At 40.8% G+C, this 72,089-nt stretch overlaps 1 protein-coding gene across 2 annotated transcripts; it reads right to left on the bottom strand.

The window, feature by feature from the left end:
* Nucleotides 1-38,508: 38,508 nt before the first annotated feature.
* On the bottom strand, nucleotides 38,509-57,492 carry MED30 (mediator complex subunit 30). Of its 2 annotated transcripts, XM_065895644.1 has the most exons (4): nucleotides 57,187-57,492; nucleotides 49,913-50,071; nucleotides 47,855-47,959; nucleotides 38,509-38,721 (listed from the first exon to the last, which is right to left on the bottom strand). In XM_065895644.1, exons 1-4 carry the CDS (start codon nucleotides 57,361-57,363, stop codon nucleotides 38,626-38,628), a joined length of 537 nt encoding a protein of 178 aa, XP_065751716.1. In that variant the 5' UTR covers nucleotides 57,364-57,492; the 3' UTR covers nucleotides 38,509-38,625. The 2 variants fall into 2 exon arrangements, with proteins under 2 accessions (XP_065751716.1, XP_065751717.1); XM_065895645.1 differs by lacking the exon at nucleotides 47,855-47,959 and having other exon boundaries at nucleotides 38,626-38,721; nucleotides 57,187-57,363.
* Nucleotides 57,493-72,089: the final 14,597 nt, after the last annotated feature.

Here is a 72,089-nt window from a genome sequence, read left to right as displayed (position 1 = left end):
GGGCTCTAGAGCGCAGGCTCAGTAGTTGTGGAGCACGGGCTTAGTTGCTCCGCGGCATGTGGGATCTTCCCGGACCAGGGTTCAAACCTGTGTCCCCTGCATTGGCAGGCGGACTCTTAACCACTGTGCCACCAGGGAAGCCCTTACAATTTTTAAAAAATTTATTTATTTAGCAAATCATACACTTAATTTTTTTAACATCTTTATTGGAGTATAATTGCTTTACATTTTTGTGTTAGTTGCTGCTGTATAACAAAGTGAATCAGCTATACGTATACGTATATCCCCATATCCCCTCCCTCTTGCGTCTCCCTCCCTCCCACCCCTCTAGATGGTCACAAAGCACCGAGCTGATCTCCCTGTGCTATGTATGCAGCTGCTTCCCACTTGCTATCTATTTTACATTTGGCAGTGTATATATGTCCATGCCACTTCCTCACTTTGTCCCAGCTTACCCTCCCCCGTCCCCGTGTCCTCAAGTCCATTCTCTACATCTGCGTCTTTATTCCTGTCCTGCCCCTAGGTTCATCAGAATCTTTTTTTTTTTTTAGATTCCATATATATGTGTTAGTGTACGGTATTTGTTTTTCTGACTTACTTCACTCTGTATGACAGACTCTAGGTCCATCCACCTCACTACAAATAACTCAATTTCGTTTCTTTTTATGGCTAATATTCCATTGTATATATGTGCCACATCTTCTTTATCCATTCATCTGTCGATGGACACTTAGGTTGCTTCCATGTCCTGGCTATTGTAAATAGAGCTGCAATGAACATTGTGGTACATGACTCTTTTTGAGTTATGGTTTTCTCAGGATATATGCCCAGTATATTGCCCAGGGATTGCTGGGTCATATGGTAGTTCTATTTTTAGTTTTTAAGGAACCTCCATAGTGTTCTCCATAGTGGCTGTATCAATTTACATTCCCACCGACAGTGAAGGAGGGTTCCTTTTTCTCCACACCCTCTCCAGCATTTATTGTCAGATCATACACTTTAAAATGCTTTAATTATATGTTATATATGTTTTACCTCAGTAAATAATAATGTGCCCACCAGAATCTTTCCTAGCAAAAGTGGTCCATGCAAACAGTAGTCGTCTCATGCTATTGTATATGTGGAGATGAAGTTAACCTATAATTTTAGGGGAGAATTAAGAAAAGAAAACCATTATAAGAAATTTTCTGTAGTTTCAGAGCTCTTGGCCTATTTCTCAAAGAATGAGTTAAACACGCTGACCAATATTCTCACTTATAATTTTATACTCAGTAAAATAGTCTTAGACTTAGGAATATAGTTTTTTTAACATGAGTCTCAAAACAGTTATTTTTATTTTGAATGAGAAAATATAAAGCATATCAATTTTAATTTTTCTTGAACTGGCACTGATACAGAAGAGGTTGTTCACTGAACTCTGTGGCTTTACACACAGTTTCCTCCCAATGGCACTTGCCTTCTTTCCAGCCTCACTTTGCATCTTAGAAGTCTTACACTGAGTTCTATCCAGGGGTCACTGTATCACTGGAGACCTTTTCTTTAAAAAAAATTTTTTTCTATGCATTTCATCTTCTTTCTCACTTCTCAAAAATCCAGTTTTGTTCCCACCGAGGATTTTTATGACAAGAGTAGTTTTCTTCTCATGTTTTTGCCAGCTTTCATTTCTGAATGCCCTACCTCAACTGGAAAAATATAAATGGGAGCATGGATAATGGTATTAACATACATGGATCTCTTAGCTCAGGCTGACATAAAATACCATAGACTGGGGGGCTTAAACAACGGACCTTTATTTTCTCACAGTGCCTGAGGCTGAAAGCCCAAGATCAGGGTACCAGCATGTCTGGGTTCTGATAAGGACTCTCTTCCTAGGTTACTTCTTGCTCTGCCCTCCCATGGCTTTTCCTCAATGCATGTATATGTTCTCCTTCTTGTAAGAAGAGGGAGAGAAAAAGATGATTCTCTTTCTGTTTTTATAAGGCCACCAATCCCTTTGGATTAAGACCCTGCTCTTATGGCAGCATTTAACTTTATTTACCTCCTAACAGCCCCATCTCCAAACGCAGTCACCTTCGGGGTTGGGCCTTCAACATATGAATTTGAGCAGGGGACACAGTTTAATCCATACAATGGATAAGAATTTAAAGTTCCCCAGCAAAGTCTCAATACATTCTTTATGTGGTTCTACTTCATTAGATGTTTCCAAAGCACTCACATACGTTTTCTCATTTGATTAATGATTGTTTATGCATTTCAGATTTCAAAACACAGAGAACTAAGAGATAAAAGTGACTTTTCGAAGCCATCTGGCTAAGAAGTGCAGAGAGGCCCCAGGTGGCCTCATTTGTGGACCATGTTCCAGCCTCCACAAGTGGGCAGAGCTCACGCTCATTTGCCCTGTTTCAGTCTCTTGAACTGGAAATTTCCAAAAGGGACTGAAAACCTACTCTCAAATAAGAGTTATTTCTTTGTGAATAATGGATTGTATGCTATAAATTGAACATTACCCATCTTACTAAATAGTTAAGTCAAGCATTATGACTGGTTGCAAGCTCAGGACCTGAGTGTAATCCTGATTTGGGCAGCCAGTCTCTCCTTTCAAGGTCAGGGTCTCGGCCCGGTTTCTGTGACGTCTTGATCTTGAGTGGCTTTTCTCTTTTCTCCACTTTGTGGAGAAGTGTTACAGAATACTTCCCACTTCCACCTGGATCTACCCAGTACACAGGTTTTGCTCTCATAATCCGTCCTGAGACAGATTTGCACTCTCCTTTTGCCTGTGCTCTTTCTTTCTCCTTCAGCATTGGCCTCGCTGAGCCTTCCAACTCTCCAGCCACTGCACTGGCCGTGCGTTACCTTATATGACTTAGCCTTGTCTCCCTGTTTTGGATTCCACGTGCCTCCTCATTTTCTTCTGGTTCTCTTTGTGATGCTGGGCTCGATCCCCATGACACAGCATTTATTTTCCTGCCTTCTCTGGGGTCCTCCTTGGCACAGAGGCTGTCTCTTCAGTCTCCACTTGCCCCAGGGACAAGGCTTCACTGTCAGATCCCACCCTGGATGACCAAGCCCCTCTGGCCATGGCTGACTTCTGTTTACTGTATCCCTTTATCTTAATGGGATGGACTTTTTCTTTGGGATGGAATGAACTAGCTTTCTGGAAACGGACCCCCAAGAAAACCCTACCGAACTGAAGCAAATACTTCATGGGAGATGCTTATGAAAGTCCTTGAAATGACTCTTTGTAAAAGGTTGACAGGAACCAAAGGACCAGGAAGGCCAAATGCAGCAATAGCGTGAAACTTTCCATATGTATAACCCTTTCTTATCTACTTCATATGGTTTATAAATGCATTTTGGACAGAAAAGGGAATATGCCAGCATAGTTGTTTTGTCCACAGAGAATCATTTTTGTATGAGAGATGAGTCAGATTTTATTTTATTTTATTTTTTATTGATATGCAAAAAACTTCACATTTTTAATGTATATATTTTGATGAGTTTGGCCATATTCATAAATCCATGAGAATCATATCTGTTTGTGAAATTGTACTTGGGGGAAGAGGGAGAAGCAGAGAAGCAGGGAAAATATTTGTAAAGAAAAATCCTCCATTTGACTCTTGGCTCAGAATTTCTGTTTTGGAGAAAGTATCAGGTGTCCTGACTTTACAGTCTTTCGAATAGGAAAAAAATATACATTCTCCACTGAGTTGTGATAATGACTAACAATGTGTTGAGAACTTACTGTGTACCTGACAGTGTCGACTGGGCTTACCTTCTTATGGAAGTTTAAGTTTTACTTGAAAGACCGCTGTCACCCTAGCTGCAAATTCAGATCCTCTCAGTTGGCCTTGGGTAGTCAGCAAGGCTTATGGGTACTAAGTCTGCGGAAATCTGATGGTGTGTCAGCAGCCAGGGCCTGTCCGTGCAGCCTTGCTTGTTCACAGTTGGGGAAGGGGCTGGCTGGGCTGACTTACACTATTCTCATTTTGTCTTGTCATCCTTCTTGGGTGGAGTGTCCTGCCACGCGATGCTCTGATATGGGAAGCCGAACCCGAGGCTCAAGTTTCCAATGTCATGACTGCCACATGCACTATCCCCAAGATGTTAAATCAAGGGAGAGTGACTCCGTGATTGGGAGAGGCTTCTCTTTGTGGTCCCTGAGACTGACACTAATCCAAAGGCAAGCTGTAGGCTGCTATTTTGGACTTGATGCAAATGTGCATCACAGTCTGTCAGGCACTCTCTCATTGTGATTGACATATTTACTGTTGACAATACAAGGTGAACCCTGCAGTCCTCTTAGGTATGTGGCCCTTTGCCTCAAGACAACGTTCAGGGTGAGAATAGAATGTGGGATTTTGTTCCAGGTGTGCATCTGCCTGGGCATCTTTTTAAAAACTCTCTTGAGAATTCTCCAGGCTTCTCTTGACTGACAGCACAGAAGGCTTGTCATCTAAATATGTAAGTCTTCTGGCAACTGGCACATGTGTTGTTTACAGACAGGGTTGAAGATCTCGAGTGTGAGGGCTCTTCGTAGCTGTTGGTTCCTTGTACCATCACAGTTCTTTGTAAGTTTGGGTTCTTCACTGACCAATGAATCCTCTCTGACCAGAGCTGATGAAAGGGCACTAATTCCTGAAATCATAGAACCAAAGGATGGTCTGGAGAGGTTTTTTTTCTACTTTGGCAAGGTCCAATATTCTGGCTAATCTAGAAGTTTCTAACATTGCATTCCTCAGGACACGTGGTTTGCAGAATGTTAATGGGTGCCAGGGAAGAACTCTGTAGTCAAACACGTCTGGAACACAGGACGCTCACGATGCCTCATTCTTGGAGTTTCTTGGTGCATAATAAAAGTTCTGAGATGCTCTGCAGCCATGATGCTTGCATAACTTCAACCACATGACCCCAAGTAATTGACTGTGGCATTCTTTCCAGTAGCACCTATCGTATCCTTTAACATCTGTTAACATTGTGTAGGATGCATTTTGGAAAGTACTCATATAGGAAAAAGGCTTTCATTCCCTAAACCTGGTTTCCCAAGTGTGACCCAGCCACTCTAATTATGGAACGAGAGAGGAAAAGAAAGATGTGGGACTCGCCTGGAAAAGGCAGGCCAGGAGCCTTGCAAGCAAGTGAGAGGACAGCTGGCGATTTAGCGGCCGGGCACTTATCTGCAAGCCCCAGCTCAGATCCTCCCTGCCCATGATGGCTTCTCTGGTGACCCCATCCCAGAGCCACATCTCTTTCCTGCTCATACCACTCATTGACTACTTGACTACACTGAATGTTATATTCATGATGAATGAGCATTTGAAACCGTCTTGAAAAACACAAAATCTAGCCCTTTTCTTTTAAGTGACGGAGAACCAGAGTAGATATTTTAGGTTACTTTTTACATGCGTAGATCACTTCACTACATTTCTGTCCGTACTTGCAATTGCTGGGTAAAGGGGTATGAATTTTGTGAAGACTTTTGATACCTATTACCCAAATTACCTTTCAGAAAAGTTTTACCAATTTACACTTCCAGTTTACACACTTGGCTGTGTATGGAAGTGACTGTCTTGGTGGACAGGATGTACCTTAAAGTTGTTATTATTATCAACTCATTATACGATCATTAGTTTCTGGGAACAGGGAGGAAAAACAGGCTCCCAGCATATACTAGAGGCTGCCCCCTCCCAACCCCTAGGTAACTCCTGGGCTTTCAGCTGTTGATGGCTGCTTGGTGTTGGTTACTTGGTGATGGCAGGCTGCCGTCAGCTGGCTTAGGAATAACCCAGTGCAACATCCTAGAGCTTCTGGCACTTCTAGACAAGTGTTTTCCTGGCCAATTCCCACCTACACACTTTAGCTGGGTCTGCACATGGCAGCTTGACAAGAGCCTGATATTTACATGTGTGATCACCTCGCAAATCCAGGGACTACCATCACCAAGGAAGGTGTGCCCAGCAGCCAGGTCTGTCGGATTCTGTTACTGATGTGGGCAACCCATTTGTCAGCCATGCCAGCCCTTCTCATGAAATAGGGCTGAGAAAAGGATTTGTCCTGTGGATCCTGGTATTCCCTAGACCGTATAACACCAGAACTAAGAAAAATAGTAAGAATAAAGCTAACATTTATTGAGGCCATCCCCTATCCAAGACCCGTCTAACCACTTTATATGCATTATCCAGTAGCCAAAGGATCATTTAAATCATAAGATTGTGTCACCTGCTTATGAAACTTTTCAAAAGCTTTCCATTAGAATAAAAGAATAAAAGCCAGAGTCCTTCTTATGAACTTTAAAGGCCCTGCATAGTTCTCCCACCCAAGGCTCCTACCTACCCTACTGTAACCTACATGAACTCATCCCTCACTCTGCTCTGGACACACTGGACCACTTCATTTTTCCTCAGACATCTCAGGCACACTTTTGCCTCAGGACCTTTGCATATGCTCCCTACCCCCCACACCTAGAATGTTTTGACAACAGATATCTCTGGCTACAGGCCTACTTCCTTCTGGTCTGTACTCAAAAGTGACCTTCTCAATGAAGTCTTCTCTGGACATCTTACCAAATCTGTTACTCAAATCTTCCTTTCTTGATTGATTGATTTTTTTCATAGCACTTAACACGATTTACATGCTTAATTTATCTGGTGTACTGTCTGTTTTCCCCCATTAGAATGGAAGTCCCTGAGGGGCTTTGTCTCTCTTTGTCACAGTGGTGTCACCAGCACTTAGAAGAGTGTCTGGCACATAGTATAGATGCTCAATAAGTATTTGTGCGTAATGAGTAAACTCACCTAATTCTCACATCAGCCCTAGGGGCAAGGGACTATTGTTTTCCTTAGTTTTTCGGATGAAACAGCTTAGACTTTGAGAGGTTAAGCAATCATCCCCGCAAGCAGTGGCACTGGGGTTTGAGCCCCACCCCCCTCCCAGCTTAGCCACTCTCCTCCATGCCCCTCAGAGAGGTGTGAGAACTTGGAATCCTCCATGGGCACCTCATGAGGTTCAGCCTCCAAAGCCAAGCATCCAAGACTCCTCAAGCCGGCCCCAACCTAACTTTCTAAACACGGTGTCTTACGTGCCGCCCATTTCAGCCAAACAGACCATGGTGTTGCCTCTTCTCTGATTTTGCTTACGCTGTTCCCTTCCTCTCACCCGATTCAAATCCTTTGCATACATCCAGGCTCCAGTCAAATGCCACGTCTCCACGAAGCCCTCTGGTGATGGTTCTCTTGTTCAAGATAGTTGCGCGTCAGGGTCTTCTTCTTTCTGCAGTTCTTAAGGCAGAGGCCACATCTGTTTGACCTTGGTCTTTTCCACGATGTCGTGCGGAGACTCTCAAGCCCCAAAATCTGTTTACCAAACACACAGACGCCTCTTGCCACAATGGAGTGACATGTTCTGAGTGGGGAGTATTTTCAAACATGGACGTCCTAATCCATGAAAATAGTTTGGTGCTGAACACAAAGCTACATTTAGGAAAGAGAAGGACTTAGGTGGCTCGTTGATTACATAGAAACCGCCAGTCCTCTTAATCAGCACAGTCTAGAAAATCAATCAAGCCAGGTGTTCGGTTGTTTGACATTTGTAGACAGAACAACAAGTAGTAGATTGAATTTCCTCTGCTCTGTATGAGGGTTTTTGCTGTTACATAAAATGCCCTCAGACGTTGAAGGTATCGTACAGATACGAACCTGTTACTTCTTTCAGAAACACACGATCACTTAAGAGTGTGGGATGGAGAATGAGAAGCAGGAGAAAGGGAGGGCGTATTGGGAACAGATACACATCAAATATTTTACACACTCATAAGTAAGAATGCACTTTAAAGCCATATGTGTAACTCTATTTTGCTTGTAACAATAGAATTTAGCATATCGGGTCAGAAGGAGGACTTGGGAGACTCACCCTTTCTGGTGGACTAGAACCTTGTAACCTTGGACTATTGACTCACTGAGTAAGCTTTGTGATCTCAGGGACCAAATGAGTACACTAACATTCACACCCAAATGGGACAGGCATCTTTTTTTTTTTTTTTTTTTTTTTTTTTTTTTTTTTTTTTAATGCGTTACGCGGGCCTCTCACTGTTGTGGCCTCTCCCGTTGCGGAGGACAGGCTCCGGACGCGCAGGCTCAGCGGCCACGGCTCACGGGCCCAGCCGCTCCGCGGCATGTGGGATCTTCCCAGACCGGGGCACGAACCCGTGTCCCCTGCATCGGCAGGCGGACTCTCAACCACTGCGCCACCAGGGAAGCCCGGACAGGCATCTTTTATACATAAAATATATTTTAAAATAAAATAAATTGTATATGTGTGTGTATGTATATATATATATATATATATATATATATATATATATAACATTTATGAAAAGACCTTGAGTTTTTAGCATCAAAAATACCGTAAGGAGCCAAATATAGTTCTTCCCCCTGTGAGGTATTACTTGGCATCATTAATTAATTAATTAACTGATTAATTGTTTAATTTTATTACCTGTCACTTTAATCCCATCTACCCACTCCTGCATTATTCTCACTTCTTCAGTGCCTTCCTTTTCTTGCCCTCCCATCTTTTGCCTGTTGCCTCCTTGCTTCTCCCTCAAAACCCAAACCACAGACTGGTGACTGTGGAGGATAAGGATGGGGATACTGGTGGAACTGGAAGGTGGGGGGCACAGTTAGACTTCGTCTTCCCAAGAAGTCCACTACAGATCCTGCCGAGAGGAACTATGAAATCAATGATAAGAACTTTTATGAACTGCATTATTATTTGTATTGCCAGCACTATTTTCTAAAACGGTATTTTCTAGTAAATCAAAATACGCATTTACGAATGTCTTGGCCAAGGTCTTATACTTTAGGCCAGGAAACGATGAAGGCCAGTCATTTTCAATCCTGACACACCTCTGAATCAAGTCGGTCTTAATTAAACCGAAGTCGTTTTGCCTGAAGCACAAATGCTGACATACCATTAATACACTTTTAAATTGTTTTTCCTCAGCTCTGGGCATAAAGGAAGCTTTAGCATCTGTCTCTGAATCTAGATCCAACCAAACCTGGGTCTCCAGACCGTGATCTTTGTGGACTCTTAATAAAGGTCCATGAAGGAAAATATCTATTGACAAAGTTGATTTTTGAAATACTGGGTGAGACTCAGTTAAACAGGGGTTTTTTTGTTGTTGGTTTTTTTTTTTTTTTTCCTGCTAAACTTCTCTGAGTCATTAGCATGCTATGCCAGGCATGGAGGGGAGAAAGTAGCAAAGTCCCAAAGTTACTTGACCATGGAATCCCCACTCTTTTTTTCCAGGGCATCTGTAAGACTAGTTTCTATGGAATACATTTTGGAGAATACTGGTGAGAAGTATAAATTAATGCGAACGATTTCTGCATGAGAAATATGAACATTAAACACGACTCTTGTATAGGGGAAGGGGACATCCATGAAAGAAAACTCCAGGCACACAAGATCCTTAGGAGGTAGATTTGAAATGAGAGCCAAGAGAAAGCCAAGTGAAGAGATCCTGACTTTCCCGACAGTGCAAGAGAGAAGGCAGGACATCGGGTTCTGTTTATTAACTGAATCATAATTAATATGGATTTAATTATAATAAGCATAAGGTCAGAAGGATTTTCTCATGAAGAATAGAAGACTGTAATCTGTTTTTACATTAACAGGGTGGAACCAAACCTTTTCATTCTCATCTTTCTTGCAGAAATTAACTACCACTCACTTTCCATTGAAATTCCATGTGATGGCAGCTCTAGGATCTTCAGCTTCAGCGTCTGCTTAGATACATTGCTATTGAGACAGATGCCTTATGGGCATCTTTTTGTGTCTCCAGTTGCTACTGGTCAGAGCGACTGGTCAGGGTGACTGTTCTCAGGGCTGCTGGAGCTGCGACAGCTCAGTACGGATGGCAGATGAGCTCTGATCTGCAGCTCCTCTCCTCCATTCCTAAACTAGTGACTTCACACCTTCCAATTCCCTGTGAGTAAAACTGAACTAACTACTTAAATGGTCCTTTTGAAAATAGGTTCATTTATTGGCTTAATGGCTTAGGGTGCATTCTTTGTAAAGTCAGCCCTAAGGGCCCAATCAGAAGATGAAATATGTCTGGCTTGGCCACTGCAGGAATTGATTAAAGGAGGCTCTTGCCTGCTCCCTGGTACTCTGCCAAACAGGAATTAAATGCAAGCAAGATGTTGTCCTCAGCTTTAGCAATTCCACGGAGAGGTTTTCCTCCCACTAAAGTGGAAGGGACTGAGGCCAGTTCAAAAGCAGCACCTCGCTTAAGAAACAAACAGAAAATAATAAAGGTTTTCAGAAAGGTGTTATTTTGAAACAGACCTATGTGTTTCCACATATGGCCACCTTGCAGGGATTAGAATAAAAATTGTGTGGTGCAAAGACTGTCTGGCCAGGTAAAGTTGGGCAAGGTTACTTGGGGTCCTTCTTTCTCTGTAAAAATTGGGAGTAGGATTTGACCATCTAGAAGGTATCCCGGCCACTAGGACTCTGTGACGGAAGCTGTAGGGAGTGAGCTTCCCTCTCTTTGTGGCCCCTGTTGAGACCAGAGGAAGTAGACATTCGCGACTCCAGCTGAAGCAGGGCTCTAAAGACCTCACCTGCCTCTTCTACCACCTATCCCATCTCCACTGTGATTATGAACTCTGCTTAGATTCTCAGTTCAATCTAATCCCCAGTGTTTGAGTGGACCCAAGCACAGGGACAGTAAAAGTTAGGACTCTGAGTTTCAAGTTCAGAAACCCTACTCAAACTGATTATAAAAGAACAATCATAACAAGAGCAACAGAGAGAGAAAGAGATTGATTTTATTGTCACTTGTAACTAAAAAGTACAAGAGTAAGTTTCCTTCAGGCACAGCTGTATCCAGGTGCTAATATGGCTGCAACAGCGTTTTCATATGGCTCTTTTGTCCTCTGGTTTGGATTTATTTTCAAGCAGGTTCTCCCTTCATGGGAAGAAAATGGCCACCAGTAGCTCAATACTTATATTCCAGTTTAGCAACCCCAATGGAAAGGGAGTGCTTCTTTCTTCCTCAGTCCCAAGATTCATTTAACATTCCTCAAATAAGTGGTAGGAGATACAGCAGTGGGCAAGACAGATGAAGCCTCTGACCTTGCTGGTTGGCACCTCACTGGAGGAACTTAGATGGAGTGTGTATCCCTGAGTCCGTTGCTTTGTTCAGGGGATTGGGATATGCTCTCTAGCCAGGTTAATCTTGAATGACTCCTGCTGCCATCCAGCAAAGCTGATATTTTGGAGGAGAGCTCTCCCTTGTCCCCAGTGTCTCACTATCTAAATGACACTTTCTGTCTCCATCATAAGGCTAGAACTGCATGGGGCAACCTCATTATCTACTCCAGTTTAGGAAGTAATGATAATGATAGTAAATGTTTATTGAATGGCTTTGCATACATTAACACGGGTAATCCTCGCCACAATCCAGAAGTTACATACTCTTTATGATGTCCATTTAAGGTGGAAGAAATGGAGGTACAGAGAGGTAGAGAATGTAACTGTGGTGCCCAGGCTATAGGGAACTGTGAGGCTGGTACTTACTGAGGATAACCTGGCAGTTACTACTCCTTTCCTCCCATCAGATTCCTTTCCCATAGCAAAAGGAGAAGGTGACCTAGAGAGAGTTCAAGGGAAAAAGAGGGTCATCCTTTCTAAGCAGCAACTGCATGAGGTGTATTTCACCTCATGTAATAGGTATGTTTCTAAAATGTCTTTGAAAATCTCCCTTCTGCAAATCAATTCCTCTTTTCCCTTTATAGTTTTTGATAAAACACCCGATGAGTATCATAGACTCTTTCCCTTTAATGGAATTTTCTTGAATGGATGATGACTTGAAATAATTGGACACTGTTTGGAGCTTGGGAGTCTTTTTATGAGATGGTGGTTTCTGTTACAATGGGTGCTGGTTAAAAATGGGTTCTCACCTATAAGCCATCTAGCTCACCCTAACTGATAAGTTGACTCCGTCTTTTATGACTGCTGTGCTTGTGTTCTTATAGAATTGGCCACCCTCTAATTTACTCAAAAGTAATAGTATTGATTTGCACCAGTTTTGTGGATTTTTAGTATCTTCTTCCTCAGCCAGGAAACATACCAGTTTCTTCCTAGCCTATCTGTAAAGGTCACTTGTATTCTTGGGATGCTTTTACTAGAATGAACTTGAACTAAAGATCAATCAATGTAATGCTATTCCTGACTAGGTTTGGTGAACCCAGGTGACAGCATCATCTTGAAGTGGCCAATTACTGAGCCTCTCAACTAGTTAACGATAGAAGAATGGGGGGAAGTAGATTGTTAGATGCCCACTGGTTTTGACTTACTCTTTGAAATATTGATTCTAACAACTGATTTTTGTATGTTATTGATACAGCAGACCATTTGGATGTGCAGTAAGCCAGCCACCAGATGTGAGGTACTAACCCAGATGAGTAATCATTTTGTAATAGATACATTAAAATAATTTTGTACTTCCTAAGACTTTTAGAAAAGGCAGACAGAGGTTTTCAAGAAGAACTGACGTTTGTCAGTGGACTAGGAAAATGAAAGATATATCCACTCTTCCTTTAAAAGAGTTGATGTTTCTTGGAGCTTTGGAAACGGAAGACAAAATGCCTTTGACCATCAGGTCGTCAATTTCAGAGGCTGTTGTTTTCTGGGTAGAGTTCAAGATTTGTTATGTTTGACAGTCATTGGTAGCTTCCTTCTGAGTAGAATAGATTTCGAAATTACAAACCACCAGGCAAGCATCAAACTGAATGTGAAAATCAATGACCCATCACAGTTACAAGCATGTAGATGGCCATGGCATGGTGAGTAGACTGTTTCAGAGAAGGAAATGCTTGAGGAAGAACAGACAAGGGCGGCTTTATTGACCCACTTCTTATCTCTGCCTTCTGCTCCTACCACCCTGACCTGCCATTGAAATGTGTCCGTGAATTTAAGTCAAGTGATAACCTGTGACTAATCTGTACGCAGCTTCTACGCCATTTCCTCTGTTTCAGTTAGCAGAGGCATCTGCCTTCAACAACTGCCCTCCCTGCACAGAACCCCTCCTGCCACCTCATTTACATACGGGCTCATCCTTCCAACAGCTTCGTGTAACCCTGAAGCTCTGTTGGCAAGAAAACTGAGTGCTATTTTTTAAGATCTTCAACTGGAAGCTTGTGGCTGCACAATAGGAAAATCCAGCCTTCTTTTATTATTATTTGTAACAACGGCTACTGTTTCTGTTATGGAACCAAACTCGGGTCCGCTTGCCCATGCAGTAGAGCCAACCTACTGACACAGGGACGTGGTGAAGGAAAGTGCAGCATTTATTGCAGGGCTCCAAGCAAGGAGTCCAGGATGGCCAGTGCTCAAAAAGCCCCAAATCTCTGATGGGTTTCAGCAAAGCATTTATAAAGGCCAGGTGAGGGAGCGGGGTCACAGGGTACGTGTTCAGCTCGTGCGCGGTTCTGCGGTTGGTTGATGGTGAGGTAACAGGGCCGTGTCGTGGGGTTAACATTACCCATCCTTAGGCGCCAGTAGGTCTGGGGGCTATTGCTCATGATCATCAAGTAGTTAATTTCTTCCACTGGTGGTGGTTTTAGCATCTGTAAACCAACCCAGGATATGTGCATGAGATACTGTTTCCTGGGTACTTCAGACAGGAGCTACAGCAGAGGATGTAGGGGAGGGGTCTGTTCTGGGAAGGCCCCATAGGGTCCTGTGACATTTCTGTGAACACTTTCTATTTGCAGGCACTGTGGTAGCATTTTTAAACCTTGTCTCATAGATTCTCTGGAGGTGTCTGTGAGGTAGACATCGTTCCTCCCATTCTACCGATAAGGAGGAAGAGCTTCAGAGCAATTAATTTCTTCAAAGTGATTTAAGACCAGGTGTGTACTCTCAACAACAGCACAAAAATTAAGTTAGAGAGTTATAGTTTTCACCTAGAGATGCGTGTCTCTCTCAGAAGGAATTGGGAAATCCCTCTTTATGAGATCTCTTTAAAAATTTGTTTTTAAATAAGTGTTTATTTTAGAATACTTGAAAGAAAAGTTGCAAGGATAAGACCGAGAGTTCCTTTATACCCTGACCCCAGTTTCCCCTGCTGTTTACGTCTTACATTGGTTTGATACATTTACATAGTATGATACACTTTTCACAGCTAATGAACCAATATGGCTGCATTGTTATTCACTAAATCTCCATAATTTATTTGTATTTCTTGAGTTTTTGCCTGATACCCTTTTTCTTTCTCAGCATCCCATCCAGAATACCACATTTCACTTAGTTATCATGTCTCCTTAGGCTCTTCTAGACTTTGACAGCTCCTCAGACTTTATTTTGATGACCTTGACAGTTTTGAGTAGTAGTGACAGATATTTTGCAGAATATCTATTAATATGGGTTTATCTGATGATCGATCTTCTCTGGTATCTCAAGACTGTTACACAAACACATGATAGCTTCACCAGGAGAACTCCTTGAACTAGCTTTAAATTGTCAGAGCCTAGGTACACAGATGAGGACAGGAATTTAGGCAAAGTATACATATGTACAGCAAGGACAACTACATTCTTCTGGATGAATGAATGGGACACATTTCATCAGAAATCCTTCACCCCAGAAATCTCTCTGTCTCTCTCTCTGTCTCTCTCTCACACACATACACACACTGTGTGCCAGATATTTATGAGAAAGTTAGAAATTTACAGAATAATAAGGTGGGTGAAGCCGTGATTTCAGTTAATGATAAAATTGTCATTGTAAATGGCATGTTTGTGGCCAAGAAAAACAGATGTCCATATAACAGTTTGGAGCCATCCAATGCATAAAGCAATTTGTAGGTAATCTACTAAGCAGTTATAGTATCAAAATGTATTCATTGTCAGTTGGACATACATCCAGGCTGTCTAATTGACAGCCTAACTGGTCTAATTGACCAGTTAATTTCCAGTCTGTCTCAGGAGCTACTAAACATGGTTTAAAATGGAGCCCTTGGTACTTCACCTAATATTGATGAACAAAGGAACAGATTCCTCCGCATGTTCAAAGTACAGAGAGTTCAGGGTGCTGTGTTCTGTATGTAAAATCAGGTACCCCGTCAAGCTGTTGTTGACTCAGTCTGAATTGGTAAGGCAATGGTGAAACAATGTATCATCCCATTTAAATGGCTGGCAACTGAAACTATTGTAAAAAAAAAAAAAAAAAAGACCTCTGTCACCAAGACTGGAGACAGAGAAAAAAACCTCATCAGTAAAGCATTTTATGATGGTTTTCTATAAAACACACCTGATTTTGGCCATTTGAGCAGATGACAGGGTCCCTCCCCATCTTTCTTCCCCAGCTCCTGGCTTCCAGGAGATTCTGTCTCAACTCTTGGTGTCCAGTTGAAAGTTCTTCTCAGTTTCAACACTGGACCATGTCCATTCTTTGTCTCCCACTTTGATAACTAACTGCAAATAAAAGGAATGATTCCGATTTCTTTCTGAAAGACGAAAGAATATGCATTAGGATCAATAGACAAGATTCATTGCAAGAGGAACATGACCCTCTGAAGCAGCGGTCAAGGTGATTTTTCTAAGCACCCCACTGACAGCCATAGGCTCCTGTTTGCAGTTCTCTGCCACTGCTCCGCAGCTGCCCTTGGCTCCAGGTGTATCCGTGATCCTGGAATGCAGCCAGAGAAAGAGCTGGAAGAGGTGGGAGTGCTCTGATGGTTGAGCAGTGTGAGGGCTTTATCCTCCCCTAAGGGCTCTAAATATGCTTCATGGCACTTGGGTTTTGAAGCGCCTCATCGTCTGGAAGCCTGCACCGCATCAGGATTGGAAAGCAGCCTGTTATTGATTGCAGCTGCATCCTTATTTGGCGGAGGAAGAAGGGTGTAGAAAGCAAATGTGGTCCCATTTGGCAAGGACACCTTCCAGGTGAACAACAATCAGGAAAGATGTCTAGAGGCAAGGTTACGAGCCACTGAGACAGAACTGACAGGCCCAGGGTAGATAAGAAGTGCCTTGTCTTTCAAAGGGAACCTCCCTCTCAGAAGTTTTGGGAACCAAAACCAGATTTCTGTGTACCTTTTACTTATTAGGTCCTAGGACAAATGTGTGCGTGTGTGCGTGCGTGCGTGTGTGTGTGTGTATGTGTATTAAAGCCCTTAACAAGCTTGCCTCGCCTCCACACACACTGGTGTTTCAGAGGCTCAGTGTATTTCACACATGTCATCAAATGCTATCTCGCTTGTTAGAGAAAACAAGTATTCAAGTGTTTGTGCTTCTCCACCTCTGAATTGGGCCTATAGGATCGTATTCGGGGCTTCACCGTGGAGGTGTTCACCACTCACAAAACCCCTGAAGATTCCTGAGATGATGATCTGCCCTTTGGCTGTAGCACACATTTACATTTTTTCCTGCAAAGTTTGAACTACCTGCTGAGTGGACTTAACTGCCGGAGCGGCAGGCACATCACGGGGAAGTTTTGTTGTAGAAGAACAGCAGCGCCTAAGGTAGAATCGTGACTTGATTTCTTTGTTGGAAACAGGAAGTCCTGAAATGTATCCATTTGCTGGATTGAAAATGGCAACGGAGAGAAAGTCAAGAGGACTTCCAGTTAAATGTGGAAGATTACATACAAAGTGTGTACCTTCTTTCCTGTTGTAAATGGAAGATTACATACAAAGTGTGTACCTTCTTTCCTGTTGTAAATGTCACTGAAACCGAGGAAGGGAATTTATCAAGTGGAAACTAATAAGAACCAAGAGAACAGAAGAAGAGACAATAGGAGGCAAAAGATAACAGATTTTTGAAAAATGGGAGTGGATTAAGGAGTAGTGACTAGGCAAAGCAGAGGATGGTATGTGGGTGCGCCCGCAGATGTCTCACTGCATGAGTTAGACACCCAGTATCTTGGGAAGCAGGAGAGCGGCATAGGACTGAAAGCAGGTGGATTGATAGAAAATGTTGTAGTATGCATCTGGATTCCCAGGTTTTTTTCCCGGTCCTTACAACCAGGTGTTTTCTCCTCCACCTGCCCCAGCATACGCGTGCGCGCACACACACACAGACAGAAGTTTATTCCTTGGGAAAACTTAACCATAGGAACAGAACCAAGCAAAACAGAACTGAACTACAAAGTGGAACCAAGCATAGCAGAAAAAGTAGACGTAGGTGAGGCTGAATTTGGGGCAGGGGAGCTAAGTGAAAGCCTGCAGAACTGAGAGACCCAGTCCTAGATCTCCACAGACAAGCATACAGCCAAGTAAGAGATGCAAGGATTTGCCAGTAAAGAAACTGAACAGCTACAGAGAAAAGTCTTACAGATATTGGTACACAAAGACCCTGAAATGTTTTCACTCAGTTCACTGCTCAATCACCCTACGGTAAAGACTGCCAGTATACAAGCCCCACCTACTTACACAAAATTGAAGTTTTAGTGCCTCCTCCAAATATTGCCTAACATTTGAGGAGAATCTTCAGCATGAAAGACTGAGGCCAGTATAACAAACAGAAGAAAGGAACTGGGATGAGAGTGATGTGAGTGGAAAAAGAAATGCTGAAGAAAATACACACATATACACACACACATTTACCTCAGGGAGATACAAGGATATATTGCCTCCCTGCCCTGGGAACAGGAACAATCAATTAAAAAAAAATGATTGCTAGGGCTTCCCTGGTGGCGCAGTGGTTGAGAGTCCGCCTGCCGATGCAGGGGACACGGGTTCGTGCCCCGGTCTGGGAAGATCCCACATGCCGCGGAGCGGCTGGGCCCGTGAGCCATGGCCGCTGAGCCTGCGCGTCCGGAGCCTGTCCTCCACAACGGGAGAGGCCACAACAGTGAGAGGCCCGCGTAACGCATAAAAAAAAAAAAAAAAAAAAAAAAAAAAAAAAAAAATGATTGCTAAAATTAAAAATTCAATTCAAAGTTTTGAAAATAAAATTGAGAAAATAGTCTAGAAGACAGAATCAAAGGACAATGAGAAGAAAATTCAAGAAAAAAATATAAGAAAATTAGAAATCCAATATTACATTTAAAAAAATCAACACATAGAAATTCCAGAAGAAAAGTGAGTAAATGAAGAAGTAATACAAAAAAATTGCCCAGAACTGAGTAACATCAGTTTCCAGATTGAAATGGCTCATGGGCAATGCCCAACACAGTGAATAAAAGAAAACCCACACCAAATACAGTATGATAAAATTTCAGTTACCGGATATACAGAGAAGATCCTAAAATCAGAATGAAGTTGGCTCAGAAGACAACAAAAGGACAGTACAAACATTCCGAGGAATCATGTCTTCACCTTCAAATTCCAAATCCTCCCAGGTCTTTTTTTTTAAAGATGTCTTTTTCTTTTTTTGATGTGGACCTTTTTTTTTTTTTTTTTTTTTGCGGTATGTGGGCCTCTCACTGCTGTGGCCTCTCCCGTTACAGAGCACAGGCTCCGGACACGCAGGATGCGCAGGCTCAGCAGCCATGGTTCACGGGCCCAGCCGCCCCGCGGCACGTGGGATCTTCCCGGACCCAGGCACGAACTCTTGTCCCTTGCATTGGCAGGTGGACTCTCAACCACTGCGCCACCAGGGAAGCCCAATGTGGACCATTTTTAAAGTCTTTATTGAATATGTTACAGTATTGCTTCTGTTTTCTGTTTTGGTTTTTTGGCCACGAGGCCCACGAGGCATGTGGGATCTTAGCTCCCCGACCAGGGATTGAACCCGCACCCCCTGCATTGGAAGGTAAAGTCTTAACCCCTGGACTGCCAGGGAAGTCCCATCCTCCCAGGTCTTCATCAAGTGAGAGAGTAGCATTAAAAATATTTTCAGATATGCAAGGACTCAAAAAGCTTACCTCCTAGGCCCTGTTACTCAGAAAAGTACTGGAAGATGTGCTCTTGCTAAACAAGGTAGTAAACAAGAAAGCTCAAGACATGAAACCAAGAAATAGGCCACTGAGTAAAATGAGATGAAGAGAAGTCCCAGAACAGTGAGAGACCTGGCCTAGAAGGCAAATGCTCAGATTTGGGCAGGAAGATGAGGGCTCCAGGAAAGAGTTGGAGCTGATAGATTATCAGATACATTTGACAACGTGGAGAATTTTGTGTGTGTGTGTGTGTGTGTGTGTGTGTGTGTGTGTGTTGGGGAAGGGGTGGTAGAGTAGATCTTTCAGAGCTGTAGGGAAGAGGTACTGATCAGCACATAAGAAAATTAATCAAGTAAAAAGAAAAAAGACAACATAAACTCCAGGAAAAATAAAAAGAAAGGAAAATTTGCTGAGCAGAGAACAATATTCACATAGTCATAAAATATAAACATACAGTCTGACTTAACCAAAAAATGTGGATAGAAATAATTTTAAAGGACAGGCTTATGAGTGAGACTCTGTGTGTTAGTGTCTGTGAGGAGGGGTGCTAGCCTTTATCTGCTGATATAAGTAGTCAGTGCCTCAAATTGATAACATGAAAAAATAAAATCAGTGCATTATGAAATTAAGGAGGTATATTCTAGAAAAAACAGCTAAGTGAGTCAAAAGTAGCTGCTGTTGGGAAAGAGAATAGATACTTTCTCTTATAAGCCCTTTTCTACTATTTGGCTTTTAACGATGTTTATGTATTGCTTTGATAAAAATCGAAGTTCATTAAAAATAAAGAGCATGGATAAAATTTTTTAAAAAGGTATTGAATAGATCTATGCAACTGATGACTGGTTCTTATCTGCGGCATAGAAGTCCAGGATAAATTAAAAAGTGGGATATGCTGCATTTTTAAAAAAACAAGCATCTGAAGATGTCAGACTATTCAGTCATACTTTGCTGAATTTTATTGGGGCAGGAAGCAGAGAATATGTTATAATGACCTTTTTGCATTTGGAAATTCTTGAAGATCTCTGATTATATCCCTATGAATGTCAAAGATTTATTGAACTAAATCGAAACTAACAAAGCAAATAAATTATGAAGAGATTTTTTGGCACTAGGGAGAATTCCTTTGTTTTTTGAAGTGTTTGTGAGAATTCCTTTAAATAGCAGCCTCCTCTGGTACACTGAAGTTTTAGTAGATATCAACCTCTAGCAAGAATCTAGGGAAGATCAAAAGAAGAGATACTTAAATCTAAAAAGCTAGGAGTTGCTGCTGTTCCTTGATTTCTCAGGAGATAAGATAAAGCAGCTCTGGCACGCAGTGTGAGTTAACAGGAAAAGACTTTCTTCGCCAAAATTTGACATCTGTGCCGCTTGTGAGGAGCAGACCCACGGCTTTATTAAGCAGGGTGCATATTTACAATCGTTGAGTGCAATGACCAAACATGTGAACTCTTCCCAGCTTGACTTGGAAACTGCTGAGATTAAGAAACTTCCAAACCACTGAAAACATTTTTTTAAAGGAAGAAAAATCAATCCCCTTGAACAGAGCTAAAGGTGAAATTTACATCACTTTGGAAAAATTTCTGGCCCTTCTTGTTGCAAAAATAATGTAACTGTGAGAGTTGCCTTCACTGGCAGGAAAGTAGCAACCTGTACTGTCTTGAGGAAGTAAACACAAAGGGTAGGTCGTCTTGAAGCCTCATTCGGCAAAGCTCGCTTAAGACTAGGTCCCCAGGGCTCTGTGAATGGCTGGCGACAGCCAGCCCCTTTTCTGTCACCTGAGCCTGAAAATTCATCCGCAAGTGATAAGATGACAGAGCTGGTTAAAGAGCGAGGCTGAGAACAGCTCCCTCTCGGTGCATTTTCTCACCTTTGTTGACTTATAGAAAGCTACCGCCTCTGCCATCAGTACCTCCAGCACATCCTAATGTCTACTCGAGGCATCCCCATCCCCACCCCCAGGTGGGCCGATGCATCCAGTCCCCCCAGAGTGTTTGGGGAAAAGGAGAACAAGAAAATCGAAGCAGCAGCCTCTTTTGTTGCCGTTCCAGAACGGAAGGACATTTCAGAGTCTTTAAGGCATCTCACCAGGGAGAGAAGATTCCAGTGTAGCAGGAAGGAGGCCGGCAGTGTTCTGCGGCAGATTTAGATTTACACAGGGCCGGTGAGAAACAGCCGCTGGCTCTGTCGGTGCCAAAAGGATGTATGAGCCCTGAGCGGCAGCTGGGCAGCCTCTTTTTGCAGGGAATCTAGGAAGAGGCCTTCCCGCCTAGTTTCCCTGTGAACCTGGGCAGCCCCTCCTTCCCCCACCCCTTCCCTTGCTAATTTCAAAGGCCCTCACAGATGCCAAGGCCAGCAGCCAAAGCTGGCTGAGAAAGTTCAGCAAGAGAAGAGCTTGAATGATTCGGGATGATGATTCCTTCTCCTTCGTCCGCTGGGTATTAATAATAGTCACTGCTTCATGGGGTTGTTTTGAGGATTAAAGGAGTTATTAATTAAGTGGAAGATGATTAGAAGGATGTGTGACCCAAAGAGTGTTAGCCGTCTTTAGTCATAGTAGCTGTGGCAGTATTCAGAAGATCAGCAAGAACGTGAGAGATGAAATTACACTTTATCTAAGGAGGCAGTTGGGTGACCAGATGACTCGATATTATCTGATTGAAGTGAAGTGTCACAGCTTTGAATGAGGACTTCTGTGCTGGAGGAAATGGGTCAACAGAGCCCTGCAAAGGAAGCCTAGAGAGGTTACAGAAACTGAACCCATCGGAAGTTGGCTATTGATTACAGAACCATTGAATGTAGGAGAATGTGTTACTAATTTATTCATTTATGAATATTTTGGAGACTTTGGTCCAAAGCCTTCTTGATCAGTTGAGAACATTGAGGGATCAGGTTAGATCAACTTTTCCTAAGGACATGCCCCCCAAGAAAGTAGGAGACCCTCAGAAAGCCTTTGTCTTTCATTCCACAGTGTCCTCCTATGAAAAAAAGGTTGCAGGATGGAAAGCCCACTCTTCCTCAGTTTGTAGCCAGTTTTGAGCCTTGACAGTGATACAAGTGGGACACAGTCTGGCTCCTTTAAACAGAGGTAGAGCAGGTGATTTCGTTACACATGTAAAACTTGGTCAGGTATGCTAACTACCTCTTAGATTTGTGAGGATTCAAAGGTGCTTGACCCAGAACCAGGTAACTGATCAATAAATGTTGATTTATCCCCCTCCTGAGAGGGATTCATAGTAGTTTCTGTAGAATGCAAATAGTATTGTCAGAATTGAAATTTGCACACAGTACTCTCAGACTCCAACGCCTGCTCCCAAACTCGACTATAACGTAGGCAACTGTGGTGCAAAGCAGAATCGAAGCAGAGAGAGAGATGTGAAAAAGTTGTAGCTCTGTGTCCCAAGTACTGCTCAAATGCTCACATGAGATTCCAAACTTAAGAGAGTAAATTAAATTCTTAAGTTGGCACTGTGGTTGCAATGAGACGCTAATATATATTGCTTTTGTATCCATTCTGGACTGGTCTGAATTGCCAGTATCCTGTTCAGTGCACAGGGAGCCCAAGGGAGAAGCCCCGAGTGAGGGAGATTGGCCCAGGCGTGTTGGGAGGTAGAAAGTGGGAACTGGCTCCTGACCTTCAGCTGCGATTCCCCAGGCAATCACTTAGCTTGTGAGAACCACAGTGCATTCAGCAAAAGTCTTCTTTTGTCAAGGATGAATGGGAAGAATTCCCCTCTGGAAAAAGATGGCAGCTGAAGAATAGAAGGGGAAATCAGGGCTCTTAATACAAGGAGCTGCAGAACTGGTACGCTGAAGAGGTGAAAAAAAACCTCTTATGTGCCACGAAACAATTTGCATCCTTGGAACAGGGCTGGATCCAGAAACTTCTAATACATGTTTCTGGAGATCTGGTGTCTTTCCCAAAAATGCATGTGCCCCTCCCCTACCATAGCTCAGCATTCATTCATGCAACAAATACTACTACATGCCAAGTGGAGTTCTAGGTGCTAAGGAAATGATAGTGTTTCGTTGTCGTTTTCTTTTGTTTTAATATGGACAAAGCTCATGGGTCTTATAGTCTAGAGAAGACAGACAACAAACGAGGAAAGAAATACATAATAAAATTACCAGGCTATGGTGTGGAGAAAAAGTAAGCAGGGTAAGACATAGGACATGTTTGGAGATAGCTGTTATAAACTGGGCTGTCAGGGAAGGGCTTTCCGATGGAGGATCTTTGATCAGAGAATGATGGGAATGAGCAGGCAGGTATCTGGGGAAAGAGAATTCCAGGAGGTGGGAAGGCAAGTGCAAAAGCCCTGAGGCAGACACGTGAGGGATGTGGGCTGGGGCCGGGGTAGTCAGAGCAGAGAGAGCAAGAAGGAAGATGCAGGACCTAAGATCAGACAGAGGCAGGAAGCAGAGCAGGTGGGACTTGATGGTAGGGAAGCTTGACTTGTCTTCTGTGAGAAAAAGTCTCACTTCTCATTTATGTTTTAATACTATCATGTCATCCAAGATGAAGGCCAGAATGTTTAGTTCCTAAACATTCCAAAAGGAACAGTTCATTAGTGCAGAAAAGTAGCCAGTAAAGAGGAGCGTACCTTGTAGGAGAGGTGTGTTTACATTCCTTCAAATTTGAAGTGAACATAATTCCTACACAATAGAGGTCTGCTTTGAAGCACGGTAGGATAGCTGTCCATCAACCCCTCTCTGCTGTGGGGATACAAAAGGAGGAGAAATTGCACATAGAAAGTTCAAAATAAGCAGGGGTTTGTTTGACTAATGTCTGAAAAAGTCATATAAAAATTAACTAGTGTCGATGGCAGGGCAATAGATAAAGGAGGCAGGAGTCCAGTGGTTGGCCTGGGAAAGCCACACCAGTATTAAAAACTTCCTAGAAATGGCCCACAAAGTGGATAATCCACAGGTGAGTAACAAGCGACTGAAATACAACAGTTAAGAGAGCAGTTTTGGTGAAACAACCTCCAAAGCTTTTTAAGTGGTTTTTCAAAAGAAAACAAATTGGCTTGAGCCTCCTCCTAAAATAGGCAGGTATCCAGCAAACTATTGATATAATGATCTTGGGAGGTTAACACAAGCCTTGCTCTGGCCTTTTGCTTCTTGTTGCTCTCCTTGTAAAACTGTGGTCTCTGGAGTGTTGATTAGGAATAGCTTTGCTTTTAACGGTTCAGAATCCTCCCCATACTGTGGCCTTGACGTGGAGAAACCCTTCGTATTATGACACCTTTGGACCTTTGAATCTCCGAGCCACCAACGTGTACAGTCCTGATACCTCGACTCTTCTACTATCGTCATTCTCAGTCCTGAAACACAGGAACTGGGTCTACAGAGCCCAGACTCTGGAATCGAGCTGCCCGTATTTAGACCTTGGCACTGAACCCTGGCTCTGTATTTACTGGTTGGGCTTGGACGTACCTAGATTTCCTCATGCATAAAATAAGGGAAAATAATAGAGTACTTGTAGGAGCTCAGTGTAAATACAGACACACACACACAGAGTAGTGTGTGATAAAAAGAGTTCCTTAATGCTAGTTATTCATATAATTAGTGATATCAGCTTATAGTTGGGTTATTTTTCTTTCTTTAATTCCTTCCTTCCCCTTTTTCTTTTCTTCTTCCTTCTTTTAAGATTTATCTCTTGTTTGTTTCTTCTTTTCCCTTATTACCATCATTAATCTTCATCCTGTCATTATTGTTACCGTATCCCAAGAATAGGCTGTAGACCCACTTGATTTTGGCAAATAATATGGCGGCATGATGGTGAGTGGAATGTAGGCAGAGTCAATGCTAGTACTTTACAGGTGATACAGAGGCTAATAAACACACCCTCTTATAATCCCTGGCCCAGAAGGAAGGTGGGTGGAGGAAGGGGCAAGGGAGAGGAGGCGTGAAAGGGGAGGAAGGAGGGGGAAGGTGGAAAGAGAATAGGGCGAAGAAGAACCACAGAAAATCCCGAGGGGGACAATACCCACAATGTACAGAACATAAACATGAATTATTTCCTGAAGTGCTTTACCGTCTTATCATGGGGATAATTTATCCTTGATTATAAGCACTGCTGCAGTTAACACTTCAACAAATACGTGCATCAGGAAAACCTGCTTTTGTACGAATGAGGCCCTTATGGGCCACCATAAAGGTTGGGAAGATGTAAAAATGGAGTGGGAGGTGGAGACCAAGAGAACATTGGAAGCTTTAGGGAAATGGATGAGCAGGTTGATACAATATCAGCTAATGGGGTGCATCTGAGGCAGATAAAAAGAGCACTGACTCACAGGAGGAAAGTCAGAAAACGCTCCATCTTTGGGGAGCAGCCGTGTCATCTTGGCCATAACGAGCTACAGTATGTCTTGCTGGCAGTACACTTTACAGTACTGGATGGCGTCGGTGAGAGTGAAGAATCCTTATTTTGGTTTTCAGGTGACACCAGGGACTGCAGAGAGAGACGTTTTCTTCTGGAACTGGGGAGATGGACCTGAAACCCAGAAAAAACTGAGCCATTACCTAGAGATAAAGGGATGAACTCCCTGGCTGGGAGAGGGGTAGGGAGATGAACAACCAGACGGAGACTCAGACTCACATCACCCCACTGAGCGCCAGGGTGCTTCATCCGTCTCCCGACCGGAGTGTGCGTCTTCTCGCTAGCTTACATCCTGGTCCTGGAACCTGACCTGCGGCCGAAGGAGAGGTAAGGTTCTGCCCCATCTCACCATGTGAACTTGGGCAAATTGCTTACCCCTTCCACAACTCAGCCTCCTAATCTGCAAAACGGGCGATGGAAGAGTGCCTTCAGATCAGGTTAGTGCTATTAAACAGTGTCCTTTGGAAGCCCTTCAAGGACAAAGGTCTCAGGGGACAGGGAGAGTGGGAAAAGGTTGTGTTTCAGTTTTCCTTACATCCACATTCATCCCCTGCCCCGCCGCCACCGTGGAGAACAGCTTTTTCTTGCATGAACTATGTGTTTGCACTGCAGGGCAATGTTAGGTCTGCGAAAGGCTTTTCAAGGCTAAGATTGAAAACCCACCGGCGTCGGCCATCTCTAGGATTGCTTCTGCCTCTTATTTTCTGTTTCTGTTTTTCATGAGGTGACATGAGAGTACCTTGTGCTGAACACACGGCGGGAAAAAGGCCCAGAGAGAAGTAAATTGGGAAAATGAGTGTGTGGAGGGTACCAGGGCTTTGGCTGAGGGAACCCCCAGGGCTTGCTTAGGAAGAGGCAGAGGAAGGGTCTGCGTCTCGCTGGAAGGGGTCGTTCTCCCCTACCCCCCACACAGTGGTCTCTCTCAAGTGCAAAGTTAATTCCTCCTACTTTAGATTACAGGAAGAATCCAGTTTGGAGCACCTATTTCTTACTAAGAGTGTGCTATGTAGTCTGTAATTTAAGATATATTACCAAAGACAGTATGATGAAAATAGGTGCTGCTAATTGCCGTAATTGGGATACACACTGCAGGGCTGGTTCCCTGCAGTGATGGTTGCCGTAAATGCTTAGCTTTCTTTATTGCCAGTTGGCGGCAGAGCTTCAGATATTAGCATGTTGTTATAATAGGTTACCATTGAGATTACTGGTGTTCAAAATATGTGGATTCTAGAAATCTCATAAAAACCCCTCTTGTATTTGCATAGAGCACTGCAATCCAGGGAACTCAGCAGTCTGTACTCTTCACAGTGGTGCCTGAAGCTTGATTCTGAAACTGCCCTTTATCTGGCGGTGGATCCTGCGATTGCCTGATTCATCCTCTAAAATGAACAGGATCTCCGCTTCCAGAACACCGTCACTTTGGTTTATGCAAGGGCATGGTCAGAACAACTAAGAGGGCAAAGTTTGGGGAGTTCATGCAGTTTATAGAGCAGGTTGTACGCCTCTTTTGTTCCTTTGCAGACTTTGGTTTGAGGCCTGTTTCGATAGAACCTGGGAGCAAAGTTTTGGGGGCAGAAACTTACATGTTTGCCACTCACAATGGTGGATGCCACCAGCAGCTTAGTTATCACCTAGGAGTTTGTTAGAAATACAGAATCGGGCCCACCCCAGACCTACTGAATCAAAGTCAGAATTTTAATGGGATCCCAGGCGATTCATGCACATTCTGTTACAGACTTCACCTACCTCTGACTTCAGTTGTTGATACCAAAAAGAATCCAATAATTGTGAAGCATGAGATTGGTTTAGGCCAGTTTGCAACAGAAAGGAGAGTTTCCAAGGATTTTATGCTGAGAGGAGCTGGGAAGGAAGAGGGAAGGAGAAGCAGGGATGGACGTAAAGTTTAGTAAAGGTTGCAAACTCACATGCTTCCATGGACAAGGCCAGTATGGGAAACAAGGAAAGTGGGCATGATAGGAACTACTGCGACCTGGAGAATTTGTGCCGCTTTCAAACACAGCCATCACTGCTCCGCTCTGGATGGTTGCCACACAGAAATGTGGGCCCAGCATTGTCAGACCTTCTGACTTTTTCAAGAGCCTGGAACATACATTTTAATGGGAAATTCTCTCATTTTTATTCAGTGAGGCCCAGTAGACTAAATCTCATTCTATCAGCTAATAACAGCTGAGCTTACACAGTCACTAACTGCTTAAAAGGGCTGTGGCAAGTCACTTCTCTCTATTTCTATTTGTGCATTCCTTTCATGGGTTATTATTAGAGAACATGTAATTTCCCAAATCCATGAGGATAATAATGACATGCTTGGGAGACCTGAGCCAAAGGCTCTGAGAATACATCGCTGGTTTCAGTTGGAGATGATATCCCTTGGAAAGCTGGAAACCTGCAGTTTTCTTACAGGGTCTCAATTTTCTGATGGTGAATCCAAGGGTTTGGAAAACACGCTATTTAACCGTCCATTGCTATGTGAACAGGTGGCTACTATAAGCTTTGCAATTTGGTGTTATGTAACTGAGTTCAGAGTTGAGGTGTTTGATTGATAGAATTTTATTTCTCTAGGGAGACACCAGGCATTGGGAGTGAGCAGTGGTAGAGGGTGGGAGAGCTCGGAACCCCCAGGTGAATGCAGTGAGCTGCTTCCCTGGGGATGTGCCTCAGAATTGATCATTTTCAAGGCTTTGTCTAAAGATCACCTCCATTAAAATCGCTTGGAGTGTATTTTGAAATGCAGAATCCCAGGTGTGATTACAAATCTGCTAAATAAAAATCCAGGGAATGAAGCTATGAAGAAATTTTAACAGACACTCCAGATCATTTTTATAATAATTATAATTGTAGGGCAATAGCATTTCAATGAGATAATCCTAGGTGGTAGCTGATTGTTCTCCATTTCTACTGAAGATAGAGTAAAAAGAAATGCACTTAATCTGCAGAAAGAATGAGACCGTGTTGGAAAGGACAATAGGATTGAGATGCTGGAATGACAGTATCATGCCAGTGAGAGAGCACCCCTGACTTAGACCAGGTCCATATGTTGTCCTGTAAGCCAGTTCTCTGGAAGGAAAAATACTATGACTTGTAGTGTCTCCCTATTTCTGTGGTGCAAATACTCCCATCATGGCCAGTTTCTTGCTACCAACATGTCATCACTGAATGGGAAGTTGGGAAGGGACGTGAAGAATTGGCTCTCATGAGCCTGTGCCAGCTGGCTCTAGCTGACCACAGGCAGCCCCTCACAAAGCAGTCCCAGAGGAAGATGTAAGTGCATGGAACAGTTAATCAGTACATACAGGAATTAGATATAAATGTAGCTATGTATCTAAATATAATTATATATATAAATGTAAAAAAAGTGTATATATAAATGTAAAAAAAGTATATAATTATATATAAATGTAAAAAAAGTATATATATATATATAATTAATATAGTTTAACCACATAGAAATTTATACGAAATCCCACTGCAGTGTTCCAGATAGCTAGGTGCAAGGTTTCTTTACCTGAAGCCAGTTTACACGCCTGGGGCTGTGCTTCCCAAAATGTCCATGTGAATCACCTTTGGATCTTGTTAAAATGCAGATTCTGGTTCCATAGGCTGTGGGGCGTGGCCGGAGAGTCTGTGCTTCTAACAAGCTTCCAGGTGAGGCAGTGATGCTGGTCCATGGACCACTTTGAGAATGTCAGCCGAGAGTCAAAGCAAGTTGACTCATTTTGCCCCTTTCCCTTGAACGCAAACCACAGCCTCAAAACTTATATTCCAAGGGGTTGAAAAGTCATACCTTAGTTAGCACCAGTGCAAACAGAGATGGAGAGCTCCAAACATGAGAAAAATTGTCCTGGTGTTTGGTTAACCAGTTCCACAATGTTCTTCCTCAGGAAGGGAGTAATTGGAATGGGTAGAAAGATTTCTTTTGCCTGGGGACCAGAATCAAAGGGCAGTTCCCTGCCTGTCTGTGTGACTGAAAATAGGGATCATAAACAAAAGCTGACTCTGAAATCTGCTTTACTAAAGATGCCTGCAGGCGTGATAAATCCATTGCCTATAGAGGCCACATTGGACTTGGGAGGACCAGGGACATCCACTGTAATGAGGGGTTCTGCCTGATGTTCCTCTTTTATATGTACCACTTTAGGGTTCCTAAACAATCTTTTAAGGATTAGGACTGGCTCTTGGAGCTAAGAAAACCAAGTTTGATAGTGAGACAATAAATCTCTCTTCCGATTGAACAAGAATAGAGTGTTTTGAGTGTTTATGGGTGTTAAGCATTGTGCTAGTGTTTTGCCTGCTTTTTTTTTTTTTTCCAAATCCCCCACCAATTATACAGGGAAGATATTACTGTCCTAATTCTCAAGTGAGAAATTGAGGCACAGTGATATGATTCAATGTGCTTGATGTCAAAGGGCAAGTAAGTGGTGGAGCCAGAATTTAAACCCAAATCTGTTTCTGCATTTGCTGTGTATGTTTGTCCTTTTTGCGTTTTATCTGTAAACTTTTGTGAATAAGGATTATGCCTTCTCTCTTTATTTCATCATTGAATACCCAGGTAGGATTGTGTCTGTGTGTGTCTGTTGTTTATATACACAAAAAGTCTATACACAATGCTTTGTTTCTTGGAGCTCTTGGGGACTGATAACTGTGGAAATGAAAATGTTAAATCCACATTATTTATATGCTTATATGTTCACACAGTCAATGTGTTACAAATAATTCCAAACTATTCAATAATTATTGTATATAATTTTCAATAAGCAACTGATAGAATTGGCTAATAATGTACAAGAAAATGTGTATGTGGTATGGTATGAGCACACATACAGACCACTCAAGGAGAAGTTAACAAACCCAATAGCAGAATGGAGCTGGAGAAGCTCTGTACATCGTAGTGGGCACACGAGAGAAAGACATTTAAAAGCCTGGCAAGGTCAGATCAAGATGATGGAGGAGGAAAATCCTGAGCTCACCTCTTCCTGCAAGACACACCAAAACTACAACTACGTATAGAACAACTGTCTCTGAGAACAACCTGAAGACTAGCAGAGCAGATTTTCTATACCTAAGGATATAAAGAAAAGGCCCCATTGAGATGGGTAGGAGGGGCAGAGATGTGGTCTAATCAGAACTCACACCCCTGGCTTGGCAACCCACAAGCAGGAGGGATATCACAACCACAGAGGTCCCCACTGAGGGGCAAGGGGTCTGAGCTCCACGTCAGGCTCCCCAGCTTGGGAAACCTGCACTGGGAAGATGAACACTCAATATCTGGCTTTGAAAACCAGTGGGGCTTATGTCTGGAAGAGCTGGAGAGGTATGGGAAACTGAGACTCTGTTTTTAAGGGGGTTGCACACAAACTTACTCTCCCTGAGTCCCAGTGCAGAGGCAGCAGCTTGAAAAGCACTTGGCTCATACAAGAAGGAGAGTCATTGACTAATTTTAGGGCATGTGCTAGAGGGACAAGGGTCTATTGGAACTTTCTCTGGGTATGGAGACACTGGCAGGTCACATTTCTTTTTGCTCTCCTACCTAGCTGGCCCAGTGCTGGTGGATATCATTTCTGACTTTGGCCATCTACCTTGCTAGCACCTGTCCTGTTGCTCACCTGGGGACTTGCCCCAGCGGACACTCCTCCAAAGTGTCCCCCTGCCACATCACACCCGATGGGCAGCCTTAGACAGCACTGGTACCCCTCCAAAGCAGCTCCCACTCAAGGGGGATCAGTGCTGCTCACCAGTGCCGCCCACAGCAGCCATAGCCAGACCTCGTAGACAGCTGGGCCAGGGACCAGCCCCGCCCAGCAGAGTGTCTGCAGCAGTTGTGGCCCAACCACAATGAAAGCATTCATGCAGCCCACACAGGGGATACCCTTAGAGCCCCTGGCTCTGTTGACCAAGGGAGATTGCACTACTGGGCCCCACAGGACACCTTCTACATGAGGCCATTCCTTCAAGACTGGGTGACTTAGCTGAAATAACTGATGCATAGAAACAAACACAGAGAGTTAGGCAAAATGAGGAGACAGGAATACCCTCTAAAGAAAAAGCAAGTCAAAACCTCAGAAAAAGAACTAAACTAAATGGAGATAAGCAATACCAGATAAAGAGTTCAAAGTAATAATCATAAACATGTTCACCAAGCTTGGGAGAAGAATGAATGAATTCAGTGAAAACATCAGCAAAGAGATAGAAAATATTAAAAAAAAATTGAAGAATACAATAACAAATGAAAAATGCACTAGAGGGAATCAGCAGCAGATTAGGGGATGCAGAAGAATGGATCAGTGATCTGGAAGACAGAGTAGTAGAAATTACCCAATTGGGATAGCAAAAAAAAAAATTTAAAAAGAATAATTTAAGGGACCTCTAAGACAACATCAAGCATACTAACACTCACATTATAGGGGTTCCAGATTGAGGAGAAAGAGAGAAAAGGACAGAAAGCCTATTTGAAGAAATAATGGCTGAAAACTTCCCTAACCTGGCAAAGAAAACATATCCAAGTCCAGGAAGCATAGATTTCCAAACAAGATGAACCCAAAGAGACCCAAACCAAGGCATATTATAATTAAAATGGAAAAAATTAAAGAGAGAGCCTTAAAAGCACCAAGAGGAAAACAAAAGTAGGTACATACAAGGAAACTCCCATGACTATCAGCTGATTTTTCTGCAAAGTTTGCAGGCTAGAAGGTAATGGTATGATTTATTGAAGGTAATGAATGGAAAAAACTTACAGCCAAGAATATGCTACCCAGCAAGGATATCATTCAGAATTGAAGGAGATATAAAGTATTTCCCAGAGAAGCAAAAGCTAAATGAGTTCATCAACACTAAGTTGGCCTCACAGGAAATCTTAAAAGGATCTTTTTTAAACAGAAAAGGCCATTACTGGAAACAAGATAATTATGAATGAAAAAAATCTCACTGGTAGACGCAAACATATAGTAAAGGTAGTGGATCAACCAGCTATAAAGCTAGTACGAAATTTAAAAGACAAAAGTAATAAAATGATCTATATCTAAAATAATTGATACAAAAAATAAAAATACGTAAAACATGATACCAAAACCGTAACACATTGGAGAGGGATTAAAATGTAATGCTTTTAGAATGTGCTTGAGTTGAAGTGACCATCAACTTAAAATAGACTGCTGTATATAGGTTCTTATATATGAATCATGGTAACACAAACCAATACCTGTAACAGATGCACAACAAATAAGAAAGGAATACAAACAAAACACTTAAGAAAGTCATCAGATCACAAGGGAAGAGAACAAGAGAAGAAAAGAACAGAGAAGAACCACAAAAACAACCAGAAAACAGTTAACATAATGGCAATACGTACATACCTATCAATTACTTTAAATGTAAATGGATTAAATATTTCAATGAAGAGATATAGGGTGACCCAGTGGATGCAAGACCCATCTATATACTGTCCACAGGTTACTTCAGATCTAAAGATGCACACAGACTGAAAGTGAAGGAATGGAGAAAGATAGTCCGTGCAAATGGAATCAGAAAGTTGGGGTAGCAATAACATATCAAATAAATAAATAAAAATGTAAAAATAATAATAAAAATAAAAGCCTGGCAAGTGCCTTGACCTAGTGAAAAGTCTGCATCAAGCCAGATATGAGATGCCCTTCTCAGATCCCCACCCATTCTCAGACCCCAGGAGTGTGGGTGCAACTCTGGCAAGGCCTTCTCAAGCAGAGGTCTGCCTGGCTCCCTACAGACCTCAAACTCAAGGGACACTTGGGAAAGGGAGTCGGATCACGCATGCTCTGGAGAAGGAATCTCAGTTCCACAGCACCATCAGTCTTCTTGGTAGCCTTCCTTTTCTTCCTTTAAGAATAGAGCACTGGTATTAAAAGTTGTGGGCTGCTCCCATCTGAGGAAGGGTTTTCCTTCCTTATGCTTCTGCATACTGTGGGATAAATGGTACATGCTTCTTGAAGCTCTATCAACCTCTAATCTTTGTAAGTGTGCAGACACTGTGTATGTTGGCCCAATTATTATTCTTCTCTGCTTCCTTCCTGGCAAAGCCAGCATCCAATGCCAATGACTAAAATGCTATATACCCACTTGCCCAGTATCCCTTATGGCTACAGGTGGTCATGCCATTCATTCCTGCCAAATTAGATTTAAGGAGAAGTGTGTTAGGGAGTTCAGGGTAAAATTTTCTTCCCTGATGAAAAAGGGTGCTGTAGCCAAAGAAGTCCCAGCTCCCCTCTATCTTGCTTGTGGTCTGGTGGTGTAAACATGTGGTGTCTGGAACTACAACAGCCATCACACAACCATGAGACACGAGGCCTAAAGACTGTAAGCCAACATGTCAAAGATGGAGGAGAGGAAGGATGGATAGAGCTAGGGTCCTTGATGTCATTGTTAATTTAATGACCCAACCCTGGGACCCAGACTTCCGGATTCCTTGTTCTGGGGGATAACTTGAAGTGCTTTTGTTTAAGCCATTGCTAGGTATTCTGTTGCTTGCGGTTCAAAGCATCCTAAGTGAGACACAAGTTATGTGATCTCTCTGAACCTAAACTTTCTTATCTAAAAAGTGAGGTCAGTACCACCTAAGAGAATTGGGGGTAATTAAATAATTTGATCTACGTAAGTCACCTGACAAAATGCCATCTCACAATAGATACTCAGCACATTCTAGTTAAATGTAAAGAAAAATTGGAAGTGTGATGCAGTACTTTGGGCTGAATATGAATATTGCTACAGCTATTTTATGAACCTTCTAATGTATAGAGTGAACAGTACAATGATTTTTTTTTTTTTGCTTTACATTGCTTTATATTATTACTTGGTAAATATCATGTATGTGTAAATATGCATACCCACACTTACATGTTTCTTTTCTCTCCTAACATCTTTTTCACTGCTTAGTGGGGAAGCGGACTATTTCTCCCTTCTCTGGGAAGGAAGGGAGATTATCGCAGTAGAGTTCAAAGGCTCAGAAAACAGTCTGAGTACTTAACAATAGCTCTCCATTTAAGAACTCTTTCTACAGCTGGCTAGACTGGTTTAAGCCTCATCATATCAGATTTTCCTGGTAACATTTTCCAAGTTTGTATAAGCTTCAGCAGGCTACAGACTTGACCAGAACCTTGGACAGGATGCTCATTGATCTACTATGAAAACACTGTGAAACCCATCTTCCTCCCAGATGGAGGAAATGCATTGGCTGGTAAAGCCTCCTCTCTTTTGTTTCTCATCTCTTTGTCATTTCAGAAGTGGCTGTTCTCACAGACTCTTTGGTGGTTGCTGAAATCGGCTTTATTTGTCTGCTTCTTAGAAAGCAATCAACTTGTCTGTGAAAATCATCTTCCATTGTCAGGCCAACAATGGCTCTTGCAGCCTCCTCTGTGTCAAGTGGAATTCAAAAGGCACTGGTCTCTTCCACTTCCAAAGGGCCAGAAAGCGCCCAAGGCTCGGTTCTTGAACTGCCTAACGTACCCGTGTCTTCCTTCCTTCTCAAGGAAGTGTACAAAATGGCCCTTCCTCACTGGAGACTTTCAAGAGTGCTGGAGTGGACAACTTCTTATATGCTCCTCTTATCTACTTTGTTGCAGTACGCTGTACTGCAAGGTGCAGAGACCCATGTCTTTGGTAAAAGTGGCTGCAGGCTCATCTGGCATAGGCTGGTGCTGAATTGGATCAGCCGCCAAAGAAGGCAGCCCTGGTCCCCATACCCACATTTACCTTGCAGGCTGAGGTCATATGGTTGTGACATCTCACCAGATTCAGAACCAGAACATTGCTCAAGGTGCCCTTTTCATGAGTAGTGTGAACTGGAGGCAGATGCTCAGTACAGACGGTCCCTGACTTACGACTTTTCGACTTTATGATGGAACGTGATAGGCATTCAGGAGAAACTGTACTTTGAATTTTGATCTCTTCCCCAGGCCAGGGATATGTGGTTCGATACTCTCTTGTGATGCTGGGCAGTGGCGGCAAGCCCCAGCTCCTAGTCAACCACGCAGTCACGAGGTAAACAACCGATACACTTACAACCATTCTGTCACTTTCGGTACAGTATTCAGTAAATCACATGAGACATTCAACACTTTGCTATAAAACAGGCTTTGTATTAGATGGTTTTGTCTAACTTTAGGCTAATGGAACGGTTCTGAGCAAGTTTAAGGTAGGCTGAGCTAAGCTATGATGTTCGGAAGGTTAGGTGTATTAAATGCCGTTTTGACTTACAATATTTTCAACTTTTGATGGGCTTATCTGGGACATAACCCCAACAGAAGTTGAGAACGTTCTGTATTTACATTCCAGAACATTCTGGAACATAGTCAAGCAAAGTTGCTCCTTCAAGAGTGGCAATGAAGCATGATTCTTAGGAGCATATGTTGTTTTTTTAAAAAAACTAATTTATTTATTTTTGGCTGCGTTGGGTCTTTGTTGCTGCACGTAGGCTTTCTCTAGTTGCGGCGAGCAGGGGCTACTCTTCATTGCAGTGCACAGGCTTCTCATTGTGATGGCTTCTCTTGTTGCGGAGCATGGGCTCTAGGCACACGGGCTTCAGTAGTTGTGGCCCGCGGGCTTCAGTAGTTGTGGCCCGCGGGCTTCAGTAGTTGTGGCCCGCGGGCTTAGTTGCTCTGCGGCATGTGGGAATCTTCCAAGACTAGGGCTTGAACCCATGTCCCCTGCATTGGCAGGTGGATTCTTAACCACTGCGCCACCAGGGAAGTCCCAGGAGCATATGTTTCAATCTAAGATTATCTGATTGTCTCCCGGGCAAGCTATATCACCTTAGTTTCCTCATTTGTAAAATGAGGGTTTTAATAAAACCTACCTCATAGTAGTGTCTATAAGGATTAGGTGAGGCAGTGGTTATAAACCACAGGGCACAGAAGTTAATAACTGTTGTGTATTATTTTCATAAATTCTTTATAACCTTATGAGTCATTTATTCAAGAAATATTTATTGGGTGCCTATTATGTGCCAGGAAGATTCCCTTCTTGTTGATCTTCAAAATGATACATTCACCTTGAATGACGCGTGGCCGACAAGCCCCATCACAGGTCAGTTATTCATGTCCTCTGAGATGCTGCTGTTTCTTCAGGAGTTTCCTCCAGAAAGCACTGCCCTGGCTGAAGAAGGCAATCTACTCCTCCCCCTGAGGAAGTAAACCCCCCTCTTGCCCAGCTTTTGTGCTCTATAACCAACTGTGGCTTGTAAGAGCATTTCAGACTCTGCCAAGAGCCCTTCGAGCACAGGTCTTACTGAATTTTAGCTAACAGGCCTCACAGAGTGGAGTGCTGTGCTCAGCCAAAGTATTGCTGATTTGCTGGATGCATTTGGATTCTCCTTATGGTGAAATGCCTGGTGGCTTCTGAACAAGTATGTAACTAGAGACAAGGAAAATAGATGAAAGAAAGTGCAAAAGATATCTGGGGCAGGAAATAAAAAAGGAAGACGATGTGAACTCTGTTTTTTCAAATATTACTTTCTTTATCCTTTCCACGACCTGCCTGTTCAAATAGTCCTTTATAACACTGCAGAAGGAGAAAATAAGATAAAGGGTGCTGCATCTCCTCCTGTGAAAGCAAGCAAGATTCCAGTCTCATGTTCTAGGAAGTCATAGTCTTGAAGTCGTGCTGGTCCTTCCACTGCCCCTGAAGGGAAAACAGTGGTGGCCATGGCAGGAGTGCCTGACATTTACCAAGCGCTTGTATGGACCAGGCCCACGCTAAGGGCTGTACTAATATCATCTCATTTTGTGTGTGTGTGTGTGTATGTCTGTGAGGGGTCACCTGATTGCTAAGAGGATTTCAAGGTCTAGATCTTCCAGGGCCATTCAGATTTGAATACCATGCACATCTGTCTATGTTTTACCCATGTTTTTGAATCTTCTAGTCCGTGTACTGGTTAAGAATGAGGACATTGGAGCCAGACTAAGATTTGAATCCAATTCAGCTACTTTATAGCTGCGTGGCCTGGGGCAAGTGATTTATCCCTGGGCTTCCATTTCCTGATCTGTAAAGTGGGAGAATTAATAGTTACTATTTCACGAAGTTGTGAAGGTTAAATGAGTTATTATGTGTAGAACAGGGCCTGGCACACAAAATCTATCATTTTGGTTGATCCTCTATGATTAATTCTCCAAGGAAAATATATTCTTTGCTTTCAGTCCTCACCTCCTTTCTAGCACCTGTAAAAAGGGAAGGATAATATCTTATTCATATGATTGTTTTAATGACTTAGTGACTTAATGTATAGAAAGTATTACCCTCTGTACTGTCTGTTCATAGATGGCACTCCATCTATGATGGAGTTTGAACTCCTCTTCATATTGTAGTATAGAAGCTTATCCTAAGACTTTTGGTTTATCTTTAATTTTATGGGTGCCAATCATTAATAATAATGCATTCATTAATGTATAAATTTAATCATTAATATGGAAATATTTTGACCTCAAAAGTATTGTTTCTTGCATCAAGAATAGTGAAAAGAAAAGAGAAATAACTGCTTAAGGTAACGTTCAAAGTAAAAAGATCATCTCCTAATCAGTAGAAATTTACGAACTAAAATGAATTTTGATTCAATCAAGTTTGAACACTATTAATTGAATATCTGTGATGGTTATAGCATTGTGCTGGGTGGAGGAAGAGGGAAAATTCATCTGAATCCCAGGGAGCTTTCCGTCTACCTGGGCAGACAAAGCACACACATGAAGCTGGAACATAAGAGCAGAAGGTAGGGTGTGATTGACCCAGGAGTCTGCAGAGTTCAGAGATGGTGGAAATCAGTGTGGAAAGATGTGAGGGCCAGCAGTGGGTTCACAGGAGGCTTGAAGGATTGTTAAGGATTTAACCAGACAGAAGGAAGGGAGGACAGGGCATCCAGGTTGAGGAAGAGGCAAAGCCAGTGCTGGATTTGCCAGAGTGTGACATGGAAAGGCTGGGAGCAGAGCCTTCTGAAGGGCAGCCATCAGCCACCCGGGTCTGTCTCAGGCAGGTTAGAGTTTAGAATAAAACATAGCCAGAGGGTTTCCCTGGTGGCGCAGTGGTTGAGAGTCTGCCTGCCGATGTAGGGGACGCGGGTTTGTGCCCCGGTCCGGGAAGATCCCACATGCCGCGGAGCAGCTGGGCCATGAGCCATGGCCGCTGAGCCTGCGAGTCCGGAGCCTGTGCTCCGCAGCAGGAGAGGCGAGGCCACAACAGTGAGAGGCCCGCGTACCACAAAAAAAAAAAAAAAAAAAAAAAGAAACTTTCATTCTAGTGACTAGAATAAAATAATCTTCTTTAAAGGGAAAAAATACTTGAGGGGGAAAAAATGGAATAACATGTGTAATGCTGGAAATTTAAATATCAGTTTAGTTCCTCATTGCTAACATGGCATTTATATCCCAGATGAGATTTCGTAATTGATCCATAATTTGCTTCAGCTGTTGATTCTTCTGTTTGAGTTTCTGTGAAAACAAAAGAATTTATCAGAAACGTTTCATGAAATATATACCATGAAGGTAGAAGACTAAAATGTCATAAGTTATAACTCCAATGATCCAGACCCAAATTAAGCTAATTTCCTTAAGGCAGAAGGTCTCAATCCTTTTCTGGCCGCAAACATTCGCTGCAAGGCATGAGGAAGTCTAATTCAGCACCCAGAGGCCTACAGCTCCATCCCCCACCTCCCTTCACTCCTCCACTTCTACCACCAAAGAAAATAAGCTAAATATTTACTTGTTATAAAACCTAAGTACATAGGTTTTCCAAGAGACAGTGTAGCATAATGGTTAAGAACACAATCTCTAGAGCCAAACTCTCTGGGTTTATACTCAGCTCCTTCACTAACTAGATATATGATGTTGGCCAAATTAGTTAAGCTCTCTGTCCCTCAGTTTCCACAACAGAAAAATGGGGATAATAACTGAACCTACCTCATAAGAGTTTTTATGAGGATCAAAAGATTTGATTCATGTCAAGTGTGAGAACTGTGCCTGGCATACAAGTAAGCATTCAGCAAATGTTACTGGTAGCCACAGAACAGAAACCGTCAATATAGAATAGAAAGTATAATAAAAACGCAATGCCTGATGCAATTGGTCTTTCAAACATGTGGCAGAAGTCACTGTTTGCTCTCAGCATGAAGTGCGATCTAATGCTGAAAACTGAAGACAAGATGGCACAGCCCTGATATAAGCTTCTTCGTAACTGAGATTTGCTGGATGCCCTGAATGCACATGGCAGGTGTCCCTGTATCTCTAGATCTGGGTTTCTACTAGACCACAGTTTGTTAACTTCTTTTTAAGCATCCTTTCTTCAAATCCTATGTAGTAAATGTCTATGTAGATAAAACAAGATAAACATAGAGAATTTCAAAGTGCTTACTAGTTATTATAATAATCATTACTATTAAGTAACCTCTTGGAAACATTACATTTGGAAGTAATATTATTTAGTTAGATAATTTTAAAGATACTATATTAAAATACCTCCAGATCAAGTAGTACATGTTCATTATAAAGAGACCTAAAAATCTTTATCTTGATTTCATTAAAGAGCAAACTAAGATTAAATAAATTGCCTATATTCTATCTAGAGTTAGAGAGGTAACAGGAGGTAAGAAGGTAAAAGGGAAGAAGAAATTCTTATTGGAAAACAGAAAAGCAATTTAAAGAGACTTCAATATTAATTAAATTTAATTCATATTTGAAAAGAGAATTAACACAACACAGTCAGATTAAAACATATGACCGTAGAGTACACAGGGTAAGCATACAGTATTCAGTACCATAAAGCTCACTTTAACATAGTTTTGGGGAAAAAGATACTATTAGTACTTTAGGTATTCAGTCTCCTTGTTCAGTTTCACATGCCCGATCTTCTAAGTTCTGTTGTCATAAGTATGTGGTAGCTGCCTATTAAGTCTTTGTCATCCTAGAGACCAAGAAACTTCTGCCAGCAATCAAGGGTGGCAGCAAAACAGGAATATACGAATAAAGGTGTATATTGGGAGGTCGAAAACCTCTGTTCCAGTTCTGACTTTGCCTCTAACTTGCTATTTGATCTTAGACAAATTCCTTATCCTCAGTTTTCTTCCGCAAGAAATTGGATTATATAATCTATTAGGCCCTTGCCATTTCTAATTTGTTTATACCCATACATAAGATGAAAATCAGTTACACAGACACATGTAATGAAAACCAGTAAGCTTGGTTCAGGGAACGAATTCAAGGCTTCAAAATGATTCAGTCAGCTGCCCTTTTCCACCAAGCCATCATTCCCCTAAGCTGTGAGAGACTTCAGTTACCATGATTCCCTGCTCAATTCTCATTTTTCAGGAGGAAAGTAGGAAGAGCAACTGAATAAGAATAAAAGGAAGAGAAAGAATATGAGTTGGTTTTTAAAAAATTATTTGAATTAGTACCTTCTGACATGAATATGGTCACTTTAAAAAAAACTCAGAACTTCTCTTTGGAATGGAATTCTTAGCCTGTAACACATTTTGTTCCATAAATATTTACTGAGGGTATATTATGTGCTTGGCTCTGGGTTAGGCACTGTAAGGGAAGAAAAATGAGTAAGAAATGGTCCGTTGCCTTGAAGAAACTCCGCATGAAGTAGGAAGAAGATACTGCCCAAATGACTAGACCATAACCTGGTTAAGGCAGATGGCAGGGGAAAAATATCAGATGCTGTGGAACCCCAACTGGTAGGGTCAGCAAACAAGGAAAATATTTTTGTTTGGGGTCTAGAAAAGTTGGTGGTGAGCAAAGAGTGGAAGGAAGGATAAATTTGGTCTTGTTAGTAGATAATGGGGATCCATTAAAATTCTTGAAGAAGAAGAAATATGATTTAAACTGCAATGAAAAAGGTTAACTGGGCAGATGTGTGCGATGGGTTCTCCTAAATAACTTCAAGAGTGACAAATCTGTATCCATGGAAAAGGAGAAAGAGGAGGTATTTAAGTTTTTGAAACAGTTGAAGACCATTCAGAGGCCAAGTCTGGTGAATGAAGCTTAGTGATCACATTTTCAGTATAAATTAAGGAGTAACTAGAAGTAATAAAATTATATTCTTGAGTCGTTAGAAACAGACTTTCAAATCAATATCCAAACAGAGGTTACAGATGGCTCCCACAATGGTTACATCACTGGAATAAATGCTACTTTCAAGAATACTCATTTGGAAATATAAATTCTGATATACTCATTTAAAAAATTTAGCATCATTAACTTAAATAAAGTAAGAGAACTAAAAAATGTGGGATATTTTCAAGGTAATATTCAACTCTAGGGAATAGTAAAACTTTTTTTAAGTATGATATGTCTTAAGGCATTTGGACAGTTTGTCTCAAAGAGGCCACAAAGTTCTAACTGAAAAGAATTAGCATACAAGTAAAATACCTAGAGCCAAAACACATCATGAAAATATCAACAGCAAAGCTGACAGTTATGCTTATTAGTGGTTAAACTGTAAATAAATTTTCATGACATGATACAGGATTTAATATATACAATCTTGCCACTGATTGATTTTAACAGAGGTTGACAGTGCTGTTATCAAAATCCATCATCTGTGCCTAATTTGTTACATTAACAGGTGAATGTGTAAGTAGAGTAGATACTTAAAAAATATGTTTATGCTAAGTCATACCATGTAATTTACTATTCATACAAAGGCTGTGACAGTTGGTCAAAAATGCTTTAACTTCTAACTGCTTGAACTCAATTATATGTCAACTCTAAAAACTACCCACATATCTCTTTCAGTTTCATTTTACCATTAACAGAATACTTTTAAGCAAAATAGAACTCATTCTGATATCCTTAAAATATAGTCTCAAACAAGTGTTCATCCTTTACTTGGGTATTAAGACTTACGGATTCAAGCACATATGAAAAGAAAATGAAGTATTTTAAAAAGCCAAAAATTTGACTATTAAAATTAGGCCATTCTTCATCTGATGATTTATATCAAATACTGATTACAAATTTCATGCCCCAAAGTTTCATGCCACTATGGTAGACATCAGTGATATATATGTTGTTAGAAACCAGACTGACCATCAGTATGTTCTGTACAATCTCAAGTACACAGTGATACTCGGCTGACCCTTAAACACTGTGGGGGACTGGTTCCAGGACCTGCCACGGTACCAAAATCTGAGGATGCTCAAGTCCCACAGTCTGCCCTCTGTATCCATGGTTCTGCTTCTGCAGATTCAGTCAACTGCATATTGTGTAGTACTGGAGTATTTTATTGAAAAAAATCTGCATATGAGTGGATCTGCACAGTTCAAACCTGTGTTGTTCAGGGGTCAACTGTAGTTGAAAAATTAACTCAATTAATTTAAACTACTTTTAATAGCATCTGTGCGATTATGTATAGGCCAACATTTTACCATCTGAAGGTGGCTATTTAAACATGTTTTTCACAGAAACACTCAGGTATGTGTGCCATTAAGGCAGAAAAATATATATCAATTGATCATGAGTTTACTCAGTGTTTTAAAATTTTTCAATTATATTTTAATCTTATATTCTAGAAGGGAGGTACAAAGTTGGAAGAAGTGGGGGAAAAGAAAAAATAAAATACCTTAGTACCACTAATTATACATAAGATAACTTGGTTAACAGTCAGAATATGTATTATATTCAATTAACATTTATGATGTTTTATTTAAGGAATGAGTCAAAAATCTCTTTGGGTCAAAAAATCCACTTTGGTTTTCAGCTGTTAACTTTATTCTCTTCTGCCTTTTTTAGGGGAATTTTCAGTTTGAGTTAACCAAATCTTAGTCCTCTCCCTCTTTTTTTTTGGTTTCTGTTTACTGCTTAATTCTCCAGTACTGTCTCAAATTATAGTAACAATTCCCAGGAAGTAAGAGAGAGCCATGAGGCCAATCAAATGAATACTTCCTCTGCCATTCAAGAGAAGATAGTTTCTCTCTAAATTCTCTTAAAAAAAAATTCCCATGGAAATATAGGGCTAAGCTTTAAATCTGTTTAATTTAAAACATGTAATGGATTCTTTCCTCTTTGTAATAATCTTCAGTTCAATACTATGTTAACTAAAACAAGTTTTATGCCAAAGTTAGAAGTATGTACAACAGCAAATTCAACAGATTCAAATGGTTTATTCAAAATCAAAACGAGTTCTCAAATGCCTGAAGTATAAATGGGAACACAGAATTTAAAATATGGGCTTTTATTCCATAAATAGATGAACGTTCAGAAATACTACTTTGTGCATTGAAGTAAGCCTGTTGCAGATAAACACTGTGGACTAAACACGTGTTTATCTTTTCTTTTTTCTCAAACCCTAATAAAATGGCAGGAGAGGAATGAAAAAGCTATAAATCCATGTGGAGAAAAATGATCAGAAAGGAGACAACAGTAGATGTCAGGTGGCACATGTTAAGAATGAAAAGTAGAAGGGGAGCAATAAATGACATGGGAGGAAACTACTATACAACCCAGATGGATGCAGGAAGGATGCCAGTGAGAACGGGCTGATCCGCCACGGAGACCTGGAGACAGGTGCCATCGCAAAGTCAGCACGTGAGGCCCCGGTGACAGAAACTGGAGGGAAACAGCTACAGGGATGCGTGAGAGCCCCGGTGCTCACTCCCATTCCTCACCAACGGGGGACTGAGTACCCTCTCCCGCGTCCTGTCCCACGTTTCAGGGAGCGAGAGGTTTGTTTCCTGTGAAATTGAACCAGAACAGCTGGGGATTCAGTGCCACCAGCACAGCAGATGGCAAGAAGACATGAGACTACACTCTATTTAGGGCACTGGAAGATTCTCCTCTGAAGAAATGGAATAGCCCTAAAGAAAAAAAGCCTCAGTAAATGATAGTTGGGGCTCCCCTCAAAGAGAAGAGCGAACTTGCTTCCAAATCTCGCTATGATGAAGCCAACTCAAAGCCTACAATAGGCTTTCCAGTGCTTCCCTCCCAAATATAAATGGCTCATGTTTAAGCATCAGATGCTCACCAGATCTTTTAGAGCCTCCATCTGCAAAAACAACAAAACATAACAGGGGTTGGCAAACTATGGCACGTGACCTGTTTTTGTAAGGCCCATGAGCTAAGGATGGTTTTTACATCAGAACAAGGACCATGGGCTTCCCTGGTGGCCCGGTGGTTAAGAATCCGCTTGCCAACGCAGGAGACACGGGTTCGAGCCCTGGTCCGGGAAGATCCCATGTGCCGTGGAGCAACTAAGCCTGTGCACCACAACTACTGAGCCTGTGCTCTAGAGCCCAGGAGCCACAACTACTGAGCCCGTGCGCCCAGAGCCCATGCTCCGCAACAAGAGAAGCCACCGCAATGAGAAGCCCGTGCACCGCAAGGAAGAGTAGCCCCCGCTAGCCGCAACTAGAGAAAACCCATGCGCAGCAATGAAGACCCAACGCAGCCAAAAATAAATACATAAAATAATTTAAAAAAAAAAAAGAACAAGGACCACATGTCTCACAAAGCCTAAAATATTTACTATCTGGTCCTTTAAAGTTTGCCAAACCCTGTATGAGAAGATTATGGAAGAATACCTTCTAATTTCTGAGGGAACTTGATTTACAACATAGAATTTTATATCTAGCCAAACGATCAACTGGACAGATAAGTGAAGGCTAAAGTCCCTGCATTCCTCCTAAAGAAGCCACTGACGTATGTACCTTACCGAGGGAGAAATAAACCAAGAAAGAGAAAGATAGGAGATTGAGGAAATAGTGAAACCAACAGAAGAGGTGAAGGAAAGCCCCAGGGCAATAGATGAACAGCAGGCCTAGGGAGCATTCAACCAAGACCTGAAGAGATGGGAGGACTTGGGGTGGGAGTGGGGGGGAAACCTGTAAGTCGTCTGATAATTTGATTCTAACCAAAATTTTTCAAAATTACAGAACTATTAACTTTAGGAAAACAAAATAATTATTCAAGGAAATGTAATTCTAGTTTACTACGTGGCTTAGCAATAAGCAGTATTTATGTGCCATAATAATATGAACACAGAATATTTATTGAACCCCAATTATGACAACCGCATTGAAAGGACTGGGGGAAGGAAAGTATGTAGGTGGGTCCAGGACAGAGAGAGACTCTACAGAGAGCTACATCCTCATGTGGAGAAAGAAATACTCTTATACATCACAGTCTTGGTATCAATTACATCCTTTACTTAAAATTCACAAAATTCTACGTCAATAGCTAGTGAGAGTTTTTTGATTACACACTGTCAAAGTATTACTATAGTCTGATTATATGATAGGTCTTTAAAAAAATCAAGAATAGGTTATGACTAAACCATCATATTAGGAAAAAAAGAGGAACTTAGAGAAATGGAAAGTGAAATGAAACTTACCTTTAGAAAAATTACATCTTTCTGAAGTTACACAAGCTTACCCCTGCCCTCCCCCTGACCCCCCCCGCCCTGCAAATATCATAATATCTTCTATGGTAGAGAACAAACTATCTGTATGTCACATGGGGTACTCTGAAATCAAAGTTACCATCACAGTTGTGTTTTATTTATATATACATTTCATTGTATTTTATAAGTAATATCCTTACTATAGAGAAAAATAATAGAACACATCCATTGTGAATGAATACACAGATTATCAACAGAAACATGTAACACTTAATAAATGAATGTCTTATATCTCTGTACTACCAGACACCACTTATTCTTCAAGACCTAAATTAAAAGTTCCCAATCCCCTCGTAATTTCCTACTGTAAATTGTTTATGCTTATTACTGTCAAATTTGCTGGAACTATTCTTCTTAATTTATATTTCACCTCTTAAAAATTGTTTTAAATGTTATTTTAGAAAAATCTATCCATCTTTTTCTTTTTTCCTGAGTTTTGATATACATTTTTCTTTTAATTTTCCAATACTTCGTTTTGCAAGTCTTATTTTCAACTCTGAAATTCATTTTGACACATGGTGTAATGTAAAAGCTAGTTTAATTTTCCCCCAAAGTGTCTCTTTTGAAAGACTAATTTTCCACACAATCCCTCTTACGTCATATTAAATTCTCATATACAATAGGAAGACTTTTTCTGGCTATTATTTTACTAATCTATTCTTGTGCCGGTATTTCACACTGAATTATTGTTTTTACAATATACTTGATATCACGTTTTAGTTTTTGAAGCAAAGAGTTCTTTATTTTATTACTCTTATAGGAATTGTTTTATATATGTATTTTAGTATGCTCTCAAGAAAATCCAATTTGCATTTTATTTGGATTTGTTTTTTGATTGGTATTGCGCTAAAATCTTACTAGTTTTGTGCAGTTTCAAGAGAATTCATATTTGGATTTGGACTGTTACTGTTTAGAATAGTTATTGCCCATATAAGAACTTAATGTGTTCTTTCAACTATTCAAAACTTCTTTTATGTATCTCAGTAAGTTTAGTTACATATATCATGGAAATAATTCCTAACTACTTAATATTTGTTGCTGCAATTGTGAATAGGATCTCATTCTAATTTCTTTATGGCATTATAGAAAAATGGTATCAATCTTGTATTAAGCTCTTCTTTCAAACACTTATTGACTCTCATCAGTGAGCTTCTTTGAGCTTAAGCTTGAGTTAAAATGTTATGTACAAGCTTAAGGAACTTAACAGATTTGTACATAATATTATAACCCGTTTCCTAAAGTTTATTTCAGTTTCACTGGCTATAACTTCTAAAATAGTATTAAACACAGTGGTGTAAGGCATCCTATTTTATGCCTATATTTCATCTCAATGAAAAATGTTGGCTACTTATCTGAAATAAAAAGGTTTTTTTAAAAAAAGACTATCTTGTTAATAGTTTTAAGCATTCTTTTTTTCAATTTAATCTACTGATATTATATGTAAACTGAGTCATCCTCCTCTACCTCAGAAAACCCTCTGTGGCTGTGGCGGATTAATTAATACCCTGATGAATTCTATTAACTAGCATTAAGAATTTCAGGAGTGGGGCAGGAGGTGGGAGCATGTATTTGTAAGTGAAGGAGCGAGATTGGTAGTTTTATTTACTGTGCTATTTGTTAGGTTTTGGTAACCATGTTTCCACCACAGAATGAACTGACAACATTCCTTATTCCCCTATGGTTCTAGAGAACTATCTGAACATTATCTTCTGAACTTCTAAAAGTAGTCAGCAATAAATTCTAGTTAGGAACTTTTGTGGGGTAGAGGGTGGGATGGGGTAGTGCTTTGATAACTCAATTTCTTATTCAGCTGTTGAGACATTCACCTCTCCTACCTGTAAATTTTTATCATTTGCTCCTCCAAATATGCTCTAAGCTAGAGAGCTACAATTCTGCCTAGAAAAGAAGAAAGTAAATGGGTTGTGACTGAGTGCCTATGAGGCTTTTCTAAGAGCTTTACTGCCTGAATTCTGTGGTCTCTCTTCTGACTATTCAGATGGCATTTCTGCTTACATTTTAGTCCTGGGTTGTACTCTAAGTAGGTTAAATTTGTCACAGAAACAACTTCAGGTAATTCTATAATTCAAATTATGTTGTTGAGTTACACAGACTCCCCTGTAATTTGTATCAATAATTCGGAAATATAAAACATACAGACTAGCAACTCACTTTATTGACTTCAGCAATTTCTCGCCTCTCTTCACTAGCAAAACGAGGTGGGCCGGCCCGGTCATCATTCTTTGAGCCATCGTCTTCCACGTATGGAATAAGTTGCTGGGAGTGACAGACAAAAGTTAAAAAAGTCAAACATATGATACACAGTTTCCAATTATACTGGTATAGATAATGCTTCCGATTAAGATCACTTTTTATACTTTTAATAGTACAAAAATATATTTTAATTCAAATGACGGCCTAAAATAAAAGCCTTAGAAGTCTATCATTTCAGTGCACTCTACACATTAGCTTTTCAGATTTCTTTTGCAAAATAGTCCTTTTAGCAAAATTAGTTGTCACATGTAATTAAGTAATATCCTACTCAATCAGCAAATATTTAATTGGCAGATAGTGCGTGAGGAGACACTGCAAAAATAATGACAAATAAGACAAATGACAAATAAGTCCTACCCTTACGAAATTTATAGTTCGTTGAGATGGAACAGGCTTTCCTTCATCTATACTAAAAAGAAAGGAAGTTCATGGATGCATATTATATAAATGTCATCTACTTACTATCTAGTATCTGTGCAGATTTCTAGATGTCTTTTAGTTGGGAGAAAGTTTTTTTGTAAGAGAAGAAAATTTATATAGCAATGAAACTTCTAGCAGGATTATAATTAAATACGTATGATTTGTGATGAAGTTTATTTGATGAAGCCTCTTGTAGATGTGACAGAGACTTCAGGAATTATCTAGTCCTTCCATCTTATATTACCAATGCAGGAACAGGACAGAGGTAAATAACTGGTACAATCAGGAGTCAATCTGCCCAAACTTCTATGAGTTCTTGGGACAAATATAAACTTGCCCACATTCACAGGTACTTTCTTCCTTTCCTCTCTCCTAACGCAAGCAGAGTGGTCCTTCCTCCTGAAGACACTTTGTCTCCATTCCTGTGCCCTGATTCCTCTGCCCTCCTGTCTTCATTATTTAGTTTCCCCAACCTCACCCTACCATGTTCTTCCTTTTTTATCTAAACATGTTCTCCCATTTGGAGGAAAAAATCCCTAACCCTCAACTCTATCCCTCCTTCCATCTACTGTTTTCTTCTCTTGCTTTTAATCTAACCTTCTTGAAAGATGGATATCCACTTTCTGGCTTCAGTTCCTTATTTCCTGTTTAATCTTCAGCTCACTGTGATCTGACTTCTTGTTGCTACCTTTTCACAGAAGCTCTGCTCAAATATACCAACAATTAATCTGGTGGACAGTTTTCATTCTTTATTTTCCTTGACTTCTCTGCAGCATCTGTCAATGTCAACCACATTTCCCATCTTCCACATCTCTGACCCCTTCTTTTCAGGCTGTATTGCAGTTTACTCTTTCTCTGTGTACTCTTTACATGCTGATCACTCGAAGAAAGCACTGATCACAGGAAACTGTTCCTTATATGTAATGAGAGAACATCCAAACCTTCCCAGCTACCTTTGGTGGCAGACATATAACTTGTCAACAGGAAAAGAGCACCTATAAAAATATCATATACCTAATTAACTAAAATATATCTATGATCCGAGACTAAATTTTAAAAATATTTAAAAACTAGAGTGATTCCACTAAGATAATTTAAATTAATAATGATAAAAATAGTTATAACCTTTTATCCATAAAGAACTTACATGAAAACCACTTTAAAAGGATTTTACAATACTATTAATATGCCTACTAAAACATCATGCACTGATTTAATTAAAATGAGACATTGGAAGCAATAATAAAAATTGCCACAGACAACCCTCTCCTCCCAACAACAAAAATTTACTATCAGCCTGGATGTTAAAGTCTACTAGAAATTATTAACAAGAAAAGACAGTAATAATTCTATGCACATATATATATATATATATATATATATATATATATCACAATTTCATCTTCTCTAGTCAAAAGCAAAACCCAGTATGTTTCATAATCTGGAAATACGGTGAAAACAGAAGAGAGAAAGGAAAATATTACAAATGTCCTGAGACTATCTTAGACTCATCCTTCCTCTACCACTAAAACTTGCCTCTACTGGAATGGGATCCATCCCTCCGCAGTTTTCATTGCATTTATCATAGACCAGTCGCAGCTTCCTGAAGAGAATAGAGAGTTGGCGAAGATGATCCTGTAGCTTTGCTAACCGGTCTTGATATGTTCCAGTATGGTAAGTGACACCATTTGGCAGCTTCTCAATAAAGAAAAAGAAGAAGAAAAGAAAAAAATTAAGATCAGGACTTTTCAGCGGAAGAAAAAGAAGAGTATGTTGCCACTGTTGCAAAAATAATCTCAAAATACCTTAAATATGATAAGATAATTAAGATACTCAAGGTATGCATTAAAACATAAAGCTGTCACCAAAAGTTTTACTTTAAGGGCTTCCCTGGTGGCGCAGTGGTTGAGAGTCCGCCTGCCGATGCAGGGGACACGGGTTCGTGCCCCGGTCCAGGAAGATCCCACATGCCGCGGAGCGGCTGGGCCCGTGAGCCATAGCCACTGAGCCTGCATGTCTGGAGCCTGTGCTCCGCAACGGGAGAGGCCACAACAGTGAGAGGCCCGCGTACCGCAAAAAAAAAAAAAAAAAAGTTTTACTTTAAAAGGAAATCAATAGCAGGAGATAGGTGCAAATCAATCTGTACTTGAATATCATTAATAAATTATTACAAGTAACTGCTATGATCATAACTCTGTGTTGGATGCTTATATATTTTTAATTCAGGAATTTTATCAAAAGAAGCCAAAAATATATATTGAAATGACAAAAATCACAGATAAATGGAAAAACTACTACCTATTTAGAACTAAATGCACCTTTTGTGCAGTGCTGAAACTCACAAACAAAATCTTCCTTTCTCTGTACATCTTTACAGTATTTTATTCCCACAATTTGATCTGTGAAATCATCCTGTAATTAGAATTAACAAAATTTGTACCATGTTTTCTAGTATACGAGGTAATTTCATTATAAGCACTCATACATACACTTACCTTGGGGAATAAAGTGACTTAAAACCAAGACCCAAACTACTGTCTAATAGCTAGAAGATCAGTCCAGTCTTTCTAAACCTCAGTTCATCCTTTTTTCTTTTCTAAACAGATGAGGTAGGAATGCAAAAAAAAAAAAAGAAGAGCCTGGTAGAGTGTTCAGAGAAGAAAGAAAACAAGACACACTATCATTACAAGTAGGTAAAACCATAAACACTAAAAAAAAAAAAAAAAGACTGTAAAGGCCTATACGTAGTTGTTAAAAGGTGTAATAGTTGATAAAAGATGTAATAGGAAGGTACACTTGTTAATAATTCATTTTCTTCTTTTCTCTCATTTCCAAATTTCCTGTAATGTTATGTTTATAAGTTAAGGAGATGGATCTTCTGAAATTCTTTGAAATGAGTTTTATTAGGATTTTTGGAAATTCTCAAGAATTAAAACATTCTGAGGATTATATCTCAAAGAAATGTGATAAAAGTACCAAGGACTGAATTAGTCAAAACAGTTTAAAGGAAAAAAGCATTATAAGAGTTCACCCCCCAATACAACATAGGATTTCTCATGACCTTTCAATTTATGAACTTTCACAAACATTATCAAATAAGAGGAAAGTTTCAAAGGGTCACTGCTTTCTTGTTTGGGTGATAATAAGTATAATGATTACATCTTGCATACAGAAGCAGGCTCTCTACCTTTATTATGGTACTGACTACGTTGAGTACTTTGCCCATATTTTGTACTTAATAAAGACTAGAAGCAGCTGACATTTATATCCCTGTATTCAGTATAGTGCACACACACATAAAGTCTTGAAGTACAGTCTGGATTATTTTACTTTCATGAATTATTTTTTCCATAAATGGACACTTAAAATTCACTAAAAATTCTGTGTTATGCAAAAGAACTCTTGATAAATCCTTTCATAAAGGAAAACAAAATCCTTTGAAATACAAAGAACCACCCTTCTCAAATTCACCCTCTTAGCAAGTTTGGGTATTAGTTTTCACATAGAGCATCAGCTTCTCAAAGAAGGGAGCAATTAATTCATTCAAAAAATTTACTTTTCATGTTGTCAGGCACTGTTTTAGAAGCTGAGGTAGAGCAGTGAACATGAGACAGATTATACCATAGAGTATATAATAGTGCCTAGGAGCTCTTGGGATAATACTATATAATGTAGATGCTTAGCTAACAAGCTCATCAGTAACCATCTCACTAATGAATACTGAATATCTGTAAATAAATGTGATCATACCGCTAGACACTAAAAAGGCATTCAACTAAATTCAACATCCATTCTTAAAACAAATATAAAACTCTTAATAAAAATTCCCCAACACAATAAAATACATTTATCTCAGTTAAAAAGTCAGCACCATGATGAATGTGGAAATATTACAAGCATCTGCACTAAAGTCAGGAACAGAACAGGATGTCTACTAAGACCACTAATACTACCAGTGAACACTCTTCTGGAGGTATGGCCAATGCAATCAGAAAAGGAAAAAAAAGTTGAAATATTAAAAAGCTGTGGCATAATCGTCACTATTTGCAAATGATATAAAGTTCTATCAATAAAGGAAGTCAAGAGAGAGATGGGTACAAAATTAATACAGAAAACCATAGCTCTGCTTTCATATATAAAAACAAAAGAAAATGAGAAAGGAAAAAGACCCTGTTTACAACAGCAACAATAAAGATAAAATATCCAGATAAAATATTTGACTTAAAAAATGTCAAGAGGGGCTTCCCTGGTGGCGCAGTGGTTGAGAGTCCGCCTGCGGATGCAGGGGACACGGGTTCGTGCCCTGGTCCGGGAAGATCCCACGTGCCGCGGAGCGGCTGGGCCCGTGAGCCATGGCTGCTGAGCCTGCGCGTCCGGAGCCTGTGCTCCGCAACGGGAGAGGCCACAACAGTGAGAGGCCAGCGTACCGCAAAAAAAAAAAAAAAAAAAAAATGTCAAGATAAATATGAAAACTTAAAATACTTCATAGAGACACAAAAAAGGATATTTTGTGTTCTCGGTTAATAAGACTCAACATCATACCAATATAAAGTCTCTCTAGGTTAAATCAACGGAATAAAAGCACTAACAGGATTTTCTCAGAACTATGAAGGTGATTCTAAAGTACATGTGGAAAGATAAGCAAGAATGGCCAAGGCGATTTTGAAAAATAAGTGTAAATACTTTATAGAGCCTCAATAAATGTAAGAAAGTTTGCCATTACTACATAAAAGAAGGCAGCTAAGTGGAATAGAGCATCCATAAATTGATTCGATTATATGAAGTAGCATCTGAAATCAATGGAGGAGGAAAACGAATTATTCAATCAACTTTTTGGAAAAAGTAAAGCTGGGGCCATGCCTTACACTTCATACTAGGATAAATTCCATACAGTTCAAAGTTTTAAGTATAAAAATTGAAACAAAACTGAATTTTTCCTGATTTTGGAGTGGGGAAGGACTTCCTGACTTAGACATTGAACCTAAAAAGACTGATAAATTCAGCTACCTTAAACAAATATATGTATATGTATGGCAAAAGGTAAACAGCAGACTGGGGGAAAATACTTGCAAGCTATATCACACACAGCAAGTTTTTCTAATATGTAAATAGCCGAATCTTATAAGTTGGGGGAGAGGGTAAAAAAGACCAAAAAAAAAAAGAAAGAAAAATGCGCAAATAATATGAACAAGCAGTTAACGGAAAAGGAAACAGAAATGATTCATAAAAATATGAAGAGATGCTGGAACTCATTAAGACTAGGAGAAATGTAAAGTAGATTTTCACCTATCAAATGATCAAAGATCCAGAAATATAATTTGCTGTGTTAGTCTCAGCCTGATGGTTGGTCAGGAAATGGTAGCATAAGCTGGTACAACTCCCATGGAGTGCAATTCATCATAATTTATCTAATTACATAAGCACAAAGCCACTTCTAAGAATTATCCTGCAGGTATACTTGAGCATTTAGGTAGGAAGGTATTCACTACAGTATAACAGTGAGAGACTAAAAGCAATCTAAATGCCCTTCTCTAGAGGACTGGCTAAATAAAGCACAGTATGTCCATGCAGTGGATTACTATAGAATACACCTTAAAAGGAAAAGGAAGTATTTTCTGTATAGATATGAATAAACTCCAAAATGTACCAAATGAAAAAAGGTGCAAAAGGTGTATAATATACCAGTATTATCTGTGCAAAAAGGGAGGAAATGAAAGAATATACATATACATTTGCTTAAATATGCACAGACTATGTGGAAGGATATATTAGGATAGTAATAAAAATCAATAATAATCACCACCTGTGGAGAGAAGTTAGCTAGCAGATAGTGATGGGAGGGGGAATGTTCACTGTAATGTCCTTTTTTATTTCTGAATTCTGAATATATTCAGAATATACGAATATATTCTATTATATATTCAAAACAATTTTTTTAAAAGATTTAAAGCATAACAAATAGAACCAAAGCAATACTTTCTTATGCAGGGAATCTTAATCTGGGATCTAGCGATCTTTAGGGAGACATCTGTTAACCCCCTGAAATTTTATTCAAAATGTTTACATGTGCATTTTTCTCAGAAGAGAGTCCATAGTTTTCATTAGATTTTCAAAAGGCTAAAGGACAACTAATAAAGAAGTACTTCTCTAAAACAAATGCTCAGAAATAACCTCAGCAGTTGATATTTATGACACTTCATCCTTCTAGATTAATAATACAGAAGATAATTTTTAAAATTTAAATACTTAAAAGAATGCATTAATAAATAGCTTATATGTAGTCTTGTTTGTACCACTTCTCTCAGCTTTTTATAAATGAAGGAGCACACTGTTGCTTCATTTCCAGCCAATTATGATATGGCCCACAGGCTCTTAGAGGAGTTAAATCACAGGATTCGCAATATTAGAAGCACAAAGAAATAACTATTGTAGTCCCTTACAAATTGGTTGAGAATATATGTCCACATGTAATCTAGTTATTAATAATACTTTTTTGAAAGAGTTCAGTTCTTTCAGTGTCAGTTATGGATGTGTATTATATTTCTGTTAATAGTACAAATTGTTTGACAGCAAATTAGTATTATAAAGAGGTTAGTAGGACGAGCTACCAGTCATGTGTGATGTTGGGTAAAGTCTTCTCTCTTTAAGCCTCAATTTCCTTAACTGTAAAATAGGGATAAAAATACTTCTTAGAACTGTTCTTATAACAGTATACCTGACCAAGGAAAGTACTTGATAGATGTTAGCTATTAGCTCTACTAGTCCAATACAGCAGGTTGAAAATAAAGAAATATTTGCTAAATTCTGAGATCATTTAACCCATACTTTAATCATCTTATACATTAATCCATTAATTTTTAAAACAATTGCCAAAGATTTCATATCTTCTCTTGGATTCCCTTTGTATTTTATTTCACACTGGCTTTATTGACATGGTCTTAAAATATTTCCATACAACTGTATTACTTCTAGAATCAATAGGAAAAAAAAACCTCAACCATTAAAAAAAAAAAGGCAACAAAACATTCTTTACTGCACCAATTGAAGTAAGAGTTCTAAAGTTCTAAGAGTCTGAGGGCCTGGATTCAAATTTACCCTATACTGACTAGATTTGGACAAGTCACTTCACCTCTCAGAATCATAGAATCCTTATCCATAAAACAAGAATGATACCCACATCACATAGTAGTAAAGATAAGCATTAAAAATGGGTTAGCAAGGGCTTCCCTGGTGGCACAGTGGTTGAGAGTCCGCCTGCCGATTTAGGGGACACGGGTTCATGCCCCGGTCTGGGAAGATCCCACATGCCGCGGAGCGGTTAGGCCCGTGAGCCATGACTACTGAGCCTGCGTATCCGGAGCCTGTGCTTCACAACGGGAGAGGCCACAACAGTGAGAGGCCCGTGTACGGCAAAAAAAAAAAAAAAAAAAAAAAAAAAAAAAAAGGATTAGGAAAATGGTGCTGAAATAATTGGATATCCAAATGCAAAAAAAAAAAACAGATCCATTTCTATCATTATATAAAAAAATTAACTCCATGCGTATCATAGACCTCAATGTAAAACCTAGAACTATAAAACTTCCAGAAGAAAACATAGGAAATCTTTGCCATCTTGGGTTAGACAAAGATTTCTTAGATATGGAACCAAAAGCAAAATCTGTAAAAGAACAAATCAATAAATTGGATTCCATCAAAATTTAAAATATCTGTTCTTCAAAAGGCAATATGAAGAGAATGAAAAGCCACACAGACTGGGAGACAAAACAAAGACATACAATACAGAAAAAAAAAAAGAAAAGACGTACAATAACAAGTTCTGGCAAGAATGAGGAGTAACTAGAAGGCTCAAGCACTGCTGATGAAAATGTGAAATAGTGCGGCCACTTTGGAAAAGTTTCTTAAAATGTTAAGCAGACATTTCCCTACCCAGCAATTCCACTCCCAGGCATCTATCTACTTAAGAGAAACGAAACACATGTTCACACAAACATTTGTAGCTGAACACTCATAGCAGTATTATTTATAAGAGCTCCAAAGTGGATACAACCCAAATGTCCATCAACAGATACGCTAATTGTGTTATATTCATACGGTAGAACACTGTTCAGCAATGAAGAGGAAAGAACTACTGATATATGCTGAGTGAAAGGAGCCACACCGCCCGCCTGCACCAAAAATCATAGTGTATGTTATATGAAACTCTATAAAATGCAAACTAATTTACGGTGCCAGAAAGCAAAGCAGAGATTGGCTGTGGATGGAAGGCCAGAAGTAAAGATTTAAAAGGGGCACGAGGAAACTGTGTGGGGTGATGGATGGTTTCACACGTCCACATGTGTCAAAACTTTAAATGCATTGTACTGTACATCAGTTATACCAAAATAAAGCTGTTTAACCAAATGCTTAGCAGAATCTGAATTCAACACCTTGGACCCTCAAAAAGTATTCTGTGGAAAAATATGAGATTAAAATAATCCCAAGAGTATGGCGGAATGAGACTCACCTCTACCTTGAAAGATACAAGAGTTCGCCTAGAAACCTGAGAACCCGGTCGAATCTAGAAAATGTGGCTTCAATCTTACAGAAATCCGGCCTAGAAAACATCACCTCCACATCTTGGGGACAGACACATTATTGGGGAACGCTTCTGAATGTAAATGGGGGCGACCAACATACTCGAGGTTTGGCCAGGGCAGCCGCGTCGAAGCCCAGGGGCCCCACGTAACAATTAAACCAGCAGCCCCCTCCCTCGCAGAAACATCCCGCTTTCTCCACGCACGGCCGTGACCGGAGCCCTCCTTCCTTCCCACCTGCATGTTTCTCAGGAGCTGGAAGATCTCCATGGTGCGGTACACGATGTCCTGAACCGTCTCCTGCCCGATCCGGCAGAGCGATGCGGTGTTAACCTCCCGGGCCGCCTGCTGGGCTTGGGGCCCGGCGAAGGGCCCGGGCGCCATCCCTGACGCAGCCAACGGAGGGGTGGACATGGCGTGGCAGCGGCGTCAGGTCAGCAGGGCTGCAGAGTAGGCGTCAGGGGTCCGCCCGACCGTCGCTGGCCTCGGCGTGAGCAGAAGCTTCTAAGACCGGGCGATCTGATTTCAACACAGCTGCCGTGACTTCCGCCACCGTGACGTAACACGTCATCAAACGTCACGGGGACCGCGCCCTCGGCGGGGTCCCTGGGAACCTGTGTCAGCGCAAGGTCGGCCGGGATTGGGCTGGACGCCCGGGAGGGGCGGGACGGGCGGGTTGAGTAGCCAATCACCAGCTGTACTCTAGCCAGAGGGGGCGGTGCGCGTGGTGGAAGGCCGGTGGGCTTTCCACCGCTTGGTTTCTCATTCTCAGCCAATGGTTAGAATTCTTGATAGAACGCTTACTTCGTCTTAATTTCCTTGCTGATCATTTTTTTTTAATAACAAGCCTACGAAGTGTGTAGTAGTATTGTTCTTTCACATGCTTAGTGACATGTTTAGTCGCATACAGCTTGCAACTGATAACCTGCGATTTGAGTTTTTGATCTTCATGCTTCACTGTGACCTGACACCAACTCCCCATTTGTTGTTGATCCCTGCTGAAAAGTCGGTTTATTCGGGAAGCTTTCCCGATCACCGGAAGTATAAAATTAACACTTCTCTCTCACATACACTATCCCCCCACCTCCATTCCCTTTCTGACTTTGGCACTATGTTGTATATAATTTTCAGTTTGTTTACATTCAGACTTCTCCTCGCCTTATTCACACACACTAGAATGCAAACTTTGTAAAAACAGAGACTATGTTTTATTCGCTTACTGTATTCTCAATGCTTAGTGATTGGCACATAGAAGGTGCTCGATAAATACATGGTATGACATTATAAATGTAAGAAAAATTAGAATAAATCCATTCTTTCTCCTACCACTTCCTGTCCATTTCCAAAGGATGGGGAAAGTCCAGAATGTGAAAACTGGTGATAGGCACTAAATTACTGTGTTTTAAATAGTATCTGAACACTCCGTTGGTAAGGACTTCACAGGAAAATGTTATTAAAAATGACATAGGAGCCATTGTGGAGATTTTAAGCATAGTGATTTACAGCTGTTTAGTGAGCAATTGCCATCTGACAAATATTTACTGAGCACCTACTATGTGATGGGTGCTAGAAGTGGCGATAGAGTAGTGGACAAGTCAGACAAAAACTCTGCACTCCTGGGACAGACTACTAAGTATTGTGATGAGTGTCTAGAAGCAAAAGTTCAAGATCCTAATATCTAGGTGCTAACAATTTAGGGGATCAGGGATAATCTGAAGGGAATAAGTTGGGCCCTGATGGTGAATGGCAGAGGGTGCAGAACACTGGAGCCTATTCTGTGAGGGGATAATGGGGCAAGGGGACCTCCAGATGCTTCCAGGGTCAGAAGTTTAGCATCAGGGTGGGTCAGGAAATAAGGCTGAAGAGAGGCAAACCTCGGAGGACCTTCTAAGGCATGTCAAGCAGTTTGGGCTTTATTCTGAGTGGAAGAGCAAGCCATTGAAGAGTTTCAGGAGACAGGAATAATTGCCAGAAATATTCAACTTAGAAGGTTTATTGTGGCGGCTAAATGGAGAATGGTGAGTATGTACTGTCTCCTTGTTCCCTCCCAAAGGAAGGTGATAATGATGGTGATGGTCTGTATTAGAGAAGTAGTACAGTGGGTAACTTTGAATAAGTATTTGGTAAATAGAATCTGGAGAACTTGATGTTGGCTGGATTGGGAGTGTGAGGAGAAGAAGATGGCACATGTTTCTGCCTTGAACAAACAGCTGATGTTTATGCCATTTACCAAGAGAGGGTGCACTGAAGGAAAACATGTTTCAGTGAAATTATGACTTGTATCAGTTTCCTATTGCTGCTCTAACAAATCACCACAAACATAGTGACTTAAAACAACAAGAGTCAAAGCAATCCCTATCAAATTACCAATGATGGGCTTCCCTGGTGGAGCAATGGTTGAGAGTCCGCCTACCGATGCAGGGCACACGGGTTCGTGCCCTGGTCCCGGAAGATCCCACATGCCGCGGAGCGGCTGGGCCCGTGAGCCATGGCAGCTGAGCCTGCGCGTCCGGAGCCTGTGCTCCACAACGGGAGAGGCCACAACAGTGAGAGGCCCGCGTACCGCAAAAAAAAAAAAAAATTATCAATGACATTTTTTTACAGAACTAGAACTAAAAATCTTAAAATTTGTATGGAGTCACAAAAGACTCCGAATAGCCAAAGCAATCTTGAGGGAAAAAAAACGGAGCTGGAGGAATCAGGCTCCCAGGCTTCAGACTGTACTACAGAGCTACAGTAACCAAGACAATATGGTACTGACACAAAAACAGAAATATAGATCAATGGAACAGGATACAAAGCCCAGAGATAAACCCATGCACCTATGATCAACTAATCTATGACAAAGGAGGCAAGGATATACAATGGAGAAAAGACAGTCTCTTAAATAAGTGGTGCTGGGAAAACTGGACAGCAACATGTAAAAGAAAGAAATCAGAACGCTCCCTTACACCATACACAAAAATAAACTCAAAATGGATGAAAGACCTAAATGTAAGACTGGACACTGTAAAACTCTTAGAGGAAAACATAGCAAGAACACTCTCTGACATAAATCACAACAAGATCTTTTTTGACCCACCTGCTAGAGTAATGGAAAAAAAAAAGAACAAACAAATGGGACCTAATGAAATTTAAAGCTTTTGCACAGCAAAGGAAACTATAAACAAGATGAAAAGACAACCCTCAGAGTCGGAGAAAATATTTGCAAATGAATCAGCAGACAAAGGATTAAGCTCCAAAATATATAAACAGCTCATGCAGCTCAATATTAAAAAAACATACAACCCAATCCAAAAATGGGCAGAAGACCTAAATAGACATTTCTCCAAAGAAGACATACAGGTGGCCAAGAGGCACGTGGAAAACTGCTCAACATCACTAATAATTAGAGAAATGCAAATCAAAACTACAATGAGGTATCACCTCACACCAGTTAGAATGGGCATCATCAGAAAATCTACAAACAACAAATGCTGGAGAGGGTGTGGAGAAAAGAGAACCCTCTTGCAGTGTTGGTGGGAATGTAAATTGATACAGCCACTGTGGAGAACAGTATGGAGGTTCCTTAAAGAACTAAAAATAGACTTACCATATGACCCAGCAGTCCCACTACTGGGCATGTACAGGGAGAAAACCATAATTCAAAAAGACACATGCTACAGTTGTTCATTGTAGCACTATGTACAATAGCCAGGTCATGGAAGCAACCTAAATGCCCATCGACAGACAAATGGATAAAGAAAATGTGGTACATATATACAATGGAATATTAGCCATAAAAAAATGGAATTGAGTTATTTATAGTGAGGTGGATGGACCTAGAGTCTGTCATACAGAGTAAGTCAGAGAGAGAAAAACAAATACTGTATGCTAACGCATATATATGGAATCTAAAAAAAAAAATGGTACTGATGAACCTAGTGGCAGGACAGGAATAAAGATGCAGACATAGAGAATGGACTTAAGGACACGGGTGTGGAGGGAAGCTGGGACAAAGTGAGAGAGTAGCATTGACATATATACACTACCAAATGTAAAATAGATAGCTAGTGGGAAGCAGCTGCATAGCACAGGGAGATCAGCTCAGTGCTTTGTGACCACCTAGAGGGGTGGGATAGGGAGGGTGGGAGGGAGGCTTAAGAGGGAGGGGGTATGGGGGGAAAAATAAAGAAATGCATGAATTAAATCACTACTTCACACCAAAGAATGGTTCCTCCCCCAGGTTTTGAGAATTTGTATGCCCTGGTCAACTGTTTTGGGTATTTAAGCGCCTAATGTCTTTTTTCCTTAAGCGTCACAGTTATTGCCAACCAAAGTCTGCTATTCAGACACACTTAGCCAGGATCAGGAGATATTTGTAAACACCGTCAATGAGAGCATGAGGCTTTAAAGACACAAACATGTTTTGGGATGAAAAGGCTCAAACTGTGTATGAATTTGCCTATTGTTTGTGGTTGATTGTCTCACAACCACGTGTCCTGATGATGGTTGTTCCTTTTTTTGGGCTAGAAGCAAATATTCTACTCCTCCTTTCCAAGTTTTATGGTCATCAAACAAACTAGTAAAAACTAACTATAAGGGCTTTGCGATCATTGATACTTCATGGTGAGTAGTAAATGAGGCAGAATAAAGTGAATAATTCACCTGCCAGAATTTCCTGTACCCTTGGCTCCTACGACTTCTCTTGAAGTTTTTTTGTTTCAAACTTTTTCATAGAGTACTGGATGGAAAGCCTTCTGCATTGCTGTTCATGGTCTAAAGCATGGTCTTCAGATTTCTCAATATATTAGAAGATTGGATACTTGTTTAAAAATACCAGTGTTGACTACATTCACCCTGCCCCAAACTGTATAACATCTACTGCTTCAGTATCTAATGGGATGCCTGGCAAACTATTTAAAATTACACCTTTTTTTTCCCTCTCTCTCTTACTCTTTCTTCCCTTAGCCTCTCACTTCCATTTGTATTTTGATATAATTTCTTTCCCCCACCTCCCACCTTACCCTATTGAGAACTTCTGATTTAAAAAAGAGAGCCCTTTGTCAATTGCTTTAGCGAGAATCATCTTACAACCAATTTAGTTAGGATGATGATGTAAAGTGAAAAATACCTACATGTAAAAATATTTACACACATTCTGAGGGGCAAAAAAATAAAGGTATGGTAAGTCAAGGCATTTCTCTTAGGGGGACATCATGTACAGCCTGAATTTTGAGCAGATTTTTGAGAGAAGAGTAACAGGTAATGGTGCAGCAGCAGAGGAGGGAGGCATCTCGTGTATTGGCAGATGATGAAACAGACAAATCAGGGGTGAGAAATCACAAATCTTCAGGATAGAAATAATGTTGGAAGAAAGTACTTCCTTGTCACTGGCCAAATTTTTGGAAAGGACCAATTACGAGAAACAGCTCCTACTTTGATTCACTGTTTCACGAGGGCAGAGAGGTGATTGTGTGATGAGACCGGGTCTGGGATCAATCAATCAGTCCCCCCACCCCGCCCCCTATCTTCTTTCTCTCCCTTAGGCTAACCCTCCCACAGTGCAGTGTCCTCACCTCCTCTCCCTCAGGCGCTGCCCCTACCCTGCCTGGGACTGGCAGATGTTACAAGAGAAGGGCAAAGCTAAAGCATATTCTATAATCTAGCTTTACCAAGAATAAGGCTGATATCTTACCTTCATCCCTTTGATTGTTCTGTACGTATTTCTCATCACATCTGATCTGCTAGGTTAAAAGAAAGGCAATATTATGGCCTTTAAACCTCAACGTATGGTCTAATTGCAAAAGAAGTAGAGAATTAAGATAAACCCCGTCTTCCTGAAACTCCTCTTCCATCGTGTTAGTCTCTGTCTATGTCCTTCATATGATTCCAGTCATCTCCATAAAAAGTCTCAGTTTCCCTGACTTCTGAAGGCCTCCCATTTTTCACTTCTATTCTACTTGAGCAACCTTATTTCTCACTGTCTTGAGCAGATCAGTCATGGACCTTGCCATCCTCAGGGTCCTTTCTGAAGGAAACTGCTCTTCCTACTTAGGTGGCCATTTCTGTACCATATGACTCCTCGTCCATCCTGCTACTAGGGATGTGACCCAAGGGCAACCAGTTTATAAACTGGCCAACAGTGTATCGCTGGCTTGGTACAAAAAGCTCTGCCCAAACAAGGATGAAGGTAATAAAGTGGGATGATCAGAAAGTGTTTCTCAGGACTTTGAAGGGGAAAGAAAGAGTGAATCAGGCAACAGTCAAAGGGAACAGGATGGTTGGGACTTGAGAAGTGAACCCAAAGACAAGTAGAGACTGAGAGAGGCTGGTGGTGTTGGAAGGGGTGATTGGAGGAAGCTTATGCTTCAGGGCCATATAACCTCATGTACCATCTTTCTACTGTAATTTATTTGACCTCAGAGGGCATGCTTGTTTTACACAACTTGCTCACAAATTTGCTCATGAAATCTGGACTCCTGGACATGCCTGGTGGGGTCCTGCATATTCTGTCCATGTTTTACCTTTTCTCAGCTCTTGCCTCTCTTGCACCCATGCACCGTGCATTGTCACATTGTCCTTGAAGCTTTTCAAAGGTACTTTCTGTCCTCTGAGTTTTCAGACAAGTTCTTCTCTCTCTGTGGATCGCTTTACCCCATCCCACTCACTCCCAACCCTTTTATTACCCTGCTGGCTTCCCTTCATTTAAATCCCAGGTGAAATGTCACTTTCTTGGACCCTCCCAACTGAAATATGATCCCTCTTTTATTCACAGTACCTCCCGTTCCATCCTTTCATAGCACTAACCATATTTTGCAATTATATATATATATATATTTTAACATCTTTATTGGAATATGATTGCTTTACAATGGTGGGTTAGTTTCTGCTGTATAGCAAAGTGAATCAGCTGTATGTATACATATATCCCCATATCCCCTTCCTCTTGCGTCTCCCTCCCACCCTCCCTATCCCACCCTTCTAGGTGGTGAGCTAGGGATCTCCCTTTGCTATGCGGCTGCTTCCCACAAGCTATCTATTTTACATTTGGTAGTATATATAAGTCCATGCCACTCTCTCACTTCGTCCCAGCTTACCCTTCCCCCTCCCCATGTCTTCAAGTCCATTGTCTGTGTCTGCGTCTTTATGCAATTATTTATTTTTATTTGCACGTTTATTTATTTGATGACTGCTCCTTCCAGTAGTCTGTAAGCAGCATATGGGGTAAGGAGTATATGCATATTTGTTCACCACTGTGTTCTTAGCATTTAGCTCAGTGCCTAGGACATTGTAGATTTTTAATAGCCAATGCATGAATGAAGGAAGGAAGGAAGGAGGAAGGAAGGAAGGAAGGAAGGAAGGAAGGAAGGAAGGAAGGAAGGAAGGAAGGAAGTATATTAAATGGTTCCCTTACTTCTCATTCCCATCTGTCTTTCTCAAGTCCAGACATAAGATCCTTCACTCCTTTCTCTATCTCAGTGTTTCTTTTTTCTCCTATCTTTTAAGTACATTTATAGTTTAACCACTACAAGCACATTTGACATTTATCATTATATCATCTGTTATTCCTTAATTGTTTTATGCATGCTTGGTTAATTTATCCACTGATGAAAGCAGGGACAGTGTCTCATGCCATGTATCCCCTCCTTCCACAAAGTGCCTAGCACAGTACCGGACATGTTATGAAATGTGATAAATAGTTGGCAACCTAAAACAAGTCCCTTTCCGTGAATGTACCAAAAGATGGAGATGTGGGGTGCTATGAAGTTCCAGAGACTTACTTTTAGTCTCACACATTATGAAAAAAAGCTCTTCAGGAGAAGGAACTGTACTTTCCATCATCATTGTCCTCATGACTGAGAATTAAAGGGCCACAGATGCAGAGCTCTAGAGTAAGCACAGGGGAAGTTTTAAAGTCCATTTACAAACATAGTCCTAATATGTTTTTCAATTAAAACTTAAACAGACAACTGAGACCTACTTTATGCTTGCGGTACGCGGGCCCCTCACTGTTGTGGCCTCTCCCGTTGCGGAGCACAGGCTCCGGACGCGCAGGCTCAGCAGCCGTGGCTCACGGGCCCAGCCGCTCCGCGGCATGTGGGATCTTCCCGGACCGGGGCACGAACCCCTGTCCCCTGCATCGGCAGGCGGACTCTCAACCACTGCGCCACCAGGGAAGCCCATATGCTTTGAAAATTAATAATCAGATTCATTGGTTACCTTTGCGTGAACAAAGTCATAAATGGTGAGAAAGCCCTGCTGATTCATCTAAAAATTAGAGTTTAACATTTACTAGCATAAAATTATTTTTTTAACGTATACTGCAATTTTATTTCCGTTGCACAAAGCATGTAGGAAATTTAAATGAAACAGTACAGTAAAAGTAGCAGAGAACCAAAAAAATCTAAAAAAGGAAGTACACCTACCGCATGAGAATTCAACATTCATTAAGTATTGCTTTTCGTTCTACTTTTTGGACCTAGCTACCTTAATTAGTAAAGATTTTACTGTTTCATCTTTATCTCATCTCCATATCTAGCTTACAGAAGTCTCCGAGAGCAGGCACCAAGTGCTCTTTTTCCAGCAAGCAGTGTTTATTAATTTAGTCTCACTTATTAGTAAAACAAAACTGCCATACAATAAGCTGCATGTTTCAAGTGTACAATTTGATGAGTTTCGACATGTGTTTACACGCCAGAACTACCCCAATCAGGGCACTGAACATTTCTAACACCTCCGAAGTTTCTATGTGCCCTTGTACCTCATGTCTCACTGTATTCCTTATGTTATGCAATCACTGATCTATTTCTATCGTTGTAGGTAACATTTCATTTTATAGGCTTTTATAAAAATGTAAACATACAGTACATGCACTTTTCGTTGCCTGGATTCTTTTACTCAATATAATAATTTTGAAAGTCATTCCATCTGGATGCAAATTTTAGTAGGTGGTGCCTTTTGGCTGTTGAATACTATTCCATTGTATGGTCATACCATATTTTGTTTATCTGTTCACGGCTGATGGATATTTGCATTATTTCCACTTTTAGAATATTACAAATGAAGCTGCTATGATCATTTGTAAACATGTTTTCATATGGAATTGGGTAATAGTGTAATCACTGGGTTATACATGGTGTATGTTTAAATTTTTAAAAATCTGCTAAAATGTTTTCCAAAGCATTTTACATTCCTACCAGCAGTTTATGAGGACGTATCACCCCCAACAGTTGGCATTACCTGTGTCTTTAATCCTGGCTCTTTTGAAAAGTGCTTAATTTAGGTATATCATTGTTTAATTTTTTTCTCTTGATGACAAATTATGATGAACATTTTTTTCCACGTGCTATTATGCATCTGTGTATCTTCTTTTGTGAATGTCTGCCAAATCTTTTGCCCATTTGTAAACTCAAGTTGGTAGAGTTCTTTATATATTCTGGATTCAAATCCTTTGCTCGATGTAATTTTCAGATTTTAGCTTCTTGCGGTAGAATTTTAGGTCATTGAGAATGTGTTATATTTTTCTGGTTCTTTGTATTTTGAGACATTTTGGATTCTATCATGGGCATTCTGAAAGTTTTGTTGTATAGACTCTGGGTTCTATTATATTCCTCTGAGAAATTTTGTTCATGTTTCCTTTTTCACCAATCAATTAACCTGGTATGACATAAGCTATAACTCTTTTATTACTTTCTGTGGACAGTCATCTAAATTTTAGTTCAGTTCTTTAAGCCATTACTGTATTGCTTTAAATCTATCCCACATATGCATGGTAACAGGGTCAACCTTAACCTTTTAAAAAAGTTCTCATGCATAGAATTAGGGGATTTACTCCTCTGGCTTTCTCCCTCTGGGATTCTCTTCCCACTCTCCAGTGGTGGCTGTTGTCCAGGCTCTTTCCTTGGTTCTTCCGGCAAGAAAGATGGTGGGGCTTCTCTTACAGTTTTAGCTTCCTGATTTGCAGTAAACTCTATTACTGCAGCCCAACTTTGGGGCAAAGCCATAGGAAAACACAAAACTCACCCCCATGCTTGTTGCTGCTCCAGATTTCTGGTTCCCTCCATAATCTGACTGCTTTTGTTTACTCTTCAAAATCTTTAAGTGTTTTTTCCAGAGTCTGTATAAGTGGGAGGACTGGTCTGTAAGGGAGTTACACCACCATACCGGAAGGGGAACTCCACCATATATTCTGTTATCTCTTTTATTCCTTGCTGCAATCTCTTTAGAGCCAGAGCAGGAGCTTAGAGATCAGGTCACCATTTTTCTTTCTGCTTCTACGTGACTATGCATAGCCGAGACAACTGAAAGGGCATACAGGAGACAAACTGAAGTTGGGAGGTTGGGGATGTGGCTGAGGGAGAGATCAGAAGTGTCACCGTTTTCCTAAGCATCGCAAAATAGATATTTTGGATCATCGTTTAGAAGTAGTGGAGCACAAATCCTTTTCTTTCTGTTACCAAAGCCCTGTCGCTTTCTCTTCATCACCCTACTTCTCGAGCTTGAATTCTGTGCCAGTGTCTCTACCTCTCCATGTTATTTTGACATGGCATCATTTTCTTTCGTTGACTTAGGGAGCTGTTGATCCCTCCCAGAGGGGTTACCATCTATGCAAGGTATGTCCAGATCTAAACAAAAATTGGGAACTGAAAGGAAATTCTGTATTTGCATTACAAAGGGAAGGCCAGTCTCATTTCCCTTCTTTTATCAAAAAGTACACTCCAGATATTTGCTCACACAAGCCTTCAATAAATGCTTGTTGAAATGAATTGAGTCCTTGGAAAAGCGTTTGGGGAGATTAAGTGAATCATGGAAATAACCATGCCGGTACAAAATCATGTACAACTTAAGATCTATTAGCACCTTCAACTGTGCCTTAACACATACATTGTAACAACTTGAAACTCATTAACAGCTTGTTCTCTGTCTTGTATGATCAATGGTTTGCTTTTCACTTACAAGATTTTTTTTCTTGCTCTGCTTCACGAAAGAAGAGATGAGGACTAATGGATAAACATACCAAAATCAGGGAAGTTTTATGCATTCTTATGAAGTTTCTTAACATTTCTTAACATCTTTCAGAGTTAAAAACATAGGGGTTTATGTCCAGGAGTTCTTTTCTTTCCCTAACATTATCGTTCTGTTTGTGTCTGTGAACCTGGTTATTTCTGAAAAGGCTAGGGATTTTTCTTTCTATGACTCATTCATTGTTCATTTAACAACATTTATTGAGCGCCCAATATGTGCCAGACACTGTTCCAAGCCCTGGAGCTAAAGCAGTGAAGAAAAATAGAGAAACATCCTTGCCCACACGAGCTTACCTTCTAGTGGGGGAGACAGACAATAAACTAATAAATGAATCAAATAACAAACAACAGAGGGAAATATATACTATGTCAATGGTGATAAGGGCTATGGAGAAAAACAAATCAGAGAAAGGAGATAGACAATGCTGTTTAATTAAACTAGTCAGAGAAGACATCACATAGTAGATAATCTTTGAGTCAAGACCTGAAGGAGATGAGGAATCAGGCTCTGATGTACTGAGTAAAAACATTCCAGATGGCTTGAGAGTGACAGCTTGTCATCTCTCTTACGTGACCAATGGTTTGAGGACCCTGAGCAGGGAGGCACTGGGAAGGGAGCTGCCTGGTATGTTCAAGACCCAGCAAGTAGGCCTATGGGGCCCGCACATTGCAACCGCAGGTGCAGAGCTGGTGGACAGAGGTTGCTGTATCATGTAAGGCACTTATTCTAGAAAGACACGGGGGTGGAGGGCTGGTTTGAGCAGAGGAGGGAGATGGTGTGACTTTGATTTTAGCAGGATTTCTCCGAATAGAATAGACTGTAGAAGACCCAGATCAGAAGGGGAAAAACAAACAAACAAACAGTGGAGGTGATTAAAATAATTCAGAGGCAGGATCCTGAAAGGTTGGACCAGGGTAGCGACAGAGGAAGAGGTGACGAGCGGTCATACACTGGACTTGTTTTGAAGGGAGAGCTGGAAGGAACTGCTGAGTGGCATGAGAGCAAAAGAGAAGTCAGGGATGCATCCAAAATTTTGGCCAGAGCACCAGGACCAATGTAATCATCAGTAACTGAGAGAGAGGGCCTTGAGAAGAGTATATTATGAAAAAATAATAATATAGTTATTATATGTAAAGTGTGAATGAAATGTCCATTAGACACCCAAATACTGGGCAGTTGAACACAAGAATGCAGAGTTTAGGGGAGAAGTTGGACTAGAGATATAATGGTGAGAGTTTTCAGAATATAGGTGATGTTTAATACCATGAGGATGGTTAAGATTGCTGCTGATTTCTGGAGTGCTGTAAAATTAAGAGATCCAGGAGATGAGGATCGATAAGGACGATAGGCTAAGAAGGTAAGGCTAGTGAGGTAGGAGGCCAAACGAGGAGAGGAGAGTGTCCTAAAACCCAAATTAAGAGGGTATTTCAAGGACGTGAGCAATCAGCATGTCAGATGCTACTCACGGGTCAAATAAGGTGAGGAACAGCAACGTGGAGGTCATTGGAGATCATGATCATATTAAAACAGTTTAATTAGAGTGAAGACTGGTCGCAAAATATTTTAGAGATGATTGGAAGAGAGGAACTGTCGCTGGTGAGTATAGAGAATGCTTTCCAGGAATTTTCCTCTAAAAGAGGGGCAGAGAAATAGTGGGTAGCTGGAGGCAGCTGTAAGGTCAAGAGATTTTTTTTTAATTTAATAAGATGAGAAAAATTACAACATGGTTGTATGCTTCTAGAAATGATCCAATAAAGAGAGAGAAATGGTGGTGCAGGAGCGAGTGGGGAAAATTACTGCCAAAAGGAGCGAGAAGGGCTGGAGCCTAGTGCACAAGTGGAGGAGTTGGCCTTGGATAAGAGGATGGGCAGTTCATCCACAGTAAAGAGGAGGGAAGACTGAGTGCCTTGGCAGAGATCCAGGTGCATTTGGATTTTTCCTTCTAATTGCCAAAATTTTAGTTGGTTAAGAGGAAGATTAAAAAATTTAAAGCCATGTTGGCACATAACATAAAGGCATAGTAAATATTGTTGTTTTTACTGGGAAAAATCAAAACTGGAAGGGGTCAGCTTCTCAGGTCTTTAATTTTTCAAGATGAAGAGACCAAGGCCAACACGTTAACAAGCTAGTTGTTGCTAGAAATGATTTCATCTCATAATCCTGTGCTTAGCTCATTACATTGGTTACTTAAAAAGGTACCATCCTGGGGCTCCCCTGGTGGTGCAGTGGTTGAGAGTCCGCCTGCCGATGCAGGGGACACGGGTTCGTGCCCCAGTCCTGGAAGATCCCACATGCCGCGGAGCAGCTGGGCTCGTGAGCCATGGCCGCTGAGCCTGCACGTCCGGAGCCTGTGCTCCTCAATGGGAGAGGCCACAGCAGTGAGAGGCCCGCATACCGCAAAAGGTACCATCCCCATTGTTAAACATAGTATATTAAATGGAGTATCTGTCTGTGAAAAAAATTTACATCAATAAGCAGTATATACACCAAGTAAGCATATAGTAGTAGGAAATCATGAACTACAGTCTTTTATATTTTTTCACCCAAGCATCACAACAACCATGAGTTATGAATTATTGTTACCAATTTTGCAGATAAGAAAATTGGGATCTCAAAGTATTCAATAGTTAAATAACTTGGCTAAGGTTACACGGCCATAAGTGGCAGAACCAGATCTGAAATCCAGGTTTTCTGACTCAAATCCAATATATTCTATAATATATTTTGTTATTTCTAATAATGAAATCTCAAATCATATTCCGGAGTTATCCAAAAGTTTCTATTATTTTCAATGTCTTCTACTGAGGTAGGGAAATAAATAAGTCAAATGCAATTACAATAAATGTTTCAACACTTTAGGGAGTAGTTTCAGTTGACTGAAGATATCACTCATCCAAAACTCCCTTTTTCCCAATGATAAATGAGATGTGGAAACACAAGACAGAACTGATGATTAGAAGGCAACAGATGAAAATAAAACTTTGGGGGTGAATTCAGCTTAAAACAAGGTAGTTTAAATGTCATTGATCCTTTGAGGTATGGGAACATTTTTAATATTTCTTAGGCCTTGAGATCATTGGTGGGAAGAACAGCTGGTATTTGAGAGATGTGATTTAAAAGATGGTCCTGACTCATGTTAACTTGCAACCCAATGAGCTGAAACATCCAAATATTTCAGAATCCAAGTTTTTACATTAGTACTGTGCCCGATACCCATGAACCAACTAATGTAAGCAAAAGTGATTTTGAAGCTAGTTTTCTCAGGACTGCAGAAGTAGGAAGTTGACTGGATAACACTGCTCTGCTTCCTCTCAGTCAACCTTGGGACACAGGGTATTATCCCTGGGCCAGTTTATCCCAATCTGGGTGCTAGACTGTTCCTCTGGATCTCTCAGTAGACTTTTTTGTTGTCCTCTGGGTCAGTCAGTTATCTCTCTGAAACTGAGGTTTTGTCATCTCATTGGTAGGAATGCGTCTCTTATCTACTTTCTCATCTTGGACTTCCAGCAGCTTTTCTCTGTGGTGAAATGTTTTCATCAAGAAGTAATAACAGGGATTCCCTGGTGGCGCAGTGGTTGAGAGTCCGCCTGCCGATGCACGGGACATGGGTTTGTGCCCCGGTCTGGGAAGATCCCACATGCCGCGGAGCGGCTGGGCCCGTGAGCCATGGCCGCTGAGCCTGCGCGTCTGGAGCCTGTGCTCCGCAACGGGAGAGGCCACACAGTGAAAGGCCCGTGTATTGCAAAAAAAAAAAAAGAAGTGATAACAGTCATGACAATTTATGGAGTATTTACCAGATGGTAGTCATTTTACAGAATACTTTAAAAAATGTGTTTTTATTCATTTTATTCTACCAATGACTTATATTCTACCAATATAAGTACTATTTTCATCCTACTTATTATACACATGAGTAATCTGAGGTTTAGAGAAGTTAAGTAAATTGCCCAGGGTCCTATAGCTGGTAAACATTTCTTATGTAACTCTGGGCATTCTTTCACAGGTAGGAGGACTTAGGGAAAGGCTTGGAACTGTCTTGTTTTTGTGAGAGAGGCCTTGGAGAGAAAGGTGGAAAGTAAAAGGTAACAAGTTGACAATACAGTGTTTCTAGTAGTTGAGAGTCTCCTTCTAGC

Source organism: Phocoena phocoena, chromosome 17 (assembly GCF_963924675.1).
Source record: "Phocoena phocoena chromosome 17, mPhoPho1.1, whole genome shotgun sequence".
NCBI lineage: Eukaryota > Metazoa > Chordata > Mammalia > Artiodactyla > Phocoenidae > Phocoena > Phocoena phocoena.
This window is presented reverse-complemented; position numbering and strand designations above follow the sequence as displayed.

What these genes read in the sequence shown, in the direction of transcription:
- MED30 (XM_065895644.1), bottom strand. Translation starts at nt 57,363, where the DNA reads ATGTCCACCCCTCCGTTGGCTGCGTCAGGGATGGCGCCCGGGCCCTTC. An exon ending in TGGATCCCATTCCAGTAGAG is followed by an intron (nt 47,960 to 49,912) that starts GCAAGTTTTAGT and finishes TGTCACTCCCAG; the next exon opens with CAACTTATTCCATACGTGGA. An exon ending in AAATTGCTGAAGTCAATAAA is followed by an intron (nt 38,722 to 47,854) that starts GTGAGTTGCTAG and finishes TTGTTTTCACAG; the next exon opens with AAACTCAAACAGAAGAATCA.